Raw genomic sequence first — 70,723 nt, 5'->3', positions numbered from 1 at the left:
ACGGCAGTCGAATCAGCCTTTCTTTTGCGTGGTTTGATCATAGATGGAAATTGCAGGTGCATCTTACTTTTAATTTTTTTCTTTTTTGAAAAATTAATTTATTTTATTTATTTATTTTTGGCTGCGTTGGGTCTTCACTGCTGCACGCGGATTTTCTCTAGTTGCGGCGAGTGGAGACTACTCTTCCTTGTGGTGCGCAGGCTTCTCCTTGCGGTGGCTTCTCTTGTTGCGGAGCACAGGCTCTCGGCGCGCGGGTTTCAGTAGTTGTAGCACGCGGGCTCAGTAGTTGTGGCTCGCGGGCTCTAGAGCACAGGCTCAGTAGTTGTGGTGCAGGGGCTTAGTGGCTCCGTGGCATGTGGGATGTTCCCGGACCAGGGCTCGAACCCGTGTCCCCTGCATTGGCAGGCGGATTCTTAACCACTGCGCCACCAGGGAAGTCCCGCATCTTCTTTTTAAGCAACGTCAATTGTTTTAGACACCCAGACTCCTCGCATTAGATAAAGCTGGCTGTGTGACTTTGGATGAGTCATTAACCTTGCTAAACCTTGGTCTCATCTTTAGAATATGGATAATGACAGTACCTACCCCATGGCACTGTTGTAAAAATTAAATGAGACAATGTCAAGTAAAGAACTTCAGGCAGATTAAGGATGCAAAAACAGTAGATAGTCATTCAAAACAGTTAAGCACAGACTATAGTCAACAATACCAAAGTTAAGAACATAGATCTTAAAAGTTCTCATCACAAGAAAAAAGAATGTAACTCTGTGAGGTGATGGGTGTTAATCATGTGACAATTTATACACATAGCAAATCATTCTGTTGACAACCTAAAACTAATACAATGTTACATGTCAATTATATCTCAAGAAAACACGGTTTTAAAATATATTGCAGGGACTTCCCTGGTGGCACAGTGGTTAAGAATCTGCCTGCCAATGCAGGGGACACAGTTTCCAGCCCTGGTCCAGGAAGATCCCACATGCTGCGGAGCAACTAAGCCCATGCACCACAACTACTGAGCCTGAGCTCTAGAGGCCGCCTGCCACAACTACTGAGTCCACGTGCCACAACTACTGAAGCACGCAGGCCTAGGGCCCATGCTCTGCAACAAGAGAAGCCACTGCAATGAGAAGCCCATGCACTGCAACAAAGAGTAGCCCCTGCTCGCCGCAGCTAGAGAAAGCCCATGCACAGCAACGAAGACCAAACGCAGCCAAAAGTAAATAAGTAAATTAATTAATTAAAAAATATATATATTGCAATAAAAAATTAAAACAAGCACACAATGAAGAATTTGATTCAAAAGTTTTAAAACTTAAGAAAAACAGAACTTGTTTATACTGAAAAACTTACAGGGAAATAGAAGCAAAGATCAATACAAAAGGATGTTCACTGCAGTGTTGTTTATAATAGCGGCAAAACTGGAAAAATTAGAAGTCCAACAATAGGGAAAACCAACCAAAGAGAATTGGTTAAGTAAACTAAAGAATATTCATATAACAGAATGTGCTAAACAACCTTTAAGCATGAGGTGGGTGACCTTGACATTAACATGAAGAGAAAACAGTGTATTATTGAATAAAAAGTAATTGTTACAAGCCAGCAAGTGTAGTACAATCTCATGCATGCAAAATTATGTGTGTGTGTGCACATGTGTATAAATTCTTAAATAGTGTAGGAAATTAATCAGATATAAACACTGGTTATTTTGTTTAGTGGGATTTGGAGGTCACTTTTAGCTTTTTATTTTGAAAAAAAAATTCAAAAAAATGAAGAGGCAGCCTAAAGAATGGGACAACATATTTACAAACTATGATAAGAGGTTAATATCCAAAATATATAAAGAACTCACATAACTCAATACAAAATAATAATAATAATAATCCGATTAAAAAATGGGCAGAGGATCTGAATAGGCAGTTTTCCAAAGAAGACATAGAAATGGCTAACAGGTCCATGAAAAGATGCTCAGCATCTCTAATCATCGGGGAAATGCAATTCAAAACCACAATGGGTATCACTTCACACCCGTTAGGATGGCTGCTATCAAAAAGACAAAAGATAATAAGTGGGTTCATAGCACCCTCGTGTTCATTGCAGCATTATTCACAATAGGCACAATATGGAAACAACCTAAGTGTTCATAAATAGATGAATGGATAAAGAAAATGTGGTACTTATATGCAATGAAGCATTATTTAGCCATAAAAAAGGAAGAAAATTCTGGCATTTACAAAAACATAGATGGACCTTGGGGGCATTATGCTAAGTGAAATAAGTCAGACAGAGAAAGACAGATACTGTATGATCTCACTTGTATGTGAAATCTTGAAAAAGCCAAACCCATAGCAAAAAGAGAGTAGATTGCTGGTTGCCAGGAGGTGGGAGGGCAGGGGAGATGGGGAGATGTTGGTTAAAAGGTACAAACTTCCAGTTATAAGATGAATAAGTTCTGGGGACCCAATGTACAGCGTGGTGAGTGTAGTTAACAATACTGTGCTGTATACTTGAAAGTTGCCAAGAGAGCAGATCTTCAGTGTTCTCAGACACACACAAATGTAACCGTGAGATATGATAAATGCATTAACTAACCTTATTATTGTGGTAATTATTTTGCAATATATACGTGTATCAAATCATCACCTTGTGGGGATGTAAGCTTTTACAATGTTATATGTCAATTGTATCTCGATAAGGCTGGAAGAAAATTCAAATTTGACAGAGAAGCTGCGGGTACAGTGCAAAGAACTCCCATATTCCCCGTAGCCAGATTCAGCATTGCTGACATTTTGCCACATTTGCTTTATATCTATGACTATGCCTATACTTGTATCTATATTCATACCTACCTCTATGTCGATCCATGTTATGATTGTTATTTTTGTGGGACCGTTTGAAAGTAAGTTTCTGATATCAGGATGCCTTACATCTTAATTCTTCATGTATCCCCTAACAGCAAAGATATTCTGTTGCATTACCACAGGAAAGTACTTTCTATTATCTAATATGCCATCCACATGCAAATTTTACCAATAATGTGTATGTATATATATATACACATATATATATATACACTCACAAACACATACACACATATATTTCTAAATGGCAACAATTTTTATTTCCCTTTTTATACTTTATGGAATTCTGATATTTTTTTCTTCCTGAGATCGTAAAAATCGTCTTCATAACTAGAAAGGACCATCAGTATTTCCATGAGGGAAAAATGATAAAATACAACTCAGAAACTCGATGAGTCCTCTATTGTTGAAAAAAAGTAGAAGCCCAAAGCAATCTTCACAGCTAAGTCACCGGAGAAGCGCAAATAGCATTCCAACCTCACTCAGATGGGCATCAAAGGTAGAAGCGCCATCCCGCTCTCCTTCCATCTCAGCATGCCTGCCTCTGGCAGGTCAGCAGAAAGCCCCTTGGGCAATTTGAGATTATAGACTAGAAGTCTTCTTTCTCTTTCTCTTTCTTCTTCTTCTTCTTTTTTTCTTTCCTTTATAATAGACCTTTTTGAAGAGATTGAGATAGGATGTAGAAGAAAACCCCCAACACCTCTTATTCTCACCCAGGAGACGAAGAGTGACGAAGGCTCTCATCATCACATTAGAGGACTGTGTGTTGAGTATATACGTACCCTGCATCCCAGCAGTTCCACTTCTGGGGTGATTTCCCTAGAGAAACTCAGGTGCACACGCACCAGGTGGCATAGCTAGGAAGGTTGTTCACACATCGTTTGCATGACGGCTTCAAACTAGAAACAGCCCCAAGGTCCACCAAGAGTGGAATGGAGAAATGGTGGCACATCCATACAATGAAGTACACAGCAATAAAAACGGATGGTGGGACTTCCCTGGTGGTCCAGTGGTTAGGACTCCGTGCTTCCACTGCAGGGGGCCCGGGTTTGATCCCTGGTTGGGGAACTAGGATCCCGCAAACTGCATGGCACGGCCAAAAAACAAATAAACAAACAAACCAACCAAAAAATTATGATGCAGAGTGGCCTTCAACAACATGGATGATCTCACAGATGGAACGTCGAGGGAAAGAAGCCAGACCCGAGGAACTCATAGAGCATGATTCCATTTATATAAAGTTCAAAAGCAAAAGAGGCAATATTAAACTACATTGCTTAGGGATGCTTACATAGGGGTTAACCCAATAAAGAAACGCAAGAGAAGGATTATCCCAAAAGCCAGGGTCGTGGTTACTTGTTCCGGAAGATGCGGGGTGCTATGTCCTGCCTGTTGCTAACACTGGTGTTTCCTTTATGAGAATCTGTTAAACCGTGTGTATCCTATGCAGTTATGACTCACAAAACAAACATAAAAACGAAACACATGTTATAAAATAAAAGACAGAAAGCATCCCATGGAGGCTGGTTCTTGCAGCACCACGAGCCTTCACATCAATTGCCCAGCTGTAAGAGGCGGCACTTAAGAGTTCTTTTAAGTTAATTCAACCAACCATTACTGGGTTCCAGATCTAAGGCTAAGTGCCGAAGTTTCCATGAATGAGGAAGACATAATTTCTGTCCTCAAGGTGCTTAAAATCTAAAAGGGGACAAATAAGCAGGCAGGCACCACAGCGTCACGTGACGATACCTCTGCTGGGACAAGCTCAAAGGGCTGGAACACTTCCTTGGAGAAGCAGCACCCAAATGAGAACCGAAGGGCAGGTAACATGAATCTGGGGGTGGAGAAAAGCAAGCATGTTCCAGGCAGTGAGAATAGAACATGCAAAGCCCCAGGGGCAGGGCGCATACCAGGGAGGGCAAGTCCTTGATAAGGCTGGACCATGGAGTGTGGGCTGCAGTGAAGGAGGGAGATGAGAGATGAGGCCACAGAAGTCAGGGTCCAGAACAGGATGTGCTTAACACAAAGGCCATGTGGAGCCATGGATGGATTGGGAGCAAGGGTTTAGAAGGAGCAAGAGGGAGCAGATTAAAGGCTGTTTGGGTGATTCGGATGAGAGATGACAGAGGCCTGGTCGAAAGCCGTGGAAACAGACACGGAGGCAGGGGACACGGAAAACAGCAAACAAAGCTAGTTCTGAGCACAATCTATTTCAGTAGGGGAGGCGGGTTGAGAATTTACACATTTACAGACTCCCGGTGAGGCTTTACTGCTGGTCTGTGGATTACACTTTGAGTAGCAGCAAGATTCTACACGGCACTGGGCCAGGCTGTGTCTGATTATCCTACAGGCGTCCTGAATCTCTGTAAATTGTCTGAATTCGATTCACACCCTGGCTGTATCGTTGCCCAGCTGGCGGCCCAGGTTAAGTCTCATTATCACCTTCAGCCTCAGTGTCCTTCCTGTAAAAGTCCTGTACCAGTGTCAGAAGGGTTGCTAGGCAGCTTAAGCTAGGCTAGCAGAACTTGGCCAATGAGAGCTCAGATCTTTATTTCATCTGCTCTGAATGTCCCATCCCCAGCTGCTTCTTGGCTGCCCTAGTTGCTCCACCAGGGTTGACAAATGGTAACAACAGATTTCTTATCAGCCTGAGCCAAATAATTAGGTTAACAAAATATCGTGGAATTGACCTCAAAGACAAAAAAATGGGTTTATTTGAGATTTTCGACTACAGGGAGATTCTCTGCAGCCCTGTTTTTCCCATGAGTTGCGAGTATATTTGTAAAAGGTCTCTGGGTTTATTAGAGTTGGCTCTGAGCTTGGGGCTATGCAGGCTCTTCTGCTTTGGCCACTGGGCTTTTTCAGGACCTCCCCGAGGCAGTAGGTGGCCCAGCTGTTGCCCGTGGAGGGGAGGACCGTGAATGGGGGGAAGGATGGTGGGGACTTTCTGATAACCTTCCCCCAGGACTTTTTTAAAGGAGCATTTATTGGCTTTGCTCTTCTTTTCATGTTAAAAAGAGAAAGAGCATGTTTGATGAAAAAGATAATGACAATTGCTGCCGTTTATCGAGCTCTTATTTAAGTTCTTTGTTTTCCAGTCCTTATCTCTGTCAGCCATTCCAAACCCTTATGATGAGGTCCTCCACTAGAAGATGACCTTGCTTGTCCAAGGCCACGCAGCTAGTGAGCAATTGAGCCCAAGTATGATGCTGGGTTTGTGTCATTCCAGAGCCTGCACAGGTACCTCTAATGCATCACCTGAGAACCCCTGAGAGGCAGAAAAGCGAAAGGAACCCTCCCCAGGGACAACCCCTGTGACATTTCACTGTATTTTCCCCCATGTCTTTGTGTAGCTATTTTTAAAAAATTCATTTGGAAAGTAGAACAAACTAGTGAAGATAACAAAAAAGAAGCAGACTCACAGATATAGAGAACAGACTAGTGGTTACCAGCGGGGAGAGTGAAGGGGGAGGGGCAAGAGGGGGTAGGAGATTAAGAGGTACAAACTCCTATGTATAAAATACATAAACTACAAGGATATATTGTACAACACGGGGAATATAGCCAATATTTTATAATAACTATAAATGGAGTATACCCTTTAAAAATTGTGAGTCACTGTATTGTACACCTGTAACGTATACAATATTGTACATTGACTATACTTCAATTTTTAAAAAATGAACAAAATTAATTTGGGAGCAACCTGTGTATCCAGCCTTATTGAATATTTTTATGTATTTTTTATGTTATAAAAGTAGCTCATGCTTTTTTTTTCTTTTCAGTTCAAAGAATACACAAATATACGCAGATGAAAGGGAAAATTCCGTCGTTCCCTAACCCTGCCCTGCCCAGATGTCGTCACCGGTTACTCCCCTGTGCCTTTCTTTCCATGTACCAAGCATATGTTTACACCTGTTCTGTGCCAGACCCTGCACTTGGCTTTGGGATCAAAGATGTGTAAGGAGGGACTTCCCTGGTGGCGCAGTGGTTAAGAATCCGCCTGCCAATGCAGGGGACACGGGTTCAAGCCCTGGTCCGGGAAGATCCCACATGCCGTGGAGCAACTAAGCCCGTGCGCCACAACTACTGAGCCTGCGCTCTAGAGCCCGCTAGCCACATGTACCGAAGTCCGCGCTCCTAGAGCCCGTGCTCCGCAACAAGAGAAGTCACCGCACTGCAACGAAGAGTACCCCCTGCTCGCTGCAACTAGAGAAGCCCACGTGCAGCAACGAAGACCCAAAGCAGCCAAAAAAAAAAAAAAATTAAATTAAAAATAAATAAATAAATAAATAGCCACATGAGCTTAGTGGTTACCATACTGGGGGGAAAAAAAAAAAGATGTGCAAGGAAGATGGAAATCTCGAAGCCCTTGCCTTTTTTTTTTTTTTTTAACATCTTTATTGGAGTATAATTGCTTTACAATGGTGTGTTACTTTCTGCTTTATAACAAAGTGAATCAGCTATACGTATATATATATCCCCATATCCCCTCCCTATTGCGTCTCCCTCCCACCCTCCCTATCCCACCCCTCTAGGTGGTCACAAAGCACGGAGCTGACCTCCCTGTGCTATGCGGCTGCTTCCCACTAGCTATCTATTTACATTTGGTAGTGTATATGTGTCCATGCCACTCTCTCACATCGTCCCAGCTTACCCTTCCCCCTCCCCGTGTCCTCAAGTCCATTCTCTACATCTGCGTCTTTATTCCTGTCCTACCCTTAGGATCTTCAGAACCTTTTTTTTTTTTTTAGATTCCATATATATGTGTTAGCATACGGTATTTGTTTTTCTCTTTCTGACTTACTTCACTCTGTATGGCAGACTCTAGGTCCATCCACCTCACTACAAATAACTCAATTTCGTTTCTTTTTATGGCTGAGTAATATTCCATTGTATATATGTGCCACATCTTCTTTATCCATTCATCTGTCGATGGACACTTAGGTTGCTTCCTTGTCCTGGCTATTGTAAATAGAGGAAGCCCTTGTCTTTAAGGCCTTCCCTGGGTCTAGCCAAGGTGGGGAGGGGTTAGATGCAACCATAACATGACCTTAAACCCAGAGAGATGGAGTAAGTGTGGAAAGGATAAAAATAAAACTAACATGCTTTGCCGTAGTAGAGGGAAGAGAGAACCCATCAGTGGATCCAGAGTTTCTGGGAAGGTGAAATGAGGGGGTAAAGACCTTGACACGAGTGAGAAAGACACTCATAAACCGGGTTAAGAGTCGATCAATTAGGGACTTCCCTGGTGGCGCAGTGGTTAAGAATCCACCTGCCAATGCAGGGGACACGGGTTTGAGCCCTGCTCCGGGAAGATCCCACATGCCACGGAGCAACAAAGCCTGTGTGCCACAACTACTCAGCCTGTTCTCTCGAGCCCACAAGCCACAGCTACTGAGACTGCATACCACAACTACTGAAGCCTGTGCACCTAGAGCCCGTGCTCCACAACAAGAGAAGCCACCTCAATGAGAAGCCCACGCACCGCAACTAAGAGTAGCCCCCGCTCGCCACAACTAGAGAAAGCCTGTGCACAGCAGCGAAAACCCAACACAGCCAAAATTAAAAATAAATAAATTAATTTAAAAAAAAAGATTCAGTCAATTATTGGCACATGCTGGCCGAGAACATTTGGATCACAGCTTAGGAATGAGATGTTAGCCTAAAGTGGCCGTTTTCACTTCCCATGGAGACATCTAGCAATGTATGGAGACATTTTTGGTTGTCAAAATAAAGGTGAGAGGGTGTTACTACTGACATCTAGTGGGTGGAGGCTGGGGACGCTGCTAAACATCCTACAATGCACAGGACCATCCTCACCCCAAACCGATAAGAATCATCTGATCCAAAATACCGATGGCACAGAGACAGAAATTCTAGCCGGGACAGGAGAGGTGCTCCCTAGATCAGCCACTTGCTAGCTAAGGCATCTGGAGAAAATCGCTTCACCTCTCCCAGCCTCAATTTCCTTCTCTGCATAATGGGAGAGAACATTGGTACCTACTTCATAGATTAGTGAGAAGGATAAACTACTTGAAGAAGCGCTTGGTAAATGTTAGTAGTTTAAAAAAAAAAAAAAAAAAAAAAGGGCAGGAATTCCCTGGCAGTCCAGTGGTTTGGACTCTGAGTTTTCACTGCTGAGGGCGAGGGTTCAATCCTTGGTTGGGGAACTAAGATCCTGCAAGCCGGGGGGTGTGGTCCAGAAAAAAAAAAGAAAAAAAAAAGTGGAGATGAGGGGGTGGTTTGCAGAGGTGTAAGCAACGTCTTCAAATGCCGCAGAGAAGAATCTAGGCTTTCTTCTGTCTGTACATTCCAGGCCTTCAAGGTATTTGAACATTTGCAAAATTTGATATTTAAGATAATTCACCAGATTTTTAAAAAATTCCTTTAAACACACACACACAGCTGTTGCTCCTAGGGAGCTAGAGTATGGGAGGACTAAAGGTGACGTGAGTTGGGGGGGCAGGGGTGGATTTATTATTTTCTTTTCTTTTCTTTTCCTTTTTTTTTTTTTTGGGCTGAGCCAAGTGGCATGCACGATCCTAGTTCCCCGAGGGATCGAACCCATGTCCACTGTAGTGGAAGTGTGGAGTCTCAACCGCTGGACCACCAGGGAGGTCCCTAATTTTTTTTTTAACAATAAGACATGTATTAGTTTTGCAGTTAAAGAATATAATTTGGAAAGTGTCCAATGATGGGAAAGATATTTAAATGGCAAAACAAAACAAAAAATAAAATACGTTGCAAAGAGAATACAAACCAAAAGTAAAACAAATTAATCTCTATGTTGATTTGGGCACTGAATCCATGGTTCATTTTTACAAGTTTTGGCCATTGCAAAATTGACTGCCTTGCCATTTAAGAAAAAAAAACTCACGGTTCCAGATGTTGGATATGTATATGGTGGTAGAGAGGAGAAGTGTGCATCTATATTTCCTCAGTAAACTACTTCTAGGTGGTTCTGGAGTCGCATTTGTCCAATGCAAGCCAACCATCAATGCATATGAATCAACAGGGACCTTATTTTGCAAACCTCCCCAGGATCTCCAGAATCTTTGAGTATGTGCCAAGGCCAAAGAGACCCGCTGATCCACAAAGAGCTTGGAACCTGTTTACTTCAGAAGCAGCAAAAGATGAACAACTCTTTCCTGAAAGTCATGTTTTCCAGCAGCAGCAGATTTTAAATGTAGGACGATTGGGGGTAGGGGGTGGCACACAGAGGACTTATGACCAGAAGTTAGAGCCCATCTGTCATGTAGCAAGTTCTGGGTGTGCTTCCTGGCTCCACCACTTAAGTGACCTTGGGTGTGTTACTTAACCTCTCTGAACCTCGGTATCTTCCTCTGTTCCAAGGGGTTTATTTCATGTCAGTCCTGGCAGGCTGTTGTACAAGTATAGAGAGACAATGGAAGCTAGAGAGTTCTGGAAGATGCCTGGTACCTGCTCTTGTAAGAGGTGATCACTGTTAGCACCTTCTACCCACTTTGCCTCCTGGGCACGCGTTGAGGCTTCTCTGAGGCTACTCCTTATCAGCCAGAAAGCTGGGAACACCCAAAATAGCGCTAGTGGAGACTTGTCTTCACTAGCACAGCTGAACCAGCTTTGGAGGTTTGGGATGACTAGGTGATTCCTGGATTTTCTCTTGATGTCTTTGAAAGGGTTGGTGAGGGGTAAGATTAGCTATCTGGAGCTCTCTCCTTGCATTCACACAGGTGGAAAACCCTGAGACAACCCCAATCAGATAGCTGATGTCAGTGCCCACAAGATGTGAGTCCGGGGAGAAATGGAGAGAAACAAAGAAAGTGGACCTGGAACATTTCCCAGGAGGCTCCCAGTCCTGAGGGGCAGAGCCACTGAGAGGCTAAGGGGGTCCCAGAACCCCAAACAGGTTGCTATTTCTCCGGCAAGGAAAAGCGTTCATGAACCACGCTGGGCTTTCTTTATTCAAGCCAGGCCTCTCGGGAGAGCCATCCTGTGGCTTCCTTTAGAATCTGATATTTTTGATGGCTTGTTCAGCTCCACCGCCACTGGTTTTTTCCTTCTCCAAGAGAAAGTTCATCCCAATCTAGAATGGAATTGGATGTAAGTATTGTGTGGGTTGGCAGTGTGTTGGAAATTGCCAGAGACCAATGCAATGAGTGCTAGTTCTCTAACAAGTTGGACACGTCCCTTCTCTCAAGACAACGAAAATAAGGAATGGTAATAATATATTTATTCTGAGGAGTCACTATGTTCGGCACATTGGAAACAGAAACAGACTCACAGGGACTTCCCTGGTGGCACAATGGTTAAGAATCCACCTGCCAACGCACGGGACATGGGTTCGAGCCCTGGTCCAGGAAGATCCCACATGCCGTGGAGCAACTAAGCCCGTGCGCCAAAACTACTGAGCCTGTGCTCTAGAGCCAACGAGCCACAACTACTGAGCCTGCATGCCACAACTACTGAAGCCTGTGCGCCTAGAGCCCGTGCTCCACAACAAGAGAAGCCACCGCAATCAGAAGCCTGTGCACCGCAACAAAGAGTAGCCCCCGCTCGCCGCAACTAGAGAAAGCCCACACGCAGCAACGAAGACCCAACGCAGCCAATAAATAAATAAATAAATAAATAAATAAAAGAAACAGACTCACAGACATAGAGAATGGACTTGTGGTTGCCAAGGGGAGGTGGCGAGGGGATAGATTGGGAGTCTGGGATTAGCAGGTGCAAACTAGTATATATAGGATGGATAAACAAGGTCCTACTGGATAGCACAGGGAACTATATTCAGTATCCTGTGAAAAACCATCATGGAAAAGAATATGAAAAAGAATATATATATATATATATATATATATATATATATATATATATATATATATATATATATATAGCTGAATCACTTTGCTGTACAGCAGAAATCAACACAACATTGTAAATCAACTATACATCAATAAAATTAAAAAATAAAAAATAAATTAAAGAAATGTATTTTATTATTGAATCCTCATAAAAAAACTTCTGACTTGGGCAGTGTTATTCTCTTCAATTTAGAGATGAGGAAAAGTAGATTTGCTCCTGGAGATACTGGGAAGCCACCATAGGTTACTCAGCAGAGGAGGGAGGGGAGGAGAAGGGAAGCAGGAATGGGAATTCTGGGATATGAATTTGAACTTGGGGTGCTGGATGGATGGAGTGAGAGGGGGCAGGGGTCCAGAGTCTGGTAGATTGCATTGTGCTGGTGCCAGTGAAGCCCCCCTCTGGGAAGAGAGTTTTAGAGATGAAAAAAACTGAGATTTAAACTGAAAATTGAAATGTATTGCCTGAGGTCATAAAACCAGCAGGGTGAGCAGGAAAGTCTTGACCACTGGGGGGTAATCATCCAACCCAGCAATACAATTAAATAACTCATCTCTTTAATCTCAAGAGGCCTTTTGTAGCCAGAAACTACATAAATAAATCCAAGTATTCCTTTCTGATCTCCAGACAAACAAATGGAATGAGCACATCAAAGACTTGGGTCCCTCTACTGTAAGTAATCCTGCCCCAAGGTAGGAGGTGGGGCAGATAGAAGATCCAGGAGTTCAGAAATGGTTAACTCACTGATTTCTTGGACTTCATTCCTGACCAGCTGTGTGACTCAGGATAAGTTACCTAACCTCTCTCTGCCTTAGTTTTCTCATCTCAAAAGGAGGGTAATAATAATACCTACCTCATAAACTTGTTGTCAGGATGAAATGAAAATAATGTTATCATTGTTGAGCAGTTCGTATGTGCCGAACCATGTTCCAAGATCATTTTTTACATTCACTCAACTCTCACAATAACCTATGCCCTAAGCGAGTCATTATATAAGGGAGTGGAGTATTACATAATGATTAAAACGATTATAGGAAATCTATCTAGCAACATGGGAGACACATTATGTTGAGTAATAACAATCCAAATAACAAGTAAACCCTGGCAGTCCAGTGGTTAGGACTCTGCACTTTTACTGCCGTGGGCCTGGGTTTGATTCCTGGTTGGGGAACTAAGATCCCACAAGCCCCACGGTGTGGCCAAAAATAAAAATAACAAGTAAATTTCAAAACACTGTCTACTCTAAGCCAATGTTCAAATTCCTGAACGCGAGGACGAGAAGAGAAAGTGGAGAAGTGAACGCCAAATTTTTGGTGGAATTGTGCATGGTCCAATATGTCTTTGGTTGCTGTTACATAATTGTTTTTGCCAGAAATGAAAATTTTATATATAATACTTATCTATAAATATGCAAGAGCATTTGAATAAGGTTTGAGAAACAAACATATATACACATACATCTATAGTTATTTAATTACATATAATTGCATATATAGCGATTTCATTACGTCTCTGTATAGATATATAGAGATATATGTACACACATATATTCCTATCTAATTACATTTATTCGTTTATTTATTTATTTATCTCTTAAACCCTGTTCTTATCACTTTGTACTTTGAGGAAAACTTTACCGGGAGGCAAATTCTGTGGGCAAATACTGCTGGAAGGGCTTGATCCCACATTTTTGTGAATCACAGACCCTTTGACGATCCCAGGAATCCCTGTTATTCTCCACCCAGGGAAATGCACACACCCAGAACCCAGAAAGTAAGTGGCCTCTCATTCATGGGAACACATAGCCGGTCTCATAACCCATCCCTTGAGCCTCTGGGGTTCACAGGTTAGGAACCCATGCTTTCATTTAAGAATTTATTCCTTTTTATTTTCCAGTAAATATTGATTGAGCACCTATTATGCACCAAATGGACAATGGGCCAAATCCTGGGGACCCAGTAGTGAGAGGTTAAAATGTCACCTGCTAGCATTCACAGAGGATCATTTCCCTGGTTAATCCCCTTTTTATCTATTTCTGGCCTTTCCTTGTGAAAGTAGCAGTAGAGATAGAGGAATAACTCACATCTAAGGGAGACTTTGCTCATTATAAGGGACTTTCTCACATATTTCCTGATGTACGCCTGTGACCACTGGGTAAGCAGATATTTACTATTATCTTTGTTCAACCAAAAAGAACACTAAAACCTGGAGAAGGTGAAATGGATGACAGATTTATCTGCAAGCAGAGGAGACAAAATTCTGCACCCAGGGGCTGGGTTTTAGAGAGCAGAGATCACAAGAGATCTTATCAGCTACTGGATAAGACCAGAGCTTGAATTCAGACTCCAGCAGGTGCTGTGTTACCTTAGGTGAGTTATTTTACCTCTCTGAGCCTGTGTTTCCTTATGAAAACCAGTGACATCAGGGATGTAGAAAACAAACATGGGATAAGGGGGTGGGGAGGATAAATTGGAAAATTGGGACTGACATACATACACTGCTATACATAAAATAGGTAACTAATAAGAACTTGCTGTATAGCACAGGGAACTCTACTCAGTACTCTGTAATGGCCTATACGGGGAAAAGAATCTTAAAAACAAACAAGCAAACAAAAGCCTCCTGACAATTTTTATTGGGATTTTCTGAATCTATATGTCATTTTAGCGAGAATTTGCATCTTAACAATATTAAGTCTGCCAATTTATAATCATGGTATGTTTCCTCATTAATTTAACTCTCCTTTAATTTCTCTCAGTCATATTTTGCACTTTCAATGTGGAAGTCTTGCATATCTTTTGTTAAATTCATTTCAAATGATATTCTAGTTTTTGAAGTTGCTGTGTCACATTTTAATTTCATTTTCCAATTATTTGTTTGCAGCTAATAGAAATTAAATTGATTTTTGAAAAAAAAGAAAAGGAAATCAGTGACAGGAGTAACATTGACTCGTCAATAAAAACAGCAAAAACAATAGGAAAAGCAATACCTACTAGCACTATGATGTTTTATGATTATTGAATGTTAATGGCAAGGACTTTCCACATAGGGAAATACTCAAGACAGGATAGCAAAAATGAACGGGGGTCGGGGGGGCACTCTCACCTCCTTAATTTTTTTTTTCCATTGGTAGGGAAATTTTGGCTGAACTTTGACAATTCTTCCTCCAGACCCCCTGGATCTAAAGGCCCATTGTCATAAGAATTGTCATAAGTAGTTTTTAACAAGTGGAATTGCTCTTTTTTCTTGATCTTGGTGTCATTTTGCACGTCTAAAGCAGGGCCAGTCTAACCTTTGGGCATAACGGACACCCTTCTTCAGACGAGCCCAAGGGAGTGGTTGACGGGGTGAACTTGCCAAATTAAAATTAATGAATGCTTAATGTTGACAAAATATAATTTTATGTCAACTTGCCAAAGCATAACTCAAAACTGTATTTATATGAAATTATATTTATTATGTAATGTGGGTGCATTTTAAGATATGGGGTGAGGGCTCCCCAAAAGTCAGAATGTTGACAAGGTCCCTGCCAAAAGTTTGATAATTGTTGAAACTAGATGAGAAGCACAAGAGAGTTCATTACATTTGGATATTTGATCTAGTTCCAGATTTTTCCAAACATCTATGTAAAAAAGCCCTCATCCCTTGAATTCCAGTTCATCGCCAAGTCATCGCTCTAAAAGACCTTCCACTTGGTAAAGTTTGAAATATTTCACTGAGTCCATTCCTCCGATCACTAGACCTTAAGGTGGTCTGAGGTCTCAGGAGACAAGAAGATGAATAAACAAATATTTGTTTTCTGCTTTTAAAATTCTGGAAGGTACGAGGCAATAGATGAATAAATTAGTGGATCTTGGGTGGGGTTTTTCTGAGACCCTGGTGCTGTGGTCCCCAATCTGTTAAAAAGTCATCCCACCCTTGTTTTCAAAGAGAGGTGGTTGCATTTCAATGTCTACCAAGAAACTCCCTTCCCCACGCTGGGAGTCCTGGACCCCGTGGCGTCTAGCTGTCCTCACAAAGACAAGAGATCTTTATCCCTAATTCCGTCCTCCCCAGCAGGCCAACTGGGATTGCCAAGGAGAGGAGAAAGGTCTCTTTGGATGTTCTCCTGGGTTGGTGCAAGTGTGAATATGTGAAGGTCAGTTTGGTGAAATGTATCATAAAACTTAAGAATATGCTTATCTCTCCTCCTGCCCTTCTGACTCTTGGAATTTCTCCTGGGGGAAATCTAGGAGCTGGGAATGCTAAGGTGAATGTTACAAAGGTTTAAGGGAAAACAAAAATCACAAATGAAATATCTATTCTTTTGGATAGAATGGTGATATAGCCCTAAAACATAATGTTTTCCAGATTTTGCAAGTATTAAAATGATGGCGGGAGAGGGGCCTTGTGGGTAGGGACTTGAAAAAATGTTCTTCCTAGTCTAAAAAAATAAATTCAGTTACAAAACAATAATATTTTTGCTAAAGATAAAATTCACCAGGCTTGTGCTAAGCACTTTGGGAGTGCATTCTTCCAAGAAATCTTTTATCTTTAGATTTTTTAAAAAAAAAAAAAACAATGAGCCCTATCTACATTTTAATAACAAAGCAGCAAAGTTATTGGGAAGGGGGTCAGAAAAAGTGCTGATTTTGATGCCAGCTCTTCCCCTCGTTGTCTATTGTTTTTAGGTTTTGCTTCTAATGTCATCTCTTAGAAGGTCTTCTGGTCTCCCTCTTCCTAAGTGGCCCCTCTCTCACATCAGTCTGTTCAGTCTTCAGAGCACTTACCACAATCTGTATGTATGAGGTGCATTTTTTACTTGATTTTTAATCTCCCTGCCCCCTTTAGAATTTGAGCAGTGATCTTGACCATTTTCTTCACAGCTGCAAGCCCCAAACAACCACAGGTAGTGTGCAAAGTGTAAGGAGCAAAGTATTAAATGTTGTAGAAGGAACAAATCAGTAGATGACTACATGAATGACTGAGAGTATGAGTGAATGAATGAAAGAGTGAGTAAATGAGCAAGTGAATGATTGAGTTAGTGGATAAATGAGTAAAGAAACGAGTGAGTGAATGAGTGAGTGAGTGAATATTTGCCTAAATGATTAAGTGGTTGAGGAACTGAGCAAGTTAGTGAATGAGTGAGTGAATGAGTGAATCAATGAATGAATGAGTGAATGAATGAATGGGTTAGTGAGTAAAAGAGCAAATGAATGAGTGACTGAATGAGTGCAGGAATGAATGAGTGCAGGAATGAGTGAATGAATGAATGAGTGAGTGAATGAATGAGTCAGTGAGTGAATGAAATTTGACGTTAGTGCGAGGCATTTTCTCTGTGCGTGACTCAGCTTCATGGGATTCTCCCAAACGCGGTCCCCGTGTACTGTGATGGCCAGAACAGGAGAGTCACATGGGTGTCCCAGGAGTCTGGAGGCCCCACGCCAGCCCCTCCACTCTTTCAGCCAACCCTGCTCAAGGTTCCAGGAGTGTCAACAGAAGTGCATCTCCACTCCCAGGGGAGGCCCTCCCCTGTGTTAATTTCCTCATGGGTGTTTTGTCCACAAACTTTCCTTTGGCTTCACAACAACCCTTTGGGACCACTCTTATTATCGCTGTTTGAACTGATGAGGAAACTGAGACCCAGACAGGTGACGTGTTTGTTCCAGTTCAGAGCACTCGGGTCAGAGGGAGAGAAGGGACTGCATTTCACAGCCTGCGTCTCATGTGAATCTCACAACAGGATTTTCCCTTTCCAGCCATATTTACCAGGGGGAGAGGGACAAGGAGGAACCAAAAAAGAAAATCTTCGGAGAAGGAGCCATAGGAAGAGACTCTAGCAATCAGTCTAGAAAATCCTCAGTACGGAATGGAAAATGAATGAATGAATGGGACATAGTGAAGTGGTTAGAAGCACAGACTCCAAACTCCATCCTTCCCACTCCCCTCCTGTGTGATCATAGGCAAATGACTTTAATTTGTCCTAGCCTCAGTTTCTCCAACTGAAGAATGGGAATAAAAGCGTTTCCGGGATCATCAAATACTTCAATGACCATTAGCGTTTAGTACAACACAGGCCACAACGTAATGTCTGAAGCGGTTGTCAAGAGCCACATCTGGGTCTATAGTAGCTCCCTGCCATCAGTAAAACTTTTGTTCTTCTCTTTAACTTGGAGGCTCTCCGTGGAAAACAGCATTGTGCAGAGAGCTTTGGAATCAGGGGAATCTGGGCTCAAATCTCATTTGCTGTGACTCACTCTGTGACCTTGGGGATGTCACATACCTTCTCCAAGTCTATTTCCTCATCTGCAAAGTGGGGTTTACTCCTGATGGAAAGGGGTGATGTTTCTATGAGAAAATTTCCAAAGCACTCAGCTCATAATCAGCTCTTAGTTAAAAGGAAGGTGCTGTTAGGTCCTCATTACAATGAAAAGCTGCCCAAGAGCTTTGCTAGAACCCGGGTTGGAAACATGGCACCATTTTCTAAGGATGATGATTATGATAGTAAATTGATTGATAACAGATAGAACTGCATGTTCCCAGGAGGGCCTCTCCAGGACCGCATTTTTAATAGGCATGAAGGAAATGTGATGGGTCAGAATGGCAGCCTGTAGCCCTTGAGGGCAGGCCCTGTGTTCCTCATCTCTGAGTGCCTGGAGCAAACCATGTCTGATATTAAAACCCGAATTAATCAGTTGTTTAACAATTGCATCTCTTAGTTGAGGTCTGAAAATTGAGGATTTCAAGTTAGTAGATCTAGCCAGCATAATTGCCTACAAATCCTGGAAGACAAAAACGTGATAAAGTTGATTCTGTGCCTTCCTAATGATAAAAATAACAAACAGTGACCAAATGCTAGATGCTAGATGCTCTTCTAGCCACTTTCAACGTGTTAAAGCCCCGAGTCTGTAGATAGGGTTGTAGCATAGTCTCTGCTTTAAGTGTGAAAATGCTGAGCTCAGAGAGGTTAAGTAACTGGCTCAAGGACACACAGCGAGAAAGCGAGGAAGCTGGGTTTTAAATGCAGACCTTCTGACAGAATCTATATTCCCTAGGCCAGTGTTTCTCAAACTTTTTATTATTGCACCCCTTAAGGAAACTTTTTAGACATTTTTTTCCTAATGGCCCCACCCCAGGATGTGTTAATATCACAGATACTGTGATATTAAACACTGCACATCTATGTATGTACTGCATGTGTATCTTTGCTTTCTACATAGAGTAAGATTTTCACCCCCCTCCCCGAATCAATCTTCGCCCCCCCCCCCCCCTTGAGAATGTTTGCTGTAAACACCCTCCCTCAGCCAGGGGCTCCCTGCCTTCCTTTATGGTGTTAGGCTGGCTTGAGGGGAGCAGGAGGGGTCGATATTGTGGTTGCCATGTCCCCCCCCAGAATACAGACCCAGGTCATCTAAAGGTCCCATCTTGAATACATACTAAGCCATTTCTGTCCAGAAAAAGGACTCGGTCCCTAATACTGGCCATTTATTATTTCTGAGTCCGTTCCTCAATGCCTCAATGCCTCATGTTTTGAGATTTCAAGGGTGGAATCGGGGAGCGGGGGAGGTTTTCCAAAAACAAAGTGGACATTTTTTTTAAAAAGAGTGAACAGTGTGGATACTTCTCGATTCTGAGTTAAAGCCTCATGCCCTAAGCCCTCAGGAGCCCCAGGGGGGAGTGTGCAAGCTCCCACCCACTCCCCACTTGCCTTTCGTTACTCCCTGAAGACTCAGGGGTCTGTCTGAAGTGGTCGTCAAGAGAGCCTCCTGGGAGGGGGCACCTCACCAGGGACCCACTTGAGTCTCCCAGCCGTGGACAATGGGGCTGCATTCTTCCCCTATTTCCGCTCAGCCCGGCTCTCTATGACCCTCAAACAAGGGACCACAAACAAGGCCCTTACTGGAGGGACTGACATGGTAATGCCAGCTTTTGTGGCCTCCCCGCAGTGTCAGCAGGATCCGCCCCCGCCCCCGCTCTCGGCTACTTCCTCCCCACTCCCATGAACTGATGTCAGTCCCAGAAAGAGTGGATTGTTCTCTGGGACCGCCTGGCGGCAGAGCCCACGGTCCAAGCATGGGAGAGAGCGGGCGTGGAATCAAGGAAGCACCCGCCACCCTGAAGACGGAAAACTCATTAAACCTCTTGCCAAAGACGCCCCCATCTGCGGGCGCCAATCCTGACATTGGACAACAAAGCTGGCATTCCTGATGAGGGAGGGGGTGTCTGCAGTCCCTTCTGAGCTTGTAAAAAAACGAATACGGACGGGCACCAAAAGGAAATGGAACGGGGGTGGTTTTGAAGTCGAGAGGAAAGAGCAGATGATGGTTATGGGGTTCCTTGGCTATAAATGTGTGCCTTCCCTATTTTCTCTGAGGTCTCATGGCCTTCAGCCAATGAAACACAGTAGCTCCTTGGGTGAGGCAGGACTTTGGTGCTAAACATGAGGAATCTTTTAGAAAAAAAGAAGCGAACTGAAATGGGCCAGACATTCGGCCTTGATTCTGACTGTGATATGTTGCCGAGGGCCTTGGGAATTCCACTGGCCCATTGTGCCCATTTCACAGTGATGAACATGGAGGTCCGGAGGAGAAGAAGGAACTTACCTGAAGCTCCTTCCCAGAGCTCACCACCTGGTAGACCCTGGGTTCCTCAGGCACATCTGCTTCCTCAACAGGCTTCTTCTGCCCAAAGCTTTCCATTGTGTGTCACGTCTTCTGTGCGGAACAAACAGGGAATTCTGTTCTATGGTGACACCCAGGCATGCCGAGGAGAGCTCTGGGATTTGAATCCACTTTGTAACTGTGCAGGTTTGGACAATCCATCTGGTTGGACAGCGGCCTGCAAGCCAAGGAGAGAGGCCTCAGAAGAAACTACCCCTGCCAACTCCTTGATCTTGGACTTCCAGCCTCCAATGTTGTGAGACAATACATTTATGTTGTTGAAGCCCCCCAGTCAGTCCTTTCTTACGGCAGCCCAAGCAAATGAAGACCTTCGGTGTTGGGCTCACTTGTCATACAATGTCAGTCTTAGTCTTCCCAATGACCCTGAAAGGAGGGGAGAGCACTTCTCTTTTCTAAGTGGCAAGACAGAAAATTGGTTGTCTGCCTGGAGAAGGACGGATTTTGAAAATTGGCAACATGGCGATGGTTAAGGAGCAAGGAAGACGCACATACAGAGGGGTGAGGTGGACCGAGGTGGCAATCAAGAGGCTGCATCACATACAAATGGGGAAAAAGCAGGAACCTGCAAGTGCACTGATGGGAAGATGGCCAGAGATGCAGGGGAAGAACCAGAGGGCCGTGGGGTCATGGGAACTGAGGGGAGAAAGAGACATTGAGGAGGCATGGTCACCAGGGTCAGTGGAGCCAGGAGAACCAAAGAAAATAAGGCCATGACCTTGAGCAGTTTTAGCCCAGGTCTGAACATGACAGCAGTGGATTTAGTGCCATGAGATGGAGTTTGATCCCTCGACAATCTCTTTCCTGGAATATACTTAGTTTGACTTAATCTTGGAACAGTGACTTTTAAACGTTTGGGAAGAAGGGCAGGGGTACCTACTTACTTTGAAAATTTGATGAAAACGATGGACCATCTCCCTCGAAAAATGCCCATCTACACATCATCTGTCAACTCTGCCTATGATGCCAGGGGGTCATGGATCCACTGAAACCAGACCCTGGGGAAGAAACCTAATAACCCAAACTTTAGGCCTGGGGTTCAATGCCTTCCTTCTTGTTCTTTTCAAAGCCTCTTTCGAATCAAAAAGAAGAAAATATTAGTGTTCCTTTTTTCACTGCTAAACATGACTTATCAATGAGATTTGAGTACCCTGGAGAGATTATCAATAGCTCCATTATCAGGGACTTCCCTGGTGGTGCAGTGGTTAAGAATCTGCCTGCCAATGCAGGGGACACAGGTTCGAGCCCTGGTCTAGGAAGATCCCACATGCTGCGGAGCACCTAAGCCCGTGTGCCACAACTACTGAGCTTGCGCTCTAGAGCCCGTGAGCCACAACTACTGAGCCCGCGCACCTAGAGCCTGTGCTCTGCAACAAGAGAAGCCACTGCAATGAGAAGCCCATGCACCACGCTCGCCGCAACTAAGGAAAGCCCGCGTGCAGCAACGAAGACCCAATGCAGCCAAAAATAAATAAATAAATTAATTAATTAAAAAAAAATAAAAAATAGCTCTATTATCAGTGGTTTAGTTGTTCTTTGGAGTCACTCAGGGAGTTTTTAAGAAGTACCGAGGCCAGGGCCTGTCCCCCAAACTCTGACTCAACAAGTCTGAGGCTGGATACAAATCTGATGTGTGCTTGGGACGAGAACGGCTGTTCCAAATGAAAGGTTGTCATAGACACGAAGTGACTGGAGATAATATACCTGTTCGATTTTTATCGTCCCTGCAAATGTTTTGATCCACACTCAACATTTTTATCCTCCTTTTCGCTTGCTGAGTTGGCCTTGTTTTTACTGAACACTGAGTTCTCTGGCCCTGAAATGGCTTCAGGCCCTAACATAAAACCTTGACCTTCTGGGCCTTCCTTTCCTTATCTCTAACCGAGGGGTAAGCCTGCCAACCTCCTGCTTCCCTGACCGGCATGAGCAGCAGTGATAAATAAATACGAACAGAGGCAAGAAGCTTATGTACTCGGAGCTCCTCGTTCTACTTGATGTCATTGGACCCAGCTTGCTTTTCTCCAGACTCTGTTTCTTTTGAACTAAACTACCACAGCCTATAAAACTTTAACGCATGGATTTCCCATTGTTCGGGTGTCCGTGGGGCACCAGCCTTCCTGTTTCGCTGTGTGTACTAGCCAACCAGGAAAGATACTGGCTGGGAGGCCTGGGAGTAGTTGCCTTGTTTCTGGAAATGTACGGGATTATGTCCACTTTAGCAGACACTATCTCAGACCTCATCCCTGATAATAAGAGCAGGCGGGCATCGGACTTACTATATGCCAGTCCTGGATTCTCTGTTGCATCTATACTATCTCCCACCAACCCCAGAAAGCAAGGATTATTATCGGCCCTGTTTTAAGAGGAGGGAAATGAAGTTTCCAGGAGCTGAAGCTTTTTTTCCTCCTAAGCAGATTGGAAGCCTGGGTGTGTGTGCTGGGGGGTGAAGAGGAGGAGGGGACAAAACGACCTCACAATTCACTCTCTTCTTCTAAGAAATTAGAGAAGGTTTATTTTCAGTTTTTAAAAAATTCTCCTTTATTTGCTTAATTTTCTTTTCTAACGGGCGGGCACACACGGAGATGCGCACGTGCGGTTGCTGCTTTGATGTTCCATACGTTGGAAGCAAGCGTTTTTCACTGTAGAATTGCTAGGGGTGGAGTGTGCCTCATGCATGGGGTTTTGATGGAAACACAAAGGTTATTGACCTCAAACACAAATTGGCTTGGCCCTCTAGAGTTTGCCCGGCTGGCCTCCTTCCCCCCGGGGTTTTGTTCTAGCCGGCTCTCCTTAGCTACTGGGCCCTGTTCAACCCGGACAAAACAAACAGGGGCTGTCGGGAGAACTGCCTCTTGAACAGAGCAATGAGGGGGAGGAGTGGAAACAATTACACCAATAATTCAGACCTGGATGTTAAAACACTCACAACACAACCCCAACGTTTACCTAAATTATCTGGGTAATTGCCTTCATTTCAGCTTGGATTTGGGTTCTGTACATCCTGGGGCTTCCAAATGATAAATAAGGAGGCTCTCATTTAGGCCAAAGCTGAGAGGGAGGCAAGGCGTCCTCATAGAAAGAACACAGAAGAGAAGCCCCATGCTTTGTGATGAAGTCACGCCTTGGATGCGGAAACCTGGGCTAATCACTGAAGTTCTCGAAGCCTCAGTTTCCTGCCCTGACCCTCAGAGTGAAGGCTGTTATCTGGAATAAGGTGGAAGGAAGGAAGGAAGGAAAGAAGGAAGGGAGGGAGGGAAGAAGGAAGGAGTGAGAGAATGAGAGAGAGAGAAATGGTTGTAGCCTCTTTTGTGTTTGGAATCGCTGCAAGCCTTAGAAAGGAATAAACATGAACTTATGTCGCCTTCATTCAGCCCAAAGCAAAGCAAATCACAAAAAAAGTCATTCATGGCAAGCCTCAGCCTTTGTCTTGCAGCTGTAGGCATTCTGCTTTTCCTTCACTGAGTGAAGAATTTAAAACAAAGCTGATTTCACCTTGAGTCTGCCCAAGCCCACACCATTCCCTTTCCTTAGACTCCCACAATCTGTTATTCTTGACCTTCGTCAGAGTCTTTTTAAACCGAAGCTGTCTACATCTTGCAACCAGTGTCTTTTCTGCAGGATCTGGTGCTCCTGCCCTGGGGAGGTGATCTTTTGTGAATGGTTATTTTATTGAGAACCTACTAGGTGCTGGGGGTCTTACCGCTCTGTAGCTCATTTCCATTTCAAAGCAACTTTGAAATTGTTATCCTTAGCTTCATTTAACCCATTCTGAGTCCAGCCTTCAAGCAATGGGGCCCCTGGTCTGCATTGTTTGTTTTAAAAATAGCTTTGACAATTTCTATGCTTTATTTATTTGGTCTACATTTTTTTCTTCTCCCAAAGTCCTCCAGACTTTCTCGGGATTTGTAGCACAGTTTTCCATCTTGAAAAATGGGGTGTAGGGACTTCCGTGGTGACGCAGTGGTTAAAACTCTGCGCTCCCAATGCAGGGGGCCCGGGTTCGATCCCTGGCCAGGGAACTAGATCCCACATGCACGCCACAACTAAGGAGCCCGCCTGCCGCAACTAAGACCCAGTGTAACCAAGTAAATAAATTAATAATTTTTTAAAATTGGGTGTAGTAGGCACCCCTTTCTTTAGATGTGAGGCCAGCGAACTTTTTCTGCAGTAGACCACATAATAAAGATTTCTGATTCTGCAAGTCATACAGTCTCTGTCAAAACAACTCACTCTGGCAGCCGGGGCGAATATGTAAGTGAATGGGTGTGGCTGGATTTCCAATACAACTTGATTTCTGAACACTAAAATGTGAATATCAAGTCCTTTTTGCATGGCACTAAGTATTCTTCTTTTGATTTTTTTTAACCATTTAAAAATGTAAAAACCATTTCTAGCTTACAGGCCACATGAAAACAGGTGGCAGGCTGGACCTGGCTTTCCTCTGACACCTTGCTCCCTCTGTATCTTACCTTCAGGGGATGGCCATGAAACCGGCTTTACTGGACTGCAAATCTCATGAGAACAGAGACTGTGTCTCAGGTACAGTTATCTGCTGAATAAATAAATGAATAATGAATGAGTGACCCTCTGTCTTGCCAAGTCTTGAAAAAGCCCCCCCTACAGTTCCCCATAGAACCAGCAGATGGCGGCAAAGGAACGGCCAAGCAAAGGCGAGGGAGAGCGGTTGGAACTGAGCTGCTTTTTTTTTCTGTATCCTCCCTCCCCTGAGCTCTGCAAAACAGGTAGCTTGAGTTTTTTTTTTTTCTCCCGGGAGAAACCAAGAGTTAGTGTTGATTGACTGCAGTCTCCCCTTCCTGTTTGAGCTTTCTCACCTTAGGTCTCTGTTCTAACTCAGAGACCAGTATGTGTCAAGAAATCGGGGGAAGTAACACCAGGGGGGCTTTTATGTCAAATAAAACCAGCGCAGAAATGGCCTGTTTATCGACAAATGGGGCGGGGGAGGGGGAAGCGCGCAGCGTCCTCAGCTCCCTGAGGCAAGGCCCAGGCTGTCTTCAAACACCGGTCTCACCATCCACACTTTTCTTGTGATACGTCTGCAGGAAAGTCTTGGGGGAAAGTTTGGAGCGAACTTGAGGTCGGTGGGGAATTCGTGGATTTAGGGGGGCTGAGATGGCAGCGGTGGAGAGAGGTTGGGAGCCTCTGCTTACATCACCTCGTATGAAATCCATCTTGTCCTGATGCCAGGATGAAATCCATGTCTAAGTGGCCAAGTACGACCAAAAGGGGTTTATTTAGGCAAGGCTTGGGGTGATGAGGGGCTTCCGCTGGGGTCTTACTTTATCAGAGAGGAAGAAACAAGAGAACCCGTCCCTCTTTCCTCAAACATTCTGCCCTGTTTAGGACGTTTCTTTAAGTGCTAGTGAATTTTCATGTGTGGTTGGTGTGTTTGCTTAAATAAAACAAAAGAGGGAAGCATGACAGAGAAAAATGCAGGCGACGTTTTAAAATGTTTCCACTGTAACCTCAGCCTTCCAAGTTAATGGGGTTCCTGAGCATGTTTAGGCTGGCCTCACACACACTTTGGGTAGGTGCCTACTTTGTTCTAGGCTCTGCTGGGCAGTAAAGATAAAGGGAAGTTTCTGCATTGGAAGAAATCCCAGCCTTCACCTTGTTCTTTCTTTTTTTTTTTTTTCTTTTTTTTTTTTGCCCTGGAGAAAAGGCTCAGGTGATCCTCAGACCCCAAACTATTCCCCCCGCCAACACATACGCATCTATCTTCCAAAATTCAGGTCCCCAATACCACCAGATGTGGTTTTAATTTTAAAAACTAAGACCTTCAGAAGATCTGAACAAAGATGAAAACTGCCAGATCACCATGATGTACGTGGAGATGGCTAGTACGGGGATATAGATGCAGGGGAACCCCTAACCTGGACCCCAATGGTCTCTCCACAAAGGAGACTCCTCTGTGTCTCCCCTTGCCCTAGATCTTGAGGTGGGAGGAGGGTGTGTAGTAAAAAGCAATTTTGTTTTATGAAAAGTGGTTTCCTTTGATTACCTGCGCTAGTTGAGTGGGGTTGACCTTAGCAACAGGAAATTAACACAGAATTCATTGGGAGTGATAATGACTGTTCATAATCATTTGGTTGATAAGTTAATATCATTAATTAGTCATCTAATTAGACAATTCCTGAGGCCTTCCGGGTCTGGAAGCTCAGCTTCAAAATAAGCAAGGAAACAGTGTCCTTGGAGAAGGTGAGTGAGAAGGATAAGGAGAGAGTTGGAGCTAGTCCCTAAAGCTAAATTCGACCTGGCCAAGACAAGAGTCTCCAGGACCCACCCTAAACTCTCCCCCCATTTCTTTTTGTCCTCAGAGCAGTGAGTGCACCTTAATTTGTTTGGGTTCAGACATGTCTGAGAAACTGAGGAAAATTGTCGGGTTCCCTCCCCCAAATCTGCATATATGCACAGTAACAAACTTTTGTCTATGATTTCTGGGGATCCGCTGAAGTCAAGAGCTCTGGCCTCCAGTTAAGAGCCCTCACCCTAAAGAATGGCCATAGCTAAAGGGTGCGGGCCTTCGGGAGAGGGCCGCCTGGGACAAGGCAGCGTTGCGGTGTAGGTACACCGTCCGGCAGACACGCTGTAACACTGGCGCTCACACCTCGGGTTGGGAGGATTGGGGCATGGAGGCGACTAAAGTAACGAGCCGTGACAGCGGGCGCTCCCCTGGAATTCCTGGGAAAGTGAGGGGCGCCTGGTCCCGGCACAAAAAGAAAAGAAAAGTGACGTCAAAGACGCCCGCGCTGGGGACTGGGGTGGTCGGCAAGGAGCGAAAGTGGCAAGAAGGAAGTCAGTGCACGAGTGTCAGTTCCGTGCCTGGGTGTCCTTGACGCTTTGGGGACCTTGAAGGGGCAGGCGGCGTACCGTCCTGGGCCCGCCGCGCCGGCGGGAAGAGCGCCTAGACGGGGGTGGGCTGGCGCGGGCCCCGGGGAAGCAGCCCCTCTCCTCCGGGTGAAATCCCCTAACCCGAAACCAGAGCCCGGGCCATTAGCGGGAAACCGAAGTGGCGCGGGGGATCGCATTTCAAAAGCTCAAATAGACTGGCTGACTCGGATCGTTGGACTGGGGGGATGGGGGGGTGTGGAGAGCCGGACGGCTCGGACGGTACCAATGTCCCTTTTCTAAGTCCCTCCCCCGCCTTCCCCCGCCAGGGACTACCCCGAAGCTGCGCGATCGGACCGGCACAGGCCGCCTGACTTCATCCCAGCCGCGGGACAGAAAGCGCCTTGCGTCTTGGGCGCAAGGAAGATGGGTCCCTATTCCCTACCCGAACAATGTGTTGTGTCCTCCCCGTACCCCGCCGCCCTCCCCGCCCAGCCTGCAGCCAGACCCGGGCCTCGGCTCCTTGGGTGCATGGGGCCTACAGTTGCCCAGGCTGGGGAACCTGGGCCGCGCTGTCTCATAACCAGGCACCCCGTTTCCTGCGTGGGGCTGCGCCCTCCGTACCCCTTCTCCCGCCTCCAGCGGATCTATCTCCCCACTAGCCGAGCGCTCGGCTTCCACCTGGGGCCAAAGAGTTGAGAGAAAGAGGGGCCGAGGAACCAAATTTGCTTAAGTTCCTGGAAGCTGAGCAGGGTCGAACCAGGAAGGAACAAACGATTCTTGCGCCAGCAGGGTCCCCACCTGCAGTCCCCGGCTTACGCGCCTGGGCAGATGGAGCTCAGCAAGTGCTAGGGACGCAGGGGAGGATCGAAGGCCGGTGGAGAAAAGCCTGAGATACTCAAAGCCCGAGTCTCGCTCTCCCACCCGGCGGGAGAGGGAAACTGGAGTTAGCGTGGTCGCCCTGCTGCCCTGGCGCACGCCCGCGCGGTTGTAACTCCCTGTCCCTCGCGACTCAGATCGGGACGAGAACACTGTATCAGCTTCCGTGCCCCGCCGCAAGCATTTGTAAGTGGGGTTTTGTCACCAGCCAACCTTCGCTTCGTCTGCCTGGGAACCAGGGCCCCAAGCGTGCGGTCTCCTCCTCGACGGCACTGCACGGGGGAGAGAGGGCTGGAGAATGGGACGCCGAGATAGAAACTGCGCTTTCTCACTGCACGAGAGACGCCCGAAGAAATATAAAATGTTCTCCTATGAAAAGCGCGTGAGACGCACACCGAAATCCAGAACACGCCCATAGATTTCTCTACGTCTTGGATATATGCACCGCAGGTATGTACACCTCCACCTGAACTAGAAACAGTGGTTCCACTGGATTCTGGGGCCGCCTTGGTCTCGAATCCTGGCAACACAGTGTCCCGGGTGCTCTTGGGTTAGTGATTTCACTGTTCTGAGCCTCAGTTCCCTCTTTTGTAAAACAAGGCATAAAGGTCGTCCTCACACACCATAGGGTTAATTGTGAGGCGGTGTTAAAGGAGATCTCTTTTGTGGGATGCCTGAACCGAGTACCTAGCTTGTGCACGGGCCTCTGGTATGCTGGCATGCCAGCTCATTTTATTATTGCTGTTCCGTGTACTTTGGACGCCGACATCTGCAACATATACATGTTGATTATACGCATCTTGATTATAAAACAACCAAAGGCATCTACATCCGGAACTGTCTTGCGCAGGAACTTCGAAATACAAATTGAAAGAGACGTCTACTGGTAGAGCACGCACAAGTACGTACACGCGCGCGCACACGCATCTACTTCTAACACCTGTAGCTCCTGACCCCAGAACGCCCAAAGAGCTACCCATAGGTACGAACTTTCTAGAGCTATGTGTATAAGAGCCAGGTCGCGATCGCGGCCTCGCATCTACACCCGAATAGCCACTCTCTTGGCTGGTTGCCGTGAGGTCAAATTTGGAAACCAGCGAGGCAGAAAAGCGCACGGACGCGAAGCGTTTCAAGCCTCTTGCAGCGCCCAAAGGCGGCTGCCTGTCTGCTGCTAAGCTTAGGGGAAAGGTCAGCACAAGGGTTTTCCTTCTTGGATGGAATTTTTGTAAGGGCCTACGCGCCGGGAACTCGCCCCACAAAGGAGGGGTGGGTTCCAGTACAGCGCAGATCCAGAGGGAGGCTCTACACACACGCGCACTCGCACTCGCACCCCCGCGTGCGCACCCCCGGCTCCTTCGGGCTTGTCGAGACCCGGGAGGAGGGAGCGCAGGGTCGTGACCCCGGCCTCTGCCGAGCGCGCCCTTCGGCCCCTGCAATTAGCGCCGGGAGGTCAGCAGGAACCCGGACGCCTTCACTCGCGGCTCCGAGCACAGCAAAAGACGAGCCCGCCCCCTCCCCCTCCGCCGGTCTCAGACGCCTGGGCGCAGCCAGGCTTGGAGCCGACCTTCCCAAGGGGCGGGGGCCGGAGGGCTCAGGCCGGCACCCGCATTTGTCACCTTAAATCTACAAATCACGAAGTCGCTCGGCCCTGCAGGCTGCGGTAGCTGACCCCGGCCCGGGCCCTTTACGGACCGCTGCTCACGAGAGACATGTGCCCTTCGTCTTTATAGACGCGGCCAGGGTAGAAACCGAAAAAAAAACAAACCAAACCAAACCAAAACAGAGTTGTAAAGTAAGAAAGAGAGAGCGCATCAGGCAAAGGGGAGTTGCATCCAGGGTAGAATCTGAGTGGTGTATATTGGGGAGGGGGGAATCCTTTCTCTCGCCATCTACCCAGCATGAACTCAGGTTATCCCCTGCCCGACAGGGTCGAGGGAACTGGTAGAGGTTTCTACACGGAGCGGCAAGGTATTTGGGAGAAAATTATGAGAGAGGATCCCCCTCATTGAATTTCCGAAGGCTCTTTGGAAACCCGAAGTCGGGAAGGACTGTTTTTCTCATCTGAGGCCCAAACAGGAGTGAAAGCGATATCCAGGAAAGAGACGACGGCGGCTTCTTCCGACGTTGGGGTGGGAGGTGGGGGATGGCGCGGGGGGCAGAGGAGGAGGGGAGCCCGGGCTGGGGTTGGAGAGGATGAGAAGGGGCAAAGGTGAAACGCCTCAGCTCCGGAACCCGGGAGGCACTGGGGAGCCGAGCAAGCGGCGGCCACCGGGGCGCGTTCGTGAGCCAGACAGATAGGTGGCACTCGAAGCCCGGAAAAAAAAAAGGCGAAGGCGCCGGCCCCGAGTGGCCTCCGCGGCGGCCGCCGCCACCATAAAGCCCGCGGCGAGATTGCGACCGGCGCCAGGTGAGTAATAGGCAACGAAATCCAGAGAGATTGCGAGCCGCTCACCCCCAGTCCATCAGCGCCACCAGAGTTACTCATTAACATCACTATATACAAATGAGATACACGGGAGATTAAAAAAAAAAAAAAAAAAGGCAAGCACTGGGAGAGGCTAGATACACGTCTGAGCACCGTCCCAGAATTTGGGGGTGAAGTGGGGAGGAGGTGAGCAAATCTGGACCGTGAAAGAAAAGCATTCCTGCCCTCCTTGAGGTTGAGGCTGTTTTCTGCCCCCCACCCCCCCATCCCCTTACCCCGGCTCGGGGAGAGCGCTGCCGAGCACCCCGAGCCAACTGCCACCTTCCCGGGCGCAGGCACCGCGCGTAATCGCTGGGCCAACAACCAGTCCCAGTCGGCTGCGGCCGCTGCGCGTAGGGCGCACGCCCTGGAAATCTTCGGGCCCTCCGGGGAGCTAGCGCCCCAAAGATCCCCAAGCCTGGCAAAGCTCCCCCCACCCACCTCCGACCCTGATTGTTTTCCCTCCCGCCCCGGGAGACAGCGCAGGAGAGGCAATGGGGCTCCCCACGTGCCTGGTTGGAGATGGAAGGGGCTGTGCCCCCCTCTCCAAAAGGTCTCGACCTCGATCCCCTTCCAAGTACAGCATGAGGGAGGGGAGGGGGGGGGTCCTCCTTGCCGGCCATTCAAGGGGCCCGAAGGTGACAGGGACTTGGGGCCGGGCTGGCGGGCTCCAGGGAAGGGGGGTAGGGCGGCAGCCGCCAGGCAGGCTCCGGCTGCGTCCTCAAGTCAAGGCCCCCGGGGCAAGCAAAGGCCTGGAGAACCTTCCCGTCCTCCTTAAACACCCCCCCCCGCCCCCAACACACACACACACACACACACACACCTCCGAGGCGAGGCTGGGGTGGGGAGGGCAGGAGACCAAAGACTGTCATGGCCTCACCATTTTTTATTGAATGTTTCAAAGATAAATCGAACTTCAAAAGGCAACTCCCCAAACAGCCTGGAGGCTGGTTGGAGGGAAGAACTGGAGGAGGGTGTCAGCCTCCTGGGTGACTTTTCCCTCGGAGGGGGTCAACTATGCGCCCTGGAATTACCTTTCCCTTGCGGGGAAAACTGCCCTCCTCCCTCCCGTGACGCAAAGTTTGCGCAGAGCTGGCCGCGCTTCGCACGCACAATTCGGGCTGAGGCCTCCGAGGGGTGTCTTAGGTCAGCCTGGTCCAATCTGAGACACCGGGGACTACAGGGGGGCGTTCGATTTCGTCCCCTTCTCCTGAAGCTTGGAGGGTTGCTGCCTTGCCAAGCCGGGGCTGGCCACGAGGAGATTCTGCTAGTTTTTGTTTGTTTTTGCTTTTTTTTTGCACACTGGGGCAAGGAGAAATTGACTTGAATTTCCCAGATCGACGTGCAAAGGGAGAGCGAGCCTAAAACGAAAAAACGTTCGGATTCGTGCGGGAAACACTGACTTAGGGAGCGAGCATTCTTTTTCCATTAAAACTTAAAGTATCTGAAATTGCTATTCTATCCAATTCTAATCAGCCCCCCTTCCGTCTCTCGTTTTGCTTCCTAATTTAAAGGAAAAGTAATTTCAGATTGAAGCCGCTCCCTTCGCCGCCGCCGCCCCCGCCGCCGAGTAAAGGACTTTTGTTTTTAGTTTTGTAACTTGAGTGACATCTCATTTTGGTTCAGTGGGGGCGGTCTTAATTATTTAAAGGCAAAGAGAAGGGGCTAAACGAAGCCAGGAGAGACAGAGGCCCACTCTCCACTTTCAGGAAAGTTCCCTAAAGAAAGCACTTAACACGAGGCCCAAAGACATTTCAATAAAAATTTATTGAAATTTCAATGATATTTTAAAGAGAGGGGGCAAAAATACAGAAAACCAAAGAACTCAACAATTATAACACAAAATATACCTTCATGAATTTTTGTCTTTAAACCAGCTCTCAGCACCTGACTTTTGAACTGTGAATATATATCTCTATAGGCACCAATTCAAAACACCATCAACACTGAAGACAGTAAGTAGTCAATTCCACTTCGTTTTGAAGAAATCAGAGACTAGCAAATACAAATACAAAGAAAAATCATACAGTCAAACCACAGCCTCCACACTCCCCACCCCACCCGCAAGCAATCTCAGAACCACTCTTAGGAATTTCAGGTGGGCCTGGGAAGCAGCCCCACCTCCCCAAGTTTTGGTAAAATAGGCAATAGCACTTTTCCCCACTTTTGGACATTAAAAAAAAATTTTTTTTTCTTTGCAGACAACTCTTTTTAAAAGTGTGCCGGTGTCGGTGCAGAAAGTGTGTTTTCTACTTTTAAAAGCGATCCTGTGACCTTGAAATAAAACTGACTATAGGAAAACAAAACCACAAAACCTGACAGCTGCAATCCTATTTACACAGAGCTATGTACAATGTCAATAAATTAAAGTTTAATTTTTCGAGCATTCATATTCCACCTATTTACAAGAGTTATCAAATAATTACATAAATACTTTGTCTAATAGTCTCGCTTCTTTATTATTTTTTTAAAACCTTGTTATTGCATATACAGGAAAGAGAAAGAACTGCCAGAGGGACAACATGAATCCTGCTACAGAGCTTAGATAAAATAAATTCATTTTTGGTGTTTTCCCCACCCCTTCCCTTTAAATCATCCCCCTTGGGGTTGTTGAGAATCGAGGAGAAGGGTAAGGGGTAATGTCCTTTTCTCTCTAAAAGCAAGCATTCAAAAATAAAACCCACAAATACATTACTGTGGAACATGCAAAAAGAGACCTATAGCTCTTAAAACATCACAAGAATATTAAAAAGACACAGATTTCCTTAATAGAGACTAAACAAGGATGGCAGGGACTTCCCTCCCCAAACAATGCTACCCAGTAATTTATTTAGAACTGATACGCAGGTCACTAGAAAGTTTTTAATCTTCACAAACAGAATCATATTAATGTATCCATTTATCCCCGGTATTTTTTTTTTCAATTTTATTTGTGTTTCCACTTGACACGGTGAAGGAAAATATATATATATGAATCTGCACTGGGGGAGCTTTTCAACCCCTCCCCTTCTGGGGCCTGGCTACCTCGATCTTCCCACAGCTTCCAGACCAGCCTCGAAGGAGGTGCTCCGGCCGCCAAGGCATTAACTCCCACCCCCAAGAGCTCAGTGCAACCGACGTTTCTGAGCCAGATCCCGGATGTATAAACCACGCCAAGAAGACAGGGCTTGTTTCTAGCACATTCTCTCCAGGGAGTCCGGCACCCCTTCCCAGACAAGGCTGCACAAAGAAGGGCTGACCTCACTGCACGCCCGTGGTTTATTTGACATCCAACAAAGTGCACTGCAGACTGGACTGGACTGGAATGAAGAGACTTTTCTGGGGAGGGGTTTACGGGGATGCGCTGCGGGACCTGTCGGGCTTGGCTTCCAAGCCGCTGACCAGCCGCTGGATGTTCTGCAGTTCGCTGGTGGCCGCCTCCTTCTCCGGGCAGAGTTTGGGCGACAAGGACACGGAGCTGGAGGAGAGCGTGGAGGAGCGGCTGTTGAGTTCCGAGCCCGAGTCCACGGCCACCGAGGCCGGGCTGGCGGCCAGGGCGGCGGCCTTGCCGTCGAGGGGCCCCGCGGCTGCGGCCATGGACGGCAGGGCGGTGGTGAGCAGGCTGCCGCTGTCCGGCACCGGCACGGGGATGGAGTAGGGGCTGTAGCGCAGCCGCGGGCGCATGGTGTTCAGGTTCAGGAACGGGTGGCGGTGCACGGAACTGGAGGCCGCCGCAGAGGAGGCAGCCGCCGCCGCGGCCATGTACGTGTAGGGGTAAGGGAACAGGCTTCCGAAAGGCGACATGGCCAGGCCCTGGGCGAGGAAGAGAGAGAACGCAGGGGCAGAAGAGTCAGGGCCCAGGCTCTGCGCAGCGGGGAGGAGCCAACCTCATCCATCACCCCTCCCCCACCCATCCCCACCTTGGGCGAGTCCTTAACCTCTCTCCCTGGAGGGTAGGGAGCAGGACACTCAAAACTTCTGTGTCTAGGTCCAAATCTGAGCTGTGTCAATCTAGGCCAAAGTATTCACTCCCTGTGCCTCACCTTTCTTATATGGCAAAACCAGGGAAAAGTTCAATAATTCACATACGTATGGGGGACTTTGTGGGTATGAAATGAGCTGCTGCCTGCAATATACTTCACACAGGGTGCCTGGCCAATAGGATGGTTGGAAATTCTCCCATCAGAGTCAGTTGTTCCACCTGTTAAATGGGGCTACAGACAGTCTACCCCACAAAAGTAGCTGGGTGAAAACCAGAGGACATAAAATATTGGACATGCATTTTTTTTTTCATTCTTGTCGCTCCACCCCTCTGCCCTCCTACTCCAGTCTAGAAGTTTTAAAAAAAAAAATCTGGGGAAGATCCTTAAGTAAAAGGAAAAGGGGGGTGGGCAGGATGGAGGGGGAAAGAGTAAAGGGTGTGTGCTATGAACAGAGACAAAGAAATCACCTAGCCCCAGATATGCTGGTGTTACAGGTGGAGAGACTGAGTTGAGGTAGGCCCCAGGGGTGTAGGAATTCACTCAGCTAGCAAGTGGCAGAAGCAGAATAAAAATCCGGGGACCCTGGCCTGGGCTAGTTCTCTCTGACCCATTGCCTTGGGTACTATTAGTACCTGTTTGCCCAGGCAGGCCCTCGCCCGCCTATCACCTGCCCACCAATGACAGGAGGGTCTCCAGAAAGGGCTAGCACAGGAGATGGGAGGGATGGAGGAAGGGCAGAAGCCCTTTTCTCAGTCCCCTCCTCCTCCCAGAGGGGGAGGCCAGTCCTGCCTCTTGGCTCAGGGAAGAGAGATGAATGTGCTCAGACAAAACAAAAGGCAAGGGCGTGCAGAAAACCCCATAGAACCTTTTCGCCGGGGTTCAGAGCATTTTCAGCAGCCTGAGACTTCTCCCCAGCTGCTGGAGCCCCAACACAGCTGTCTGAGCCATACACAGGCCGCCAAGCCTGCCATAGCCCCAGCCTGTCCTTCTCTGACATTTCCCACGTGTGCACAAGCCATTAACCCCTAACAGGCTGGCCTGCGAGGGGTGGGGGAGCAGGGAAATAGCTTCATATTGGAGGTTCAAGAATCAACTCTTCCCCAGGGAGTCACTTCCATTCCCAGGCCATGGTCTCTCCCTCCTCTAAGTCTTGGGGGAGGGTTGGCTGTGAAACAGTTAAGAGACATTGCAACTCTGAAGCTAAAATCACAGCCTCTGGAAGAGGCCCTGGAGTCTGACTGCCTGGGGTAGAGTCTCAGGTCCACCACCTACCAGCTGTGTGTCCTTGGATATGTTACTTAACATCTCTGATCTCTGTCCTTTCATCTAGAAGGTGGAGGTGATCATAGGATCACTGAAGTCAGAATAGATGGAGTACTTAGAAGAGCGCCCGGCACAAAGTGCTGTGTAGAGTTATTACCTGTTATTACCATCTAGTTACTCTGCTAGAAATAGCCCTTAACATAGAAAAAAATTTTTTTTAAGTTTTGGTGGGGAGTGTGAAGTTATGATGAATCAATAAGTCTTGCACCTAGTAATAATAATGATGATAATAATAATAATTATTATTGAAAGCTTCTAGGCTGGGGGACTGGATGAGTGTCTGGGACCAAAGGGCAGGCAAACGAGAGTGAATGAGGGGCTGGAGAGGCAGCTGATAAATACCTGAGAGGCCAGGACGTGCTGCTGGAGGTGGAAGGGCAGGGTGGCCGCGGACGCCCCCGACAGTCCCTGCGCCGCGGCGGCCGAGGCCATGGCCGTAGAATCCAGGCCCGAGACGCCGGTGGAGGCCCCGGACACGGTGGCCAGCAGAGGCCCCATGCCAGCGGCCATGCTGGAGAAGGCACCCCCCATGGCGAACTGGCCGGGGTGCAGGAAGAGCGGGTGCCCGTTGAAGAACTGCTGGCCGGCCAGGCCGGGGGCGAAGCCGAGGCCGGGCAGGGGGCCCTGGCCCAGGTGCGCGGCGGCCGCGTCCGTCTGCACGGTGAGCGGCGCGAAGGCCTCCTTGCCCTGCAGCGCGCGCGCCTCCTCGGCCTTGGAAGTGGCCGCGCCCTCGCGGCCCGGGCTCCGGCGCTCCTCGGCTCCCAGGCCGCGGGTGCTGGACGAGATGGTGGCCGGGCTGTGGCGCGAGTCGGGCGACGCCTTGTCCAGCCGCCCGCTGTCCCGGGGCCGGCCGCCGGGCTCGGCCACGAAGAGGTGCGCCTTGACCGCCGGGCTGCCCTTGTCCCGGCACGGATCCTCCGACGTGGTGGTGGATATTTTGGCCGCGTCGCAGGCCTCCGGGCCGTGCTCCTCTTTGCTCTCGGCCTCGGCATCGCTCTCACCCTCGCTGGGACACAGATCTACCATAGGAGGGAAACAAAAGCCAAGCGGAAGGGCGTTAGCTCTGAAACCCGGGCCAGCAGAACTCCAGTTCCCCACGTTGAATCCCAGCTCGGCCACTTCCCAGCTGTGTAACCCCAGGAAGCCCCTTAACCTCTCTGCGCCTCAGTTTTCTCATCTGCAAAGTGGGAGTGTGATACGGCAAATTTTAGTGGAAGGATGCAACAAGCTAGTAACGAATTTCAAGTATGTAGATAGAGCGGCACCCCCTCCCTCCATAGATCCTTCCCCAAATGGGTAGTAAATTTTACTATTTTACACAAGTGAGGACTGAGCTCCTACTAGGTCAGACAAAGCCTTTACTGGCCTTTTTCCCATTCGATTGCAAATTCAGTTTTTAAACATTAAAACTGACTTACACTAAAACTCACTGCGGGAACACCTTCTAGTTACCCTCTCTTTGTTCCCTGAGTGATTGAGATCAGTCCCTTCCACAAATTTGTGGATTCTTTCAGAAGGATTTGTTTGGAGAGAACCCTGACGTTTGAATTGGTAGTGGCAGAAGCGAACACTCCTCCCGCAACGCGCACACACACACACACACACACACACACACACCACTGAGCCTTCTCTGTTTCCCCGGTCTCTGCAGACAGAGATGGGTGATGAGTGGCCCACTCGCTACCAGAAGACAATCATGGATTCTCTTTTGCTCTCACCACACCCTCTGTGGGTGTCCTACCAGAAAAAAAAAAGAAAAAGGGATCCCATTTTGTGTTTAAAGCTTGAATGGATTGACGACATACAGAACTCTCATTTTATTTCACTTAAAAAACAGGTCTCTTCCTATTGAGAGCATGTGTGTCTTTCCAAATAAATAGTTCTTGCTCTGTAAACACAGGAAACCAACTGGGGATTTGCACAGCTCCTGCCCTCCCCAGCCCAGACTCTCAGTGCTCCATCTCCTGTCACAGGTCCAGGGTGGCTCCATAGCTGGATTTCTCCTGGTCACCTTCCCTGTTCCAGGTGGCAGAAAATCCCCTGACTCCTCCCACCCCCAGCCTAACACATTTTAACCTAGAGTTTGAAGACAGAGTAACAAAAAGTCAGCTGTTGCTTGGTTGGAGGGATGGGGTTGGGGAGTGGGTGTAGGAAAAGGAAAGAGAGAGAGAGAGGGACGCTCCAGGCCCCCACCCAGAGGGGATACAGGAACTGAGACCACCCCTTCCTCCCCCGCCAAATCAGTGTCTGGGGGAAAGGGGTCTGAGCTCTCAGATGAACTTAGGGAAGGGGGACACACCTGATCACCCTTTGTGAGATTTGGCTCCTGTTTACAAACTTCTAGAAGGATCTGAGGCTTTGGAGGGGTCAGGTTCCCTGGTGGGTGCCGCCCCCAGCCCCCAACTCTTCAGGCTTCCAAGACCTGGAGAAATCAGAGGTGGCCAGACTTACCTTTGAGGTTGGATGTCCCTACGGTGGAGACGGCCGGAGAGGAGGATTGGGCGAAGCAGCTGAAGGCAGCCTGCTCACTCGAGGACTCGTCGGAGGTGCCATTCTCCTTTTTGTGTCTGTCATCGAACACCCTCATGGACTGCAGAGTGAGCTGCTTTCTGTGGCAGAAGCCCACACACACCCAGCGTTACACATCAGAGCAGGATTTTCCCCTCTCGGTCCGCCTCACCCTCTCCAAAGAGGCGCACACACGCCCAGGGGGACGGAGGGGGAAAGAAGGCTTTGGGTGTATTTATTCAAGACCAGAGGGTTTCATTAGGGAAGGGGTATTGGCTGGGGCAGTGAAATCTGGTTTAAAAGTAAAGAGCAACTTTGGGCCTCACTGGTTCCAGTTCTCACACCTCCCCAGGAGTTACTGATTGCTCCTTTGGGAGCTGCAGGTCCAGGTGATGGGAAGATAATGTCTTCATGAGGAGGAGGACCATACCTGGTGACCCTGAGCCACTAGGTATCAGGTTGGGCCATCTCATGATCATGCATTTGTACCTGGATTTCCCTGCCCTCAGAGTTCAACGGGAAGGCAGGAGGAGTTTGAGTCTTTGTTCTTGTGACTTAGACATGAATTATGATGTCATCTTATGAAATAAACCATGATATGAAAAAAAAAAAAAAAGTAAAGAGCGAGAGGGGAGATGGGAGCCAGCCAGAGACAGCTGAGCAGCCTGCCTCACAGGCGGAGGGGAACAGGAGGACGCAAACAGTGAACACAAAGAACGGACCAACTCCGCATGGGTTGCTGAGGTTGGGAAGAAGTGGTCATTTCATGGTGCACTTTACTGTAATCGGTTCACCAACACATTAATCGGACTAAAAAAAATCTATTTTGATGTGAGAAATTATTTCTTAATGCCCACCCCCTCCCCTAGGGGCTAGGTTAAAAATTGGGGCTGATTTTCTGGATTTTCGAAATTCTTTGAACACGGGTGGGGGAAGGGAGAGCTTCTTTTATATACCAGCCAGCTGTCTGCTTAATGCAGAATGATATGTGTCCCCACAGAAGGAGGGGGCCATAGATGTCTCCAGGGGCTTCAGGTCTGTCTGAGGGTATTTGCCAGACAAGACTGCAAAAATTCCAAGGCATTTTGTGAATGGCTTAGTCCTTTCCTGGGACCTGCCCAGGATGAACTTAAACTAATTAGAAATTCATAGGCATCTGTATATAATCTGTATCCCCGATACTTTTCTTGCAGAGACATCTTTCTATGGGGTGGCCTAGTTAACTTCCTTTAAGGTAACATGGAAGAGGTAGAGAAAGTAGTGTACCGAAATCGGTAAGCTCTTGGCTGAGGGGCATCAAACTGTTTTCCACCCTTCCCCCACCCTTCCCCAACCTTCTCAAGGTAAGTGCCTGCATCCCACTTCTAACAGTCGAGTGTCGGGACCTAGAAAAGCGATTTTCTAAATTATCTGAGAAACAACTGTCTCAGCTCACCTTTTTTCTCTCCTGCCATTTCCAGTGTCCCGGAAACCTTTTGCAAAAGGGTTGTTGTCTATTTTTAACTGAGTTATCTGGAGAAGGAGACACAAGCAAGAAAGAGACACTGGCTTCCTTTTCTGGAATGTTCTGGGAGTGTTTCCCCCAACTCATTAATCTACTAGAAATCTGACTTCCAACCACCGGAGAAGTCATTTGGATAGGCCAGGTTGAAGAGAAAGAGAGAGGGGAACACAGAAGAAGTTTGGAGGGGGCCAGGAGGAAAACCAAAGGCAACTGTGCCATGGCTGGCATCTCCCATTGGAGGCCAAACCAGGGATTCCAGGCTGAAATGATCCTTGCCTGGGCAGCCAACAGCTTGGGCTTAGAAATGGAAAAGCTGTCAAAGGGCAACCTGTAGATCTTAAAATTATGCTTTCCTTTAGATTTTTTATACAGTGCAATGATCATAAAATATGTTATGGTATATTTCCTGCCCCAAAACACACGTACAAACATATACACAGCACATCCTCCAACCTTTTCTGTAAATCTAATAAAATGATTTATGGGGTTTCACTACCCTTGTGCCGGCGTGGGCTTGATTTTTTTGCTGGGTGTCGGGGGTGGGGTATGTTTCAGGAATTACGATATTGACAATTATAGATTTAGAAGGACTGAATGACCACTGTTAACATTTGTTTTCATTTATATGCCCTGCCACCGCCATTAGGTGGAGAAGGCCCATGGCCGCTTTGATCAAAAATGCTATATTTTATTATTCCGTTAACAACTTAGATTCATAGGATTCTGGGTCTAGAGGGTGCGTGCATTTTTACACGCTGAGGAAAAATAGTATGTAATCTTTCAAATCCCTTCCCTGCGGTGGGGTCGGGGATGCGGATGATGTATACAGAGTTCGCTAGAGGTGGGAAAAGGGCCCCTTGGATGGATTCTTGTTCTTGGAATAAATCCTGTTTGCACTTCTTGCAGGGAGAGGAGGTCCTGATGACCTAGTCTCCAGACCAAGGAACCACACCTGGAACACCCCCGTCAGCGGGCCACAGAGGACCCACCCATAGTGAGAGTGAATTCAAAATGTAGGGCGTCGTCGTCTAGTGAGCTGGACTGGCATTGAGGTCCAGGGTTCAGAAGTTGAAGGGCAGAGGTCCTCAGGTGCCCCCCACCCCCCTACCCCCATTAACTGCCCGCTAACAGCCAAGCTGGCGACTGGTGAACCCGCAGCCAAGAGTCACTTTCTCTGTGTCTCTCTGTGTCTCTCTGTGCAAACGCCCATGACCTTCGGGCCACCATAGCTTTACATACCAGGTGCTGCCAGCTGTTCCATTTGGGGGTACTCCTAATCCCCGGCCTCAGGCCCAGGGGGGAAAAAACCCCTTCAAATGAAGTGGTGACTTTGGTCACCTCATCTCAAAAGCCTCAGACAACTCAATTAGCATGACCCTGTGATCAGAGTAGGTTTTTCCAAACAAACACACACACACACACACACACACCATAAAAAACACAGCAGCGTAAAAGGTAATAAAAACCAGACCAGCTACTCGGGATTTCTGGCTAGGGGAGAAAATCTGGTCTCTTCTGGGACTCTCCTCCCAAGATCCCGAATGGCTTTTGCCTTCAATTTTAGCTGGTTCCTTTCGAACCTGATTTCTTGACCCTTCTTCCTGAAGGGGAAGAGGATGAACCTTGAAACCAACAGGAGAAAGCCCCGGGTCGGGTGGGGCGGGCAACAGTAAGGACGGGTGGTTATAGGAGCTTCTCACTGGCAAAGTTAGTGTGGCATTCTTTTTCACTCAGCACTGGATTCCTAGCTGGTCAAGTTTTTTTGTTTTTTTTTTCCTTCTGCCTCTGCAGTGTGCCAGTGCCCCTTCCCCGCGAAGCTCCACTGAAGGTCAAATCACAAAAGAAAAATCAGACTCCCATCCCAATGCTCTTGTAACTTTCTTATCCTCTCCCCAGAGCAGCTTAAAGGGGGGAGGGGAAGTGGGTGTTAATATCACGATTAAAAAGAAAAGCGACTTTGGTTACCTTATCATTCTGGTATGCGGTCACAGCGATGAATTCGGTTTCGGGGAACAAGTACGTCCGAAAAGTACTATAAGGAAGTTTTAAGATGTCATTGGCCCTCACAATGTGGAAGCGGGGCTGGTATTTATGCATGGAGTTCAGTATAGTCTGCAGGGGCCGGAAGAGGAGAGACACACATCACAAGAGGATTTAGTGGGAAGAACAGGACCCTAGGACCCCTGTCAGGCCAACGTCTACCCCACCGAAGGGCACCACGCTTGTACCGAGCCCACCTCCTTGGAGTACCTCTGTGGGGACATTCAGCTCCCCACGTAATCTTCTGGAGAATCCAAATTGCTCCTCAATTTCCAAAGGGTCCTCCCCCACCCTCACCATCTAAGGTTGATTCGTACCTTGAACCCTAGCCTACCTGAGTACCAAAACTATAATTCCCCTGCCACGTTGCTTGATCACTTGGGAAGGCCAAAGTCTTAAAAGATAGAGAAAAACATGCATTTTAATTTACAAAATGATTCAGTCTTTTAAGTGCCCACTAATTGACAAGCCCAATCCACTTAAAGCCCTGAAAGGCTGAACTCTAGAGAGGAATATTTATGCCTTAATCAAATCAAGGGCTTCAAATGCAATTCCTGCCCCCTGAAGATATTTCCGCGCCATTCACGTCTTCCTGGGCCTAATCTTTCTGCTTATTCCTCACTTATCACTCTGTTTATTTTATTGAAATGTTGGGGAGGCGTAGGGGCAGGGGGCAAAAGGTCCTTTGCTTGACTTTTACAAGCAATCTAAGTCTCCTGAAAGTCTCTAGGAACTCCCTCCCTGAATCCATACATATACTCCCAACACACATGCAATTTTTGTACTGGGAAATCTAAGTCTCATTTCTAGTAAACCTGACTTTCACCTAAGCCCAATTCTTTTTTAGTCCAAGGGAAGAACATCTTTCAAAATCTGTATTCACACCCTCTCACCAACACAGTCAAGACTTCGAACCTTAAAACTCCCCTAAGCAACAATACGGCTGGTTTCAAAATAGAAGTTTGATATCGTAAAACAAATCCTTTACGAACATCTACCTTTGACACTGATTTTACGTCTTCACGATTGCTTTTTAACTTCCCTGTCAGGTCAAACAGTTACCAAGACCTGGACTTGCCATAGAATATGAGCCTCACTTCTTTCAGAATGCCAGGCCTTCCATTATCTGAAGAGAAACACCCTGGAATTCTCTCTCCATCTCTGTTTGCGGATCGAGCAAGTTTGCTATGCTTGGCAACTGAGAGCGAGGGAGAAACTCTTGATTTTACATGGAAGGTGGAAGCACTGCCTTTGCTAGAGAGAAGAAAGAGAAAATTTTATTGAAGGGAAGCAATGGAACTTACAAATCCGTGTTTGTCCGAAATGTTGTTGGTGAGTTTCAGTTTGTGGAAAGTGACAACTTTGGACATCCACTGTTCCCCCGTAGCAGGGCTGTCGGGGTGAATGTACATTCTCTTTGGCATTTCAGGGTCAGCCTTTCCCGCCACCATCCACCGAGAATTGTGAAATTTATACCGACAGTCATCTGCAGCGATAATGTCCATCAACAAAATATATTTGGCTTTTTTATCCAGCCCTGAACACCTTACTTTAAATGGAGGAAACATTCGCCTACGAGGGGAGAGAAGAGAGAAGAAAAAAGGAAAAAAAAAATCACTCAGTTTCCCGGGTTTGATCTTCTACCTAAAATATTTAAATCAAATTTAAAACTTTCTATTACATTTGATGAGCTTGTGCCATTCAGAGTAGGGCGACTGGATGCAAAGTTGTCTCCTTCCACAACAGAAGGATTAAATATGCTCAAATGGCTCTATTTTAAATGTCCCAAGATTCAAAACGAATGAATTGTGGCACTGGATTTCTCTACATCATCTAATAATTTCTTTGTAATTTGTTTGGTCTCTTGTATGACTTCAGAGATTGCCCTCCTTAGAGGGAAATTCCTGCCTCTGCCTTTTCCTCTGCCTTTTCTGGGTGTCTAGCTGTAAACAGCTTGGGTAGGATTTTAGTCAAGTTCAGTCAGTCGAGGTAGAATTTTTCCACCACCCATTGATGAGAAAATGTTAAACGTATCAAGAAAAGAAATGTCAAGTTGCACCCCTCCCTGCTGTGGAACAGCAGTCCCGCTGCTGGCGAAATGAAACTGTACTTCGGTGAGTTCTCAAAACGAATTCTGTAGATTGGGGTGGACGCCCAGGCCTGATCACCAGTCTGCCTATCGCGCTGCTAACCCCATTCTCCCCACTGCTCGGGCCAGTCCAAAACGGCAAGACGCCACCACCAAATTGCTTTTTACTTTCCAGAGGCATTGGCATTCTGTACTTTTGACTTAAAAGGGAGCAGAGAGCGGGTCGCTGTGAAACTGCCTGTATGTCTTCTGGGTTGGAGGATTTTATGGCAAACTTTGGCCTCATTTAGCTTGGAAAGACACAGAAAACTAAAGACCTCAAGAGAGGGATTTTCTTTTTATTCCTTCAACTTTATGCCTTGGTAGATTTCAATGCCATTTAAGAAAAAAATCAGTGATTTTAAGGGACAGGCACGTTTCGGTCAGGCAAGGACCTCTAAACGTTATGTAAAATGTGGTTGATAATATTCACACAAGAAACAGCAGTATGGGGCTCCCTACTGGATCCTTGGGTCTGCAAACATAATCTTAATTAGCCAAAATTGCCTGTTGAACTCTCCCTCGATTACAGACACACGAAGCCGTATGGACAAACCCCAAATGCCCTTCGGTTTCTCTCTGACGCTGGCAGGGGCAGGCTCAGGCCCCCTCCAGACCCAGATGCTAGGCTGGAGGGCAGAAAAGGCAGGGCAGCCCCTTCCAGGCCTCCTGCTACCACACAAACAAAAAGGGCTGTAAGTGTTTCTCTCCGAGAGCAAAATGAACCAGACAAAAAATACATCTACAAAGACACAAGGATGTTCCAGAAAGGTTTGAAACACTGAACTTCCTGCAGTGGGGTGCTTTTCTTTCTTCCAGCAGAGACGTCTGGGCAGCATTGAAAAAATTCTACCTATCCTGTAGGGAACCCGGGATGCAGACCCAGGTAGGAAAAACGGCCAGCTGCAGACGCCCAGGTAAGCTGAAATCTCCTGCCACAGGGGCAGGGCCCGGGGAGGTCTCTGTACACAGTTCTGGGGGAACTGTGTTTGCCTCTCAGCCGGAATAATTGGCAAACCGACCGTTCTGGGAGGAGAGAGAGAAAAGGAGGAAAGAAACCTTCAGTAGTTTGGGGGAGGGGGCCCGCTGCTTGCCGCTTGCTTACCTTCCCGACTTGGTAATGACCATCTCCGTGCCCCGCTTGTGGAACTGATCCCAAAGTTCTTTGGCCTCGAGGTGCACCTTGGGGTCATCTTCCACTTCTTCTTCCGGCTCCATGGTCTTCAGAGGCCTCAGATGTGTCTGCGGCCCCAGGGACGAGAAAGGGATGCCGGTCTCGGCCGCCCCCACCAATTGATCCATGATCGGCTTGGCCAGGGCGCCGGGCAGCGAGAGCGCCGCCGCGCCGTTGGGCGGCAGAGTCAGCGCGGGGAAGAAGGGCGGCTGGTGACCCAGCACCGCGCTCATGGCGAAGTCCGGCGCCCGGTGAGGTAGGAACGGATGGTAGGCCATGCTTGTCCCAGGAATGACCGGATCTCTCATGGAGAGGCTCATCCACTCCAGGCGGGGCGCTGGGCTCCAGCCGGGGACAAGTCCGCAGCTGCTGTTTTGTTTTGTTTTTGTTTTTTAACAGCAGCGCATAGTTTGGAGGGGGAAAAAAAAAAAGCGAAAGGAAAAAAAAAGGGGGGGGATCACAACTAAAGCACCTCAAAGTGAGGGGAGGGGGAAGTGTCTTTTCGGGAGGGGAATGCCGCTTTTAAAGAGCGCAAGGCGAGAAATCAGGAGACATAGTCGCTCGGATGACTGTCCTTGTGTCTTGCGTTTTCAAAAAGCCGCTCCTGGAAGTCGGTTTACGAGGCGAGAGGAACGAGCAGGGTCTGGACTCGTGCCGGAGCCCTGCCGCTTGGCTCGAAATAGACACGCCAGCCCTCGGTCCCGGCAGTCCCTCCCCAGCCCCCAGTTCTTTGTTGCAAATGCGAACGGTTCTCCTAGGACACTTTTTACCTTTTCTTCTCCTTCTTCTTCCCCCGCCCCCTATCTCTCTGCCTCTCCCTTTGGCTCGCAGGAGGCGTCTGCAGTTGCGCTAGACCGGCTTGAACTGCGAGCGAGGGAGCAGAAAAAGTCTCTCTCCTTTAAAAAACAACAACAACAACAACAACTCTGATTGAAGCCCTCTTCTACCAGCGCTATCAAAACTTGAACTGCAAACGGGCTTCCGTTCGCCCTCCTCCTCCTTCCTCCGCTCCGAGCCTGGTGTCTGGGTTTCAATCCGAATCTTGGTGTGCTCTTCTCCCGCGCCTCTTCCTTGTCCTAAAACGTGAGCGAATTCGCTTCCTAAATCTGCGTCCAGACGCGCAGGGCAGGGAGGATTTAGGGGGGAGGAGGGGAATGAAAAGAAGGGAGAGAGAGAGAGAGAGAGGAGAGAGAGAGAGACAGAGTGGGAGAGGGAGCGCGAGGAGAGGGAGGGAGCCAGAGAAAGCCAGAGAGAGCTCCTCGCCACCCTCCTCCGCCTCTAGAATTCCCCGGGCGTCTGCTCGGCGGTCTAGAAGGTCGGGCTCTGCTGTGGGCTGCGGAGAGCCGGAGGCCTCTTGATTGGCTCTTTGACGCTTTCGGACCAATTGTGTTGCTGCATAGGCGTGGTTTTCACAGGTCGAGTGCTGGGGGATAGAGCCGAGTTATAAAAAGAAGGTGTCGGAAACTGTAACGTCGCAGCGCCGCATCGGTACTACTGCCTGTCCTGTGAATATGTCAACATGATCAGAGGGAGGGCGGGGAGCCACTGGGGAGCGCGCGCACTGAGTCGCCTCTAGGTGGCTTATCGAGAGATCGCCGCAGCCTCAGAGCTCGCTCGCTCTGGCTCAGCCCATGTCTGAAATGCCTCAGTCATCCAGCCCGGGATCGAGGGAGGAGGCCGGGCATGGAGCACGGGGGAGGGAGGCGGGAGCGAGCGAGCCGGGCCAGGAAGGCGGAGAGCGCGCCCGGCGCCGGGTAGGGGCGCTCGCCTCTCGCGCGCCCGGCTCGCCTCTGGCCGCCGCGGCCGTTTCTCTCTCCCGCTCACCCTCTTAGCCCGGCCCCGGGCGAGCCGAGCGGACGGCCCAGGCTCCCGCGAGCTGCCCTTCGGCCGCCGGGCGCAACAAAAGCCGACCGCCGCGGAGAGGCGAGCGCCGCCGAGTCTCCAGGCTTGCGCACTCTCCAGCCCCACGTGGAGCCAAGCTCCTCCCGGCCGCCACTAAAGGGCTCCCGAGCTCGGGTGTCTCTCGGTGCCGGTCTCCCCGGCAGCAGGGCTCAAGGGCTCCCGAGCACACGGATGCGGGCAGATCTCAGCCCACGCTGGTGGGGGCTCCCGCCCCACCGTGCGCCACGCGAAACTATGCGCGGAGACCCAAACACTCCTAGCACATCTGTACGCGAATACGCGCCGGCCCACTGGGACCCAGCCACCCGCGAAAACCACGTACACGCAAACACTTAGCCTGCGCGGCTGCCCGGGTCTGCGCTCAACTGACTCCGGGAGGCGGACTCGGGCTTTTTTGAAATACATTTACCAGCCCTATTAGATCTCGTTTTCCATTTGGAATCGGGCTCCCGGTTTTCCACCTGAATGTGTGTGCGAGTGCAGAGGGGAGAGGGGAGATCTGAACAAAGTGAGCGCAGCGAGGGACTAGGTTCTGGGCCTGTCCCCGTCCAGCCGCCTCCCTCCCTTCGGCGGCCGGCTCGGTGAGGAGCTGGTAGGGGGAGGTGCGCCAGCCCTGTATCTTCTCCAGGCATCGCACTTATCTCTCGGTGCCTCAGTTCTTTCTCCACCCGGGGACTTATCTCGCCAGAAGTCGGGGGGTGAATTTGTAAAACAAATCGTGAAACGCCCCCATCCCAGAGGCGAGGTGACCGGCTCCAATTCAGGTAGGGTGGGGGGCCTCAGCAAGGGTGAAGGGGAGGGAGGTAACCGGATCTTAGCTATCAGACCTGTCGCCAAATTGGTAACTGTTACCGCAGGTCCCTGTCCGGGTCAGAGGATTCCCCAGACCCACATTTCCCATTTCTGGGGGCCAGTGAGTTGGGCCGTCCCTGCTTGGATGGAGGGAAATCTTGGGGACAATATTCTTTTACCCTTCGTGAGTTAGGAGCTTCCTCCAGTGGAACGAAGGAACGGCTGATTGCGCGGCCTAGGGGGTTAAGAAACCCCAGGGTTGGGATGTGTGTGTGTGTGTGTGTCTGTGTGTCGATAGCCAGTACCGTCCTCTCTTACATTTTGCCTCGTGTACCCCCTAAGCCCCCAGCTCCCAGACTCCGAAGTGGGAGCAAGTGGGGGGTGAAAATGCAGTTCCATTGTGGGCCAACCGCTCCGAGATAGGGGCGGAACTTTTGAGGTGACAAGATTTTCCAGCCTCGCATTTTTGACGCACATGGTTAAGAGCGCTTGGCGCCAGCGCTAAGAATTCCCTGAAGTCACCAGAGAGAATAGAGTGGTTCTGCGAACTCCGTCTGGCTCGCCACCTCGCCCCTTTCTTTCCCTTTCGGTCTTTCTCTGGCGTCCTCTCGGCCTCACTCTGCCGTGGTGGAGCAAGAGGCGGCGGGGGCCAGGGTGTCGGCTCACAACGCCCCCCTCCCGCGTCCCTAGTGGCCCGATCCCGAAGGGTGCGAGAAGCCAGGCCTTCCCCCTTCTTACACCGACCACGGAGGTCACCACAGGGTTTCAAGAGTCTCTGGAGGCTGAAACCCGCCCCTCCCCCACACTGCTGGCCGCCGGAGCCCGGGGCCTCACCGCTGCGCTTTCAGGAGCGGCCCCAAACCCCCGGTCTGGTTTTGCCTGCACTCGCCGGCCAATCTCTGCCCCGACGCTCCGACTAGAAGGAAAGTAATTCTGCAACCACGAGATGACTGACCCACCCCCCAACTCGGTGCCCCAAGCGTCCAGATGCCCAGGAGAGAGACATTTTACTCGGTCCTCCGCATTCTGGCCTCCCTTCGGTTTGGACGTGGGAGGGGAGCTTGCTGATTTCACTTGTAAATATCTCGACTTGCCTTTGGCCTCTAAGGCGGAGGTGGACCTAGCCTTGATTTCTGCCCCTCACACGGCCCCCTCCCTCACGTGCCTATTTTTGCCCGTAGCTCTAACTTAACCCTGGGGTCACCCCAGTTGCCACTCCTGACCCCCGCTCCCACTCCAGCGCGCAAGGGAGGAGGGGGGAGAGGAAAGTTTGCGGGGTTCTGAATCGAAAATGTCGACATCTTGCTAATGGTCTGCAAACTTCCGCCAATTATGACTGACCTCCCAGACTCGGCCCCAGGAGGCTCGTATTTTGCAGGGAGGCCGCAGTAACTTGGGATCAAAAGCGGGAAGGTGCGAACTCCTCTTTGTCTCTGCGGGGCCGCCGCGCCCCCCTCCCGGTGGGTGATAAACCCACTCTGGCGCCGGCCGTGCGCTGGGTGATTAATTTGCGAACAAACAAAAGCGGCCTGGTGGCCACCGCATTCGGGTTAAACATTGGCTAGCGCGTTCCGAAGACTTGTGCCAGGCCTGGCGGCCGGGAGAACTCGCAGGCCAGCGCGCCCTGGGCCCGGGCTTTTAGGCTCTAGCCGCGGGCTCTACACGGCCTTTTATTTTTCTCCATGCAGACCCCCTGGATCTTCTCTGTCTTTCTCCCCGCCTCATGTTCCACAAAAGGCAGACGGGGAACACTGAAGGAGCCTGCCCCTGGGCAGAGCCTGAGAAACGGTGCTTTAAAAGAGCGGGAGAAGGGGGCCAAATTTTGAATCCTAGAGGACGCGTGGAACTTCTGGTGTCCCCCCAATATTCCTCCATCTTTTGCAGAGTATTCACATAACTGTAGGCCTGATTTTTTTTAATTAAAAAAAAACCCCAACACACACCTCTCCAAATCTGTGATGTCTGCAGAGTTTAAAGTGAAGAAGTCGTATGAGTGCGGATTTTAAAGTGGAGGGGCAGGAGGAGCCTCAGAATAAATGGCGTATGTGCACGCGCGCGCGCGGGCGCGCGCACCCAAATCACCTATCCTCAGACCAGGCCAAGGATGCGGCAGAGAATGCTAGTCTTGCCAAAGAATTCCCCAGGAAGCCTCTGCTGATCCCACTTTTCCCTATGACACCGCCTGCCTCAAACTATAAAGGGGGCAAATCGACCCTTTTGTGACCGATTGGTGTTTATCTGAAGTTTACAAAGGGGGGGTGGTGGAAGGGGAAAGGATGGTGGGTAGGCGGGGTCGTTTACTTTGGCAAGTTTGCTGTAAATATTCTCCTCAGCATGTGTGAGGTCTGGCGAGGGACTATTACACGCTTATTCCCTCTTAAACTTTCACCCACCGTTTGCCGCGGAGCTTTTTTTCAGTCCGAGGTGTCCCTAAACGGAGAACTCTGTTGACATAAGGACATCCAGGGGTTTCTCCGAGGGTCTCAGGCTTAATTAAGAAGTTTACTACGGGAGTCGGTCAAGACGTAAACTTTTTCTGGGGAGGGGCTTTCTGGGTAGAGATGGTTCCCTGTTTCTGCCCAGTGCCCCCCGCTCATGGGATACCAGGTTTGTTTTTTTTTTTTAATATTGACAAGCGTTGAAATTGACTAGGTGCCCGATACAGGACTCCCATCCTCCTTTGCGCTCAATTCCCCTAAGCCAGGACCTGATATTCTTATCGCGGACCTCAGGGAGGCAGCTCCCTCGGGAGTGCCTAGGTTACTGCTCTTGTTTCCTCCCGCAAATCGCCGCTGGCACCTTCCTCCCCACATTAGCACTCCGGTGCTACCCCAAACCCTGACTCTCCCACACTCAGCTCTGAAGCCAAAGGAGGACTTCACAGACCTGGGAGGCTTGATCTTCCTTCTGGAGTTTCGCATCTTCCCTCGTCGCGCCCCGCCTGACCCCCGCCCCCCCCCCCAGCCCCCCCCCCCCACTTGCTTTAAAAGCCTAGTTCTTCTTAGGTCTGGAGGCTTCAGGATCAATCTCTTTGGTCAGTTTCCCCAGTTTTCTTCCCTCCGGGGGTAGGCACGATCCTCTTGGTTAGATCAGACAGGGCACCCATTTGTTTCTCTTCCTTTCTTTTTTTTTCTTTTGGCACTCCTGTCTCTCTATGTCTTTCAAGATTCTGTGACTGCAGATCTGTGGTCTTTCCTGTGTTTTCTTTTACTTTCTCTTCCCTCCCTGGCATCTATCCTGTGCTTGGCATCTATATGTCTCCTCAGTCTCTACCTCCCAGCCTTTACTTCTCTTATTCTTTCTGTTTTTGATTTACTCTTTTCTATTCTTTCTTCTTCTCCCTTTCTATTTTCTCTGGCTTTCTTGGTCCTCTCTGAATTCTCTCCTGCCTTTCTGTATTTCTGGATTGCCTCTGTATTTCCCCCCTCTCTCCCTCCCTCCTCTTTTCCAGGAACCATGACAGGCTGGAGATACCTCTTCCTGGGATTCAAGCAAACACCTTCCCCTCACACCCCTGGCTGGGAAGATAATATGTCCTAAGAGACAGAAGAGCGCTGGGCCCACTTGTGTAGGTTGGAAGTATCACTTTCTGCTTTTGGTATCCCCAAAGTCACCCTTTTCCCCAGAGCTGGCTCTCACCCCTGTTCCAATGCTCTGATCTCCCATCCACTCTCTCTCTTTCTCTCTCCCCCTCCTTTCCAAGGCAGGAGCCCAGGGTGAAGGGCAGCATGTTGGGTTCTAAACCCCAGCTTCTAGCCTCTGTCTCGCCCCAGCAGCACAGGGCTTTCCTGTAAGGCACATTTCCCTGTCCTCTGACAGCCCTCTAAATTATTGATTAGGGCGATTCAGTACAAGAGTCTGAAGTGTGTGTGTGTGTGTGTGTGTGTGAGAGAGAGAGAGAAGATTGTCAAAGTTGTCTAGCTTGGGGAAGCAGTATTTTTAGTACAGAGGCTCACTTTGGCGCCAGTTGGTTTATGCTGTTTCTAGAGCATCATTCGTTATACACTTAATTCATGCTTATCATACCTCCCTTTAACGTAAATATGTTTTTGGCAGAGGCAAAATGAAAAGATTTCACCCTCTGCATTATTCTTATTAGCACCCACCTTTCATCAAAGCTGATCACTCTGCAAAATGGCAAATTTGTAAACGGCTAGTGATTTAGAGAAGCTGGAAGGGAAGCAAGGAGGGAAGGATGAAGGAAGTGTGTGTGTGTCTGGGGAGCACGCCTCTTATACATCTGTGAAGGTTTTTTCCCCCTCTGTCTCTCTGTCAGGAAAAGGAACTAATTGTGGGTTCCTAATTTCAAACCAATCTACATCTTCAATGCTCTCTTTGTGTGTTTTACCCAATTACTTAAAAAAAAAAAACCCCAAGATAATGCAATGGACATTTCTTAGTCCAGCAGAAATGAATTCACTAGGAAGAGGCCGGGAATTTTTCCTCGCATCGTATCTGACCCAGAATCTGCAAGACGCAGAGGCAGAGCTGACTTTGGCCTCAGGCACCGGGCACCGTTGACCACCCAAAATCTTTCTTCCTTCAATGTCCTCGTTCCAGATTTTCAGTCGAGACAGGTAAGGGTATAAATGGCCCTTCAGCGATGTGTCCCAAGAATGTGGCCTGGGGGGGGTGGAGATCTCGGGGACAGAATACTTTAAAAAGGGTGAAGGGAAATATATTCTCCAGTCCCCCCAACTGCAGATTGAGGGTGTCAACTGTACAGGAGCCCTTAATTCTGTGACTTCCTGCTTTTGCTTCTATCCATTATTTCTGGTGTTGTTGTTAGGTGCCAGGGGCACCGGGGCAGTGGGGTCTTGCCCTGTGAGAGCCGATGGGGCGGAGGAAACAGGGTGATCTGTAAGTGAGAGGCCATGGCAAATCAGATGACCGCTACTGTCAGGGAGGTTGACAGGGCAAAGAAAGATCAGCTCCTCCAAATCTGCTGAACTAACTGTCCCCCGGTTGCCACAGACACGTTTTCTCAATTTGAGCACAATATCCATTACTGTTTCCCCTACTGGGTTTCAATTAAAAAGGGTGAGAGCAGAGAGGGAAGGCAGGAGATAAATGAAAGGGACCAGTGAGCACCGAAGTTGTGTGTGTGTGTGTGTTTCCTCTTTTCTTTCCATTTCTTTCTTGTAGCCTCACCACTGCTCCTTGCCAGCCAGACAATCTGCCTGTGTTCCCAAAGTTAATGTTTTCATGTCTCCCAAATCCAGTAGGGTGAAGAGATAGGAAAGGAGGTATCACTGACAGAGATTCTTTCATATCCACTGAAGCCCCCAAGAGATATAGCTGTCTCTGGGGGAGCGATGGCTTTGGGGAGGAATTTGCCTTGCCTGTGTGGTCATGGGGTTTCAGGGATCGGAGGGGTGTGGGCATTTAGTGTTCTAGGCTTCACTGTCATATTGGAAACTGATCAAATTCCTCCTCCCTTGTACAGTCTTATGGACAATATACTCTTTTGTGGTTCTAAGACACGGGGTGTTTTGAAGGTGATTTCACCTGCTCCTCTGGCTGACTTGGCAGGTAGGGGGCTTACAAACCTGCTTCCAAGGCCAGGATTTGGGTTGCGGATGCAGGATCCTGACTCCAGGCCTAGCCTGTCTGTCACCGAATGGCTGCCAACGCTCCGGCCAAACACACCTCTCACAATTTGGAATCAGGCACCAGCTCCTTTACTCACTCTGCGTTCTGTGATCACTGAGCCTCTACCACGGCCACTCAGATAACTGCGCAGGGGTCGCTGCACCTCTGTGTGCTAATTACCTGGCAACCTGGGGAGCCTCTTCCTCTGTGTCAGTGAAAGAAATTAGAGGCCTCAACAATGTGGCTTCATTTTAAGTCGGAGATGCCTTGCTCCTGACCCAATCATCCTTGTCTCCAAATAATACATAAATCCTGTTCGAGTCTTTTGGGATATCCAGGGAGTGATTGGTACAAGCCAGAGGGACAGTCCTCTGGCCCATAACCGCAGCTGAAGGCTTGGGTGAAAGTTTTGGCCTTAGAGATCCCAGAAGCCTTTAAAAAAGTCTCCAGCTTGGGCTTGGAATACAGGAGGGCTAGAGAAGTTTCCTTTCTTTTTAAATTTGTATTTATGTTTTAGAGGAAGAAGAGAGAGGGAGGCAGAGACACACACTGACATAGAAAGAGGGAATGTTTGGAATTGTGAGAGAGCCTCTCCTGAGAGTTGCTTTTGCTGGCGCCCAGGCCTCAGTTCATTTCATCTCCAAGCCAAATATTAAAAATCCTTCTGGTGGGCGGGTGGGAGGGCAGAGAGGAGCACCCTTACGGATCTAGGAACCAACCTGCCCCCTTCGTTCCCTCCTAATGCCCTTTCCTCCTTTCACTTGGGAAAGGAAAACTTCGGGCCCCCGGAAGGAGTGGGAGACGGCGACAGCCCCGTGCTCCTCGTAAGGTCCTTTTGGCGAAGGTTTCCGCCCGGGGCGTGGGAGCCGGGGGCGGCTTCACCTACCGCTGCCCCCTCCCCCTCCCCCGGTTCCAAATACGGAAGCTGGACGTGCCTCGGTGCGGCTCCAGGCCTGGCCCAGCGCGGAACCAGAGAAGACGCTCGCGGCCTCGGATTACACCCGCACCCAGGGGTGGAGGGGACCGGAGCTCGGATCGGGGACCCCCCCCCCCCGCCCCAACGTCCTCACTGGCCCGCAGGGAAGCAAAGGGGTCTCGGACAGGCTGGCCTGCCCCGGCTCTCGGTCGCGACAAGGTCCCGCCAGGCCCGGGAACCCGCGACCGCGGGCACTGGCTCCCTGCGCGGGTTACCTGCCTTCCCTCTGCGGCTGCCGGGGCGGGGCGAGGCGGGCTTCCCGGGTGGGAGCGCGGTCGGCCCTGCCCGCGGAACTCACGTCTTTTCCCTAAAACTGGGATCACGGAGATTGAGTTAGGAGCTCCTCACCTCCCCCGGACGTCCGATGTGTCTTTCTGCAGCCTCGATTCCTAACTCCTGCCCTACTCCGGTGGCAAAGGACTAACGGGGCGAGGGCTGGGGTGGGGGAGTGGGGGGGATAGTAAAGACCTTGGGGAGCGGGGTACCAAACAGAAAAGAGTCATGTAGCACCCTCTGTCTCTCAAAGTGGTGGAAAAACAACTGCAAGGGATTGCAATTGCAATTCTCCGAGGGAACCAGGCTGAGAGCCCCGGGAGGTTTTCTGCGTGCAGAGAGAGGGTCGGGTGGAGGAAGCCATCTCCTCTCCCACCGCGGGGGTGTGTTTTTACATGTTTTCTTAGCAGCAAGTTCTATGAACAGGTCAGCCCTACGCTGCCAGCCTGGGGAGTCTAAGCCTATTTCTGGCTTCCAGTGTAGACGCCTCTCTTTCCCCACTCGGCCCCGGTGCAAGTCAAACACTCAGGAGATGGGGGTGAGGGTGCGGGCGGGGGGAGAGCGCCATCTCCCACTTCTGACTTGGAGGGTATATTTGCTTTTGAAATAGCTTCTCTTGTCTTCAGACGGTAAAATATGAGTTCCCCACAAGTCTGAGTCTGGTCTTCTGGTACCTCAAGCAGGGTTTGGGTTGGGAGGGGGGGGAAGGGGGCTGCTATAATGACCTCTGAGCTGAGTGGGCGTGGGGCGGAGGATTCTGTCTTTGCAGCCCGGCGCTGCTGGGGTACCCGGGCGCATTATTAAACCCAGACGCTCCGTCCAGGAGTTGGGGCCATGCGGAAAAGATTTACAATTAAGCCAATTGGGGCCGAATACAACCGTCCAAAGTTTGCAGGTGTAAATAATGCCTTGCTTTTTTTTTTTTTTTTCCATTCCAAGCGGCTTCATTTCAATCCCCCCTTCTACCGCACCCACCCATCCACGGCTGGATCCTAATTCTTTTGGGGTGTTGGGGGGAGGACGGTGCAGCAGAGTTAGGATTTTTCTATTAGACAAGTAAATATATGATGTTGCACTCACTTTTATGTCCCTGTATTAATGCGTTCATTCCTCCGTCTAGAACTGAGAATTGTTGGAGTCAATGAAAGGCCTTTTGAATGTGGGTTATGAATTCTTTTTCTTTTTTTTTTTTAAGGGAATGGGACAGATTTCTATATAACAGGGATATTGGAGTTGAATTAGTATAAAGTTTTTTAGTTGTAGAGATTGGGTGAGAGAGGGATAAGAAAAAAAAAAAGTAAATTCCCTTTAGTTGGGGTATCAGAACGTTGCCCCCAGCTGAATCTGGAGCAGAGGTGGGCTTTCAGAGAGTAGAGCCAGACGCTTTTTGAGCTTCAGTTTAGATCTTCCTAATGTTTGGAGAGCTAGCTGAGCGGTTTATGGGCCCAACTTCAAGGCTATACTTCACTGCGTTAGTTAAACATAATAGAATATGCATGTGTGTTTCTAAGATGTTCTATGTGGGTACAAGTGTGTATATATGGACTTCCAAGTAGCCCCAAATATGAAATTAAATCTCAGATTTAAAAATGCATTGTAATCACACCTCACGGGGCTGACTCCCATTTGATCAATATAGACAGAGTGAAATTTGTTTTGCCGCACCGCAGTTACTCCTTTTCTCTCGGAGCAATAAAGTCTGTCTGTTACAAATTAGCAGGGAATTGGAGAATACGCCCCCACCCCACCCCAAGTGTTGTTCGCTGTTTTTAGTCTTGCGCTAACCCGCTCAATAATATATGTAATATGTGTGTACACAGGCACTTTTCCAAAAAATTAGCGATAACATTCCGGGTGTATCAAGTGGGGTGTTTTTCACCCTCTGCGTGTAGGGCTCTGTCCGCGGCTGAGTTGCCACTCTGGAGACCCATCACCGGGGGATTGGCACCCACGGGGATCACGGGGGAGGAGGCTTTCCAGCCCAGGTTGCATGCAAGGGCAGGGAATCAAGGCGCCTGACTCCAGCCAGTATAAGGTCATGGGTGTAGAATTAGGAAGGCAGGATTTAACATGTCCGCAACAAAAAGAGACAAAGCGTCAACCCAGCCTGGGATGAAACCCCCGAGCCGCCACAGGAAAGTTTGTAAGCAGTGGAGCAAACACTATTTCCCCCACTATTCTTTCTTTCCCTTTTCCCCCTTCCTTTAAAAACTTCCCTGTCCAGTGCATATGTTGGGCATAAATAAAAGGGGGTGGGAGGGGATTGAACGCTGGGTGAACCCGAATCAGCTTTAAGCAATGAGGGGAGTACTTGGGGAGGGTAGGAGATAGATGTGCCCTAATTTGGAGGTGGGGGGTGGCTGGAGGAAGGGACCGCTTCCCGCTTGGAAACCTCCGTACCTCGTTTCGGGAGGGACTCGCCCGGAACCTCTGCCCAGGGTGCCCTTGCCGTCTCGCCCGCTGGATGGCGCTGGGGGGAGACGAGGCTGGCGGACAGTCGTCCTCCTGTACCCCGCAAGGCCTTAGCGAATCTCCGCCGACGCGCGGGATTGACACCTCGGTTTTGAGCGATCACAGTGGCAGTCTCGATGCACCAGGAGACCGGAGCTGGAGGCTGGAGCGGGAGAGGGTCACCCAGAGCCCCGCCAGATCTGGAGGCTGGACCAAGAGAGGCTGGGCAAGAACGGGGATGTGGGGAAAGATGGTTCTCAGGGCAAACTAGTGCCTTGTTTCTTAGGTGTCACCTGCACTAGCTCCTGTTTACTCTGAAAGGTGTGTGTGTGTGTGTGTGTGTGTGTGTGTGCGCGCGTGCGTGCGCGCGCTCGCATTTGGAGGGGAGTGGTCTGGAAAGGAGGACAGCCAGATAGGTAATGGAGATGCAAAAAGGGTACACGGTTTGCAGAACCTCACCGTCCAATGTCCCTTTTTGCAAAGGCCAATCTAGTGGTCCCCCTGCCCAGGTATGCTCCGTCTAATCTGAGTGGCTGGCCTTACCAGCTGGAATTGTATTTGGAATTGGGAATCTCAGCGCTGGGATGAACTCTGATCTCTGGCCCCTTGGGGACTTAGGGGCACTGCACATTGCCAGAGTCCTCATTTGGGAGTGTCTCTCTGAAGGCACTTAAGACCTCAGGCTGGCTGTTGCACAGCCAAAGGAGGAGCTGTGGGCTACAATTCGGGGAAGAATAAATTCATGCCACACTTACTGAGTGCTTTCTGTGTGACAGGCACTGCGTTAGACGTTGCAATCTTGTCAAAAGTTTCTTATAGAGCTAGAAGGGGAAAAAAAAAATCAACCTTAACCAAAGAAGTGAATCGGCTACATGGCCTGGGTAGGAGAGTCTAGTATTAGTTCTCCACCTTGTAAGCTCCTGGAGGGATGGGACTCATCACATCTCCAGCTCTGATCACAGTGTTTGGTACTTGGTAGGTGCTCAGTAAATAATCTTTCGATATAGGAATGAAAGTCAGTGAAGAAAGGGAAAGAAGGCATCGAACTAAAGGGGGTTCTCTGTGCACATGAAAAACAAGCGACCACTTCCAAAGAGTACTTTTTTTTAAATGGCATTAAATTTGTTAGCTGCTCCCCCAGACAGATTCTGACATGAGACAGTGAAAAGTTGGTAGTGGGAAGAGAAATTTGGTGTAGTGGATAGAAACATCCAGTTGGTCATTCCACAAAATACTGACCGAGAGGCTTATTTGCCCCTGTACTCTGCTGAGCACCAGAGACACGTGGGTGAGGAGATGGGTCCTCGCCAGCTTGATGCTTATGGTCCTGAGCTTTGTTCACTGCAGTTTAAAAAAAAAGAGAGATAATTCCCATTTTAAAGGTGAGGAAAGTCAAGGCCCAGGAAAGCTGGTGTGGGAGAGGGCTTAAGCTCAAGGTCTTACGGCAGGAAGGCTGAACTAAAGATGGCCCCCAGCTCTTCTGCGCTCTGGGGAGAGGGAAAGCTGGTGAATTTTCGCTCCCGGGAAGAAGCAGAGTCTGGGAGCCCTGGAAATCCTGGTGGCGCTACTGACCTGGCCGGGTGTGGTCATCCCGGGCCGGCTTAGGCGGAGCAGAAGTTTATACCCACTGAGGTTGCAAAGGCCATCCCCAGATCTGCTAGTCCCAGCTCCGACCTTGCCTTGGGGCTGTGATGAGGGATCTAACCTCTAGACTCTCTGATCCGTTTTTGTTTTTTTTTTTTCCTTTCAGCAGGTACACCTAGCCTAGGACTGAGCAGCACTACTGCCCTTAACAGACCAGAAATTGTGGGACAGAGAGCTAGGGAGTCTCCTCCAAGGTCGCATGCTGAAAAGTGACAGCAAAGAAGATTCTACAACCCCTCCCCCACCAGGGTTTTATGTTTCTGTGCAGACCCTTCCCCTCAGTACCCCAATGCCCGGCGCAGTCTGGCACGTGCGGTGTGTTCATCAAATGTTGTTTGATTGAATAAACTTAATTCTTGTTTGGTTTCTTTGTTTTAAAAATAGAACAAACTAAAAAATGAATCAATGATCGAATTAAGGGCAGTGGGGTGAGAAGCTCATTCCCCCGACTCGCTGCGAGGGGGTGGGACAGCTTTGAGTCACCCACGCGCCCTCACACAGCGGCAAGCCCACTTCCCACCAGCTTTACAAAGACGGCTGTGATTTCCTTCCGTCTATATTTTTGTCCTAGACTTCGTTGGGTTGATCGATGGAGGAGACAAGCTGACCCACGGCGAGGTCAATACAATCGATTCTGACGATTTCGACGACCGCTCGGAAATCGCCCTCGTTGCTGCGGGCTGGGTTCCACCCAAAAGGTTTCGGGATTTAGGGTTTCCCGCTCCCCCGCTTAAGTTACCGAACTGGAGCGAGGATGGGGGTAGGTGGACGTGAAGAAGCCTCAAGCCTCACACGAGGGAGCCTCTGGGAACACCAGGGCGGGAGAGTGCTCTCCACTCCCGGCTAGCCCGCCAAGCGCTCTCGAAGCTCTGGTAAATTTCGTTCTGGAGCTTCTCGGCCTTGGAATCAGACACCCGCATCTTTTTGCAGCCGGTCCGCTCTCCTTAGCCCTTTGTTCCTCATCTGCGAAATGGGTTTGTTAAAAAAAAATCCTATTTATTGGAGAGAAGATTTGTGAAATACCCACGAGGAAGATAATGTTCTAAGAGCTTTCCACACATCAGCCCACCAAATACAACAATCCGAGGAGGCAGGCGCCTTCTCAATGGTGCCCATTTCCCAGATGAGGAAACTGAGTCATGCAGAGACATACAGACTTGCCCGAGTGCCTACAGCTAGTTAGTCCCTCGTGGATCTGAGATTCAACCTGGGGATGGTCTAACTTCTTGTCTGGCTTTTAACGACAAGGTCGTAGGTGCACCACGCATACATACGGTAGGTACAGAGGGGTGACCTGTTTCCTGTACTTCTTTGCCCTTTAGGGAGGAGACATTCCATTTAAACCTTTCCCAGGCAGATCTGCAGCTGCTTTGATCCTTTGGTCCCTTCCTTCTGGAAGCAAATGCAATGGGGGCGGGGGGGAGGGCGGTTTCCGAGTCTGACAAACCTTCTTAAACTGGGAAATCCAGAGCTTTCAAGACTTTTTTTTTTTTTTTTTTTGTACGAAGGAAGGAGGGGGACGTGTGTGTATGTAGAATCAATATGGTCCAGACAGCCCTTCACAAAGGGGCTCCAGGCGGGCGCCTCGGCCGCAAGGCCCCCGCCCCACCGCCCGCGGCGAATTAATTGGGCCCTGAAAGAAGGGGCGACGTAGCTTCCAGTTAATTAGTCAAGAAATGAATCAAGCCCCAGCGGCCTGGCAAAGACCCCTGGGGCGCGGGTTTTGTGCAAGCCAAATTGGTCGGTGGGGCGCTCCCCTTTGGGCCGGGTGGGGCGCGGCGGGGAACCCGGCTTGGGCGCCTCGGGCTGTCCTGCGCCCGGCGCCCAGCACCCCGCGCTCCGTCAGGCTCTAGCTTTCCGCGTCTCTCTCCCTTTTTCTGTCTCCCTCCTTCCGCTTCTCTCTTCCCTTTTCGGTCTCTGCCGTCGCCCCCTCTCCTGAACTTTGCTCGGGGTTTCCCACCCCTCTCCCAGCTTCGTCTCTCTCCAAGCTCTTCGTCTGGGACGTCTCCCTCCAAAGCCCCAGCCTCCGCCTAGCAGATCTGGGGCTGGGTGGTCTGGGAACGGCGCTGGGGATGCCAAGAAGCGCTGACTTGGGGAGACAGGGTGGAAATGAGCACGGGCTTTGGAGCCCTTGGTCTGCTGTGTGTTCCTGGGTACAGGACTCTCCATCCTTGGGTCACCTAGGATCCGGGCTCCCGGCTGAGGTTAGGAGAATCCTCTGAGATAACGCGCGGCTTTGAAAGGCTTCGGTAACCCGTGACCCGTGTCCCCATGCGATGAGGACTTAGAATTGAGGCACGCCTGCAACACACAAGCAACTATTGAGCGCCTGCGGTGTGCCTGCCTTACTTTGTTCCTCCAGCACCTCCTCCAGTCACGCTGCGGTAACCCAGGCAGCGAAGATCCCGGTGTTTTCGTCCAAAGCAGCTCTGTTGCAGGGATGGGAGGGGAGACACCAATCGTAAACTCACTTATTTCAAGGTCTTTTTGTGCCACGTGCCAGTGCTCTTTTCTGAACTAGAGGGGTGGACCTGGGGGCTCAGAGAAGTGGAGTGATTTTCCTAGACTCACACAGCAAAGGGGAGGCACGGCTAAGGGTTTCACCCTGAACCTGGCATTCGGTGCCTGCCCCTTGATCCCGCCAAGAGTTCAGGGGGTCCTCAGAGGTCCTGCTGGCCTGGCACCGAATATTTATGTACTGGAAGAGGGTCGCCAGAATCGCCTTGCCTCCTCCAGCTTAGAGCTAAGGCCCGAATTGCTCTCGGACTCTGTACTTCTTTCCCTCTTTCTTGGTCTTTCGAGCTCAGTCTCCACTTTGGTCTCCCACCCACCAGTCTTTCTGTTTCTCCCCTCCTCCCCCTCGAATCCGGACTCGGAAGTTGAGGCCAGAATCTCTCCCACTTTCTTCCACTTGTCCAGGTAGCTGTTCACATCTCGAGGCTTGGAGCCGGGATGACATCCAGCTGCCGCCAACCGCCAGGATCCGAGCTACAGAAGCAAACTCGATCCGATTCCATGCCCTCCCTGCTCCACCGACCGCCCGCCCAGCCCCTCCCCAAGCCGCATCCACGGGGTCCTAGGAGCAGACCCCAGTGGATGATTCGATGAATGCCTGCGTTCCAAACAGCAGTCCGGAACCGCGTTTTTTCTTTCTTCCTTTGCCCGCTTCACCGACTTTGGCTTCACTCAAGGCCCCGAGGTGCCCGCGCCGCGCTTGGCATTCGCTTCCTGCCCCTCGCGGAAGGCCAGGGACTGTGGTTTCCGCTCGCCAAGTCCCTGCCAGGCGCGCACGCAAGAGCTTGGCGAGCTTGGCGCAAGCGTTTGGCGCAAACTGCTTTGGGCCTCAGTTTCTCCGCCCCTTTCAGATCAGAGAAGCGACAGACGAAACAGTTGGGAGAGGAGGAATGGCCAACGGATTGGGTGGTGGCGGCACCGCGGTTCCCGTGTGTGGAGGGGAGTCAAGACTGGAACCACGGCCGCCCACCCTCTCCCGCTCCCCCTCTCCGAGGGCTGTTATCCACTTCCACGACCCCAGTCTCCCCCAGGCGCGACCTACAGCCAGGTGGGGCTCAGTTGGCCGCGTGGTGTGCCCGGCTACCTGGAGGCGAGGACAATCCAGGTCCTAGCCAGCAGGTGCGCGCTCAGGTGTGGGGAGGGCTGGTTGCCTGTGGGGCTGCCCGCTCCACTGTAATTGCTGCTGGCCCTGGTACATTTGCAGCCTCAGACAAGGTGCGTTCCAGCAAAGTGTTGGCACACCTCCTACTGAGCTTTAAAAGGGGCCCTGTTAGAGCCTTGGAGCTTTGGAAGAGTCCCTTAACTCTTCTGAGCTTCAGTTGCCTCCTCTGAAAACTGGGGATAATAGGTCCTGCCACAGAGGACCAAGGCAAGGAGTAAATGAGATCACGTGTGTACAGCACTCAGTCTAACCCCTGGCACATAGTAAGTGCTCATTAAGCATTAGCTGTTTGGGCACCCTAATCTCTCTGTCCCTCTCTCTATATATCATATGACAATCTATATATCTATATCTCTCTATATATAACTATCTATATATAATAGATACAATCAGTATATACTTAGTATATATTATATATGTATTTACTAAAAGTATAGACTCAGTGTATATCTACTTAGTACATCACATATATACTAAAAATATATACTATATATATTTAGGGTATCCTTAAGAACATACTCTTTTTCTTAGAAGACTACCTAGCATATATTAAGCCCTCTCTCTATTAGCATTGCTCTCTTACCCAGTTCCGTTTCCAGCTCAGCCTGAAGCCCCATTCCTTGTCCTCCTCCCAAGTTGATCCTACAGTGAGAGCCTTCCTCAAGCCTCCCAATCCAGGCTTAGTGCCACTGTGGGCTCCTTTCCCGAATCTCAGGATCTCAAAACCGCAAGTGATCCAAGAGAGACAGTGCTCCCTTCCTCCCCTTGCATTGGAGTTGAGGTCCCAGTAGGGCTTGGAGACCAGGTGTCCTGACTTGGGCTCCAATGCCTTTTCCACCACCCCCCATCTGCCCCAGGCCATTTCCATCTCCTGACCTGAGAAAAAAAGTTTGTCAGATCTACTGAGGGAATAGCACTTGTGGAAAATGAAGGAACGTGATTGGGTGCCTGGAGCGTCCTTGGGCAGAGCCCCCAGGGCAAGGAGCTCTGTAAATGGGGAGGGGGCTGCCTGTGACCGGGGCTGGAAGGGATTTCAGGCTCCTCGGAGGGGTCCTGAACGCCTCGTGGCTCTCAGCGACGCTGTGTATGGCTGATGACCCCACACTCTCAGGCCCAGACTGCAGCTGCCCAATTTGTAGTCAGCAGCAGTCCACCATCCCCTTCCTCAATCCTGGAGGACACTGGGACCACTCCTTCCCAGCCTGAGAGCGGGTGGGGGAGGGGAGTGATGGGAAAGGAAATTCGGAGAGATGGAGAAGGATGACGACAGGGAGTGTGGAGAGAGTGAAAGCAAGAGAGAGAGGGGACACTTGGGGAGAAGGGAGGAAGGAGAAAACAGAGGGAGACAGACAGACACCGAGAGATAGACAGAGACCCTTACCCACCTGGAGAGACTGGGAGAGGCAGAGAGATAAACTCAGGAGACAAAGAGAAAAGCAACTAGAAGCACAGAGAACAAACGACAGAGGAAAATGTGGGACAGAAGGAAAGAGCATGGAAAAGGAATGCCCCCAAAGGAGAGAGAAGAGAGATGGTGGGGAAACGATAGCCCAGTGAGGTCTGGGGCAGCCCAGCCACAAGCCCTGGCCCCCTCTCCCGACATATTCCTTAACCTGCTAGAAGATTATCTAGCACAGTATAAATGCCTCCATTAAATCATGATTGAGCTACTCCAACTGACCAGTTCCCGAAGTAGCCTCCAGCCTTAAGGGAATATGGTTTTTAAACCGTACGAAGCGTCAGATACCAGCAATTTAGGAGATAAGTTATCATTCGTTAGGGGTTTCCAGGGGCCCCCTACAAGGCCTTTGGGGTAGGGGTGGGGGACTGTGTGGCTGAGAGCTTCTGAGTCAGTGCGGAAAAAGACAATGCGTTTCTCTCTTTGCCATCGGCTTGGCATGGAAGCCTCTCTCCTCCCCCAACACATAGCCACTCAAACCCACAAGAAAGGTTTGCTTGGTAGGGTCCAGTTGGCCAAGAAGAGGAAACACCCCGCCAGAGTCCTCCAGATTCCCAGAGTGCACTGGGCGAGATGGAGAGGGGCTGTGCGTGCAATTTCTTAGCTGCTCCCTCTGGAGGAGGATGGGGGGGCGTGGATGGGGAACGTCCCCAGCTGCTCCTGGGAAAGCAGATCTTTGTTTAACCAGGGGAAGGTGGTGAGAGATGAGGCGGGGGGTTAGATACTAGAGAGGAGCCTGGTTAAGGTGACGTTTCCCCCCTCCCCGAAGCATCACTCCAACTAGTTCAAATAAACCAGGGCTCATCTTCCCTCTGGCCCTGCTTCTTCCCTTACTGGCCTCCCAGTCTGCTAAGAAAGGTATTTTACTGTGCAAAAGCTTTTAAGTTTCATTAGGTCCCATTTGTTTATTTGTATTTTTATTTCCATTTCTCTAGGAGCTGGGTCAAAAAGGATCTTGCTGTGATTTATGTCATAGAGTGTTCTGCCTATGTTTTCCTCTAAGAGTTTGATAGTTTCTGGCCTTACATTTAGGTCTTTAATCCATTTTGAGTTTATTTTTGTGTATGGTGTCAGGGAGTGTTCTAATTTCATACTTTTACATGTACCTGTCCAGTTTTCCCAGCATCACTTATTGAAGAGGCTGTCTTTTCTCCACTGTATATGCTTGCCTCCTTTATCAAAGATAAGGTGACCATATGTGCATGGGTTTAGCTCTGAGCTTTCTATCCTGTTCCATTGATCTATATTTCTGTTTTTGGGCCAGTACCAAACTGTCTTAATTGATTACTGTAGCTTTGTAATATAGTCTGAAATCAGGGAGCCTGATTCCTCCAGCTCCATTTTTCGTTCTCAAGATTGCTTTGGCTATTCGGGGTCTTTTGTGTTTCCATACAAATTGTGAAATTTTTTGTTCTAGTTCTGTGAAAAATGCCAGTGGTAGTTTGATAGGGATTGCATTGAATCTGTAGATTGCTTTGGGTAGTAGAGTCATTTTCACAATGTTGATTCTTCCAATCCAAGAACATGGTATATCTCTCCATCTATTTGTATCATCTTTAATTTCTTTCATCAGTGTCTTATAATTTTCTGCATACAGGTCTTTTGTCTCCTTAGGTAGGTTTATTCCTAGATATTTTTATTCTTTTTGTTGCAATGGTGAACAGGAGTGTTTTCTTAATTTCACTTTCAGATTTTTCATCATTAGTGTATAGGAATGCAAGAGATTTCTGTGCATTAATTTTGTATCCTGCTACTTTACCAAATTCATTGATTAGCTCTAGTAGTTTTCTGGTAGCATCTTTAGGATTCTCTATGTATAGTATCATGTCATCTGCAAACAGTGACAGCTTTACTTCTTCTTTTCCGATTTGGATTCCTTTTATTTCTTTTTCTTCTCTGATTGCTGTGAAACTTAAAAGCTTTTGCACAGCAAAGGAAACCATAAACAAGACCAAAAGACAACCCTCCGAATGGGAGAAAATATTTGCAAATGAAGCAAGTGACAAAGGATTAATCTCTAAGATTTACAAGCAGCTCATGCAGCTCAATAACAAAAAAACAAACAACCCAATCCAAAAATGGGCAGAAGACCTAAATAGACATTTCTCCAAAGAAAATACACAGATTGCCAACAGACACATGAAAGAATGCTCAACATCATTAATCATCAGAGAAATGCAAATCAAAACTACAATGAGATATCGTCTCACACCGGTCAGAATGGCCATCATCAAAAAATCTAGAAACAATAAATGCTGGAGAGGGTGTGGAGAAAAGGGAACACTCTTGCACTGTTGGTGGGAATGTAAATTGATACAGCCACTATGGAGAACAGTATGGAGGTTCCTTAAAAAACTAAAAATAGAACTACCATATGACCCAGCAATCCCACTACTGGGCATATACCCTGAGAAAACCATAATTCAAAAAGAGTCATGTACCTAAATGTTCATTGCAGCTCTATTTACAATAGCCAGGACATGGAAGCAACGTAAGTGTCCATCATCGGATGAATGGATAAAGAAGATGTGGCACATGTATACAATGGAATATTACTCAGCCATAAAAAGAAATGAAATGGAGGTATTTGTAGTGAGGTGGATGGAGTTAGAGTCTGTCATACAGAATGAAGTAAGTCAGAAAGAGAAAAACAAATACAGTATGCTAACACATATATATGGAATCTAAGGGAAAAAAAAAGGTCATGAAGAACCTAGTGGCAAGACGGGAATAAAGACACAGACCTACTAGAGAATGGACTTGAGGATATGGGGAGGGGGAAGGGTAAGCTGGGACGAAGTGAGAGAGTGGCATGGACATATATACACTACCACATGTAAAATAGATAGCTAGTGGGAAGCAGCCGCATAGCACAGGGAGACCAGCTCAGTGCTTTGTGACCACCTAGAGGGGTGGGATAGGGAGGGTGGGAGGGAGGGAGATGCAAGAGGGAAGAGATATGGGAACATATGTATATGTATAACTGATTCACTTTGTTATAAAGCAGAAACTAACACACATTGTAAAGCAATTATACTCCAATAAAGATGTTAAAAAAAAAAAAACAAAAAGAAAGGTATTTTAAAAGGACATTTTCATGGTAGCAAATAAAAGGATTTCTTTTCCTTTTTCTTCCTCCTCCTCCTGCTGCTTCTTCTTGGTCTTCTTGCAAGGCTTGTGTTTGCTTTGCTTTAACAAACAGCTGATAGAGTTTGCTTTAAAGGGGCACTAAAAAAAAAAAAAAAAAAAAAAAAAAAAAAAATTGTACCCCCGCAAGGCAGGCCAAGCATTAACTGTGGGCATGCGTGCTCGTGTGGATGTGTGTGTGTGTGTGTGTGTGTGTGTGTGTTTGTGTGTTTAGGCCTCCTGAGTGGGCTTGTAGTTATAGAGGGGACCTGCTTCAGGTGCAGAAAGCTGGGAGGGGGAATGGGGAGGAATGCATGGACAGATTTACACCTGTCCTTACAGCTGCCATTGGCAACACTTACAGCCTCCAGAAATGACCCTTGGTGCCGACTTGTCTGGAAGCCATCAGGGTTAGTTTTGAAGCAGGAATCTTCAAGTGGACCAGAGGGCAAGCTCTGCCCACCCCCTCCCACCCCCCTTCCCTGTTGCTGTCCTCAAGGGCTGCTCACTCCCCACTGCCCACCAACCCCCTCCCACCTTGTCTGTTTCCTCTATCAGGTAAATGTCATCATTTGACTTTCTGATCCCTTTGGTGCTACCGCCTAATGAGGGCTGGGCAGGGTGCAGGCTTTGCGGCCGGTCCATCACAGCCACCCTCCTCCCTCCCTGCCCGGAGCTGGGTCTGGCCCCAGGAATCTGTGTGGGATTCCTAACTCTGCCCTCCAGCCAGTTTCTGCCCCCTGCCACCAGCCCCACCACAGCCTACTGGCCAGACAGTTGAGTGACTGATAATATCCAGATGCCTCTGGAATCTTGCTTCCAGTCTTCCCAGCGCTTGGCCAGGTCTGCAGAAGTGGGGGCAGCGGGCAGCAGGCATTCTGCCCCGACGCTTGTTGCCACCTCTCAGAGGCCGATGAAAGGCCCACTCAGCTGGGTCCTTCAGGACGGGGGACCCTGGAGCCAGGGCACTCAGAAGGCATGTTTGACACCCATGCTGGGAACTTTGAGTCTCCGACTTTCTCCCCTCAGCCCCACAGAGGTCTAGGAGGTTGAGAGGGAGCAGATTGCAGGCCACGGGCTGCCAGAGAAGCCACAGGGGAAAGCCAGGCACTTTGCCTGAGAATTAGCAGGCACTGGGCAAGTATCTGGCCTCCATTCCATTACTGGTAAAATTGGGAGTGGCTGGGGAGGGAGATCTTTTTATATAATTTGATTTCACCTTCACAGTGATTTCCTTAACATATGTTTCAGTCATCTATTCACTTTTTTTTTTTTTTTTTTTGGCCGCACCGTGTGTTATACGGGATCTTTGTTCCTTGATCAGGGATCGAACCTGTGCCCCCTGCGGTGGAAGCACGGAGTCTTAACCCCTGGACCGCCAGGGAAGTCCACATCTACTCACTTTTTCAAAACACCTAACTTGTTGAAAATGAAATCTTTATCTGGATACCATAAATCAAACTTGTGTCTCACTTCCCAGCAGTAGAAGGAACCCGGAAAATGGGGAGCGGTGGAAAGAAAGCAACATGACAAGGCTCTGAGCTGGAGGTTTGCTCTCGCTTTGCTGATGCTGCAGTGATTGTTAGAAGGGTGATGGAGACAGGTAGGTGGGCGCTCATCTGAGCCTGGACTTAGTCCGAAGGTCCGAAAAAGAGTTGAAAGAGGAATGGTTCTCTTCCTCAGAGATTTAGTTCCATATAAAGCTATGTTCAGCTCCCACCCTCGTACCCTTTTTGATGCTTTGGAGAGCACTGCTCAGCGTGCTTTCCTAGAGCTTTTTAATGCTACCACAGCATCAAGCATCCTGTGCTCTGATTTGGGATTTCTAGGTTCTGCTCTTCCCTGAGCCTGAGAATCATGGCTCAAACCCTCCCTTTGTTTTCTCCATCACCAAGAATGGCTTCACCACCTTTTTGGGCCACAGACCCCTTGGGCAATCTCGTGAAGCCTGTGGATACCTCCTTGGAATTCTCTTTTTACAAGACATAGGATTACAATTTTATATAAAAGCAATATTAAAAATATAATAGTAACATAGTTACTAAATAAATATATATAGTAACATATATGCTCCTTACGAACGCATTAAATCACACAATCTAGCCATGGCTCTGATATTGTACCTTTGAAGTCAGGTTGAGCAAAACAACATTTGGGGATCTCAGTTACACCTGTAACGCGATTGTGAAAATACCTGTGATTCTTTTAGTGACCAGGTCATAGCCAGTGCGCGTCTTCCCGTGGGTGGCCACCTATATTCATAATGGAAGAAAATACTGATTTCACTGCGAGTCATCCAAGTTCACAGATGCCTGAATTCTATTCGGGGACACCCCTGTAAGATGTCATTGGAGGACAGCAGGGTAAGAACCCCTGAAGTGTAGAGGGAATGAATTGGGCTTTTGGTCTCTGAGGAAGGTTCTCCTGGGAAAGAGCCATAGCTTTGAAAGCCGGCGCAATCTCCAGATCCCACGAGCTCAGGCAGAAAGGAAAGACATTATCAACAACATCTCAAGGAATATTTCTCAATAGGCCCAGAGGGGAGCGAGGTCTGGCTTGGGATGGTTTGGCTCAGAGAAGGGAGTTTTCTCCCCAAAGTGTTCATCAATGCCTCCATCCTAACACACGCACACTCCACCTCTGGGGTGATATTCTAGGCAGCTCTGCCCGCTCTAAAACCTCAGCTTTCCCACCTAGACAAAAGATCGCTGCCCCTTCCTCTCCACCAACACAATAACTCCTGCACAGCTCTTTTGCCCCAAAGAGTCTGTGGACAAGTCCGACCTTAGCATTGGGTAACCCCTTCGTAAGGGTTAAGACACTGAGCTGATGCATTTTTTGCCTTTAAACAAAGCACTTAGTCAAACCTCTGTGATCAGGGAAGTTGCAAATGGCCCCAGGACAGTAGCTGTCACTGTCCTCAGTGAAATACAGTGCAAAGAACTCTGAGCTACTGGGACAGGCACTTGGAGGCTTATTTAGGGGATAACCAGAAACAAGAAAGCTGGAAACTGTCAGAACGCCCTCAGGTAAATGGAGTGTAGCTTGACGTTGAATGAGGTAACCTCAGCAGATTCTGGGGTCCCAGTAAAAGGAGAACAAAAGTATTTATGGACCAGCTACTCTGTGCAAGACCTGTGCCCTGTTCTTGGCTTGCAGTGGACCTTATCTAAAGGTCCCATTACAGGCTCTAATATCCATTCACTCAACTCATTCATTCCTTAGCAAATATTTACCAAGGGCCCATATGCATCTAGCGCTAAGGATATAGCAGCGAGCCTAGCACATAAAAATAATTGTCCCCAAGGACCTTCTAATGTGGGAGAGACTAATGAGAAACAAAATAAAGAGGAAAAATAAATGTTTAGTGTTGATGAGTCATATGGAAAAAAATAAATCAGAAAAGGGAGTTGTGAATGGCAGATGGGGGGGGCTTCATTTTTATTTTATTTTTTATGATTTTATTTTATTTTTATTTATTTTTTTTTGGCCACACCGCACACGCAGCATGCGGGATCTTAGTTCCCCGAACAGGGATCGAACCCGTGCCCCCTGCAGTGGAAGCTCGGAGTCCTAACCACTGCACCGCCAAGGAATTCCTGGGGGCTTCCTTTTTAAAGGAAGTGTGAGAGAGAAGACAGG

The 70,723-nt window shown here is 48.8% G+C and overlaps 1 protein-coding gene and 1 long non-coding RNA gene across 4 annotated transcripts; one reads left to right on the top strand and one right to left on the bottom strand.

The window, feature by feature from the left end:
- Positions 1-32,299: 32,299 nt before the first annotated feature.
- Positions 32,300-46,098, bottom strand: TBX3 (T-box transcription factor 3). Of its 2 annotated transcripts, XM_068562913.1 has the most exons (8): positions 45,122-46,098; positions 43,193-43,460; positions 42,223-42,282; positions 41,814-41,960; positions 39,780-39,856; positions 38,288-38,445; positions 36,179-36,855; positions 32,300-34,343 (listed from the first exon to the last, which is right to left on the bottom strand). In XM_068562913.1, exons 1-8 carry the CDS (start codon positions 45,508-45,510, stop codon positions 33,882-33,884), a joined length of 2,238 nt encoding a protein of 745 aa, XP_068419014.1. In that variant the 5' UTR covers positions 45,511-46,098; the 3' UTR covers positions 32,300-33,881. The 2 variants fall into 2 exon arrangements, with proteins under 2 accessions (XP_068419014.1, XP_068419015.1); XM_068562914.1 differs by lacking the exon at positions 42,223-42,282.
- LOC137776435 (uncharacterized) lies at positions 45,361-59,178 on the top strand. Of its 2 annotated transcripts, XR_011076214.1 has the most exons (5): positions 45,361-45,446; positions 46,022-46,273; positions 51,336-51,452; positions 52,285-52,461; positions 58,927-59,178. It is a non-coding gene; the product is annotated as an uncharacterized lncRNA (long non-coding RNA). The 2 variants fall into 2 exon arrangements; XR_011076213.1 differs by lacking the exon at positions 51,336-51,452.
- Positions 59,179-70,723: the final 11,545 nt, after the last annotated feature.

The sequence above is a fragment of the Eschrichtius robustus genome, chromosome 14 (genome assembly GCF_028021215.1).
Source record: "Eschrichtius robustus isolate mEscRob2 chromosome 14, mEscRob2.pri, whole genome shotgun sequence".
Lineage (NCBI taxonomy): Eukaryota > Metazoa > Chordata > Mammalia > Artiodactyla > Eschrichtiidae > Eschrichtius > Eschrichtius robustus.
The sequence above is the reverse complement of the archived record's forward strand: the minus strand, read 5'-3'. Positions and strand labels throughout refer to the sequence as shown.

What these genes read in the sequence shown, in the direction of transcription:
- TBX3 (XM_068562913.1), bottom strand. Translation starts at nt 45,510, where the DNA reads ATGAGCCTCTCCATGAGAGATCCGGTCATTCCTGGGACAAGCATGGCC. An exon ending in ATTATAGTTTTGGTACTCAG is followed by an intron (nt 41,961 to 42,222) that starts GTAGGCTAGGGT and finishes CGGCCCCTGCAG; the next exon opens with ACTATACTGAACTCCATGCA. An exon ending in AATGGCAGGAGAGAAAAAAG is followed by an intron (nt 38,446 to 39,779) that starts GTGAGCTGAGAC and finishes CTTCTGCCACAG; the next exon opens with AAAGCAGCTCACTCTGCAGT.